The sequence below is a fragment of the Macrosteles quadrilineatus genome, unplaced genomic scaffold (genome assembly GCF_028750875.1).
Source record: "Macrosteles quadrilineatus isolate MER2022 unplaced genomic scaffold, UCM_ALF_1.0 Scaffold_7__1_contigs__length_78375512, whole genome shotgun sequence".
Classification (NCBI taxonomy): domain Eukaryota; kingdom Metazoa; phylum Arthropoda; class Insecta; order Hemiptera; family Cicadellidae; genus Macrosteles; species Macrosteles quadrilineatus.
The window spans coordinates 60,130,196-60,202,284 of record NW_026542600.1 but is presented as its reverse complement, the minus strand read 5'-3'; the positions used below and the strand labels follow the sequence as shown (position 1 = coordinate 60,202,284).

General features: G+C 34.0%; 2 protein-coding genes across 2 annotated transcripts in view; one reads left to right on the top strand and one right to left on the bottom strand.

Moving 5' to 3' along the window:
* LOC128998703 (proliferation-associated protein 2G4) overlaps nt 1-11,391 on the top strand; it is a 44,722-nt gene extending 33,331 nt beyond the window's left edge. Inside the window, exons 6-8 of the mRNA XM_054424951.1 lie at nt 1-27; nt 2,780-2,907; nt 10,782-11,391. The exon at nt 1-27 is cut by the window's left edge and continues 199 nt beyond it. Coding sequence (XP_054280926.1) covers nt 1-27; nt 2,780-2,907; nt 10,782-10,889 — 263 coding nt within the window. The 3' untranslated portion in view covers nt 10,890-11,391. The remainder of the gene's footprint in view (nt 28-2,779; nt 2,908-10,781) is intronic.
* Nucleotides 11,392-16,487: 5,096 nt separating this feature from the next.
* On the bottom strand, nt 16,488-58,103 carry LOC128999038 (homeobox protein MOX-2-like). The gene is made up of 6 exons (XM_054425394.1): nt 58,035-58,103; nt 55,409-55,539; nt 50,309-50,410; nt 26,465-26,697; nt 20,899-21,029; nt 16,488-16,589 (listed from the first exon to the last, which is right to left on the bottom strand). The coding sequence occupies exons 1-6, from the start codon at nt 58,101-58,103 to the stop codon at nt 16,488-16,490; spliced, it is 768 nt and encodes a 255-aa protein (XP_054281369.1).
* Nucleotides 58,104-72,089: the final 13,986 nt, after the last annotated feature.

Sequence of the window (72,089 nt, the reverse complement as noted above, 5' to 3'; positions counted from 1 at the left end):
CCTTCCAAGTCTTGTATGAAAAACAAAGTAAGTCAATACTTTATCTCATTTAAAAAAATCAAGCTCTAGTAGAACCTGATATTTGAGCTTCTGGAAACAATTGTTTCTCTGCCTTCAATCTTGTCCCCTTTTCAAAAACTCCCAATTAACAATCGTCAGAGCAATTGTTATATGACATCATGATTGGCTGTTAAATATTATAAGACTGATAAGTAGGCTATAGCTGATGTGCTGTCATTGATCAAAATATGGATGGAAAATATTTTTCTGACCATTCATCATAATCAGTGATAGATTTTAAAACTGTTTGGGTTATTGGGTACGGTTTGTTTTCTCCTTACTAAATACAACTTTTATTTAGAGTGCTGTAAGTGTAAAGAAACAAAAATATATATTTAGTATGCTACAGTGCTCTTTTAGCATCATCCATATGGCCGCTTGAGATATGATACCTCGTATCCACACATTTTTAAGTTTAGCTTAGTAACTGTGCTGCTAATCTACGGGTGCTTAAGTTGTTCATTGAATAGCAACTGTGAGTGCTAATGCTAATGTAATTTAATGTTCGGTGGTATCGTGAATTAACACAACCTTACTTATAATAATTGTTTTGATACAATAAAACACTTGTTTTGTGCATTTTAACCCTTATAGGTCAATTTTTTTCTTTTTTTTTGGTGAGTATAGGTCGCCATTTGACGGCAAAGGGTTAAGGGTTTTTTTATTGATGACATTTCAGTAATCCGGCAGTATCAAGGTCCTATATCTGCTGCCGTATTACTGAGAGTCTACTGTATATATATATATATATATTAATTTGATTGTTTTTGGCCTCTGGGGACATGAAAATGAAAAAGTAAATCAGTCCCAGGTCTAGCTCTTCCCATGATACCTGTGATACCAGTATAGATTATTGTTGCCAATGATGATAGATCAGTATGAAAAGAGAGTTGAGGGTCTTCAACACAGACTCGACCCAGATAAGGGCCTCTGTAATCTTGGTGTCTGCTGTACTAAGTTCTCACTGTAAGGGCAGAGGTACATCACTCTACCGACAATTAGATGGTTTTGAGGAAGTTCATCATCCATCTAAAGTGTTGGCATCCATACATTACACACACTCCCTCACAAACTCACACAAATAAACATCACAAACCTGTAAGATGTCTGGGCATGTTGAAGACCCTCTTCTCTTTGTGATTATACTTTAGTAATCTGAGGTGACATAATAAATAATGTGGCTGGAGAAAATACGGTGGCAGTGTTTGCTATATTAACAAGTTTTTTTTTCACGGAAAGTAAATAATCATAAATAATCATTCGCCTATTGGGTCTGATGACGATTGGAGTGTCCAATCGAAATCGATCACCACACCACTTACCATCTTTTGTATATTTACCGTCTTGTGAGTAACAGTATAAGCGTAAATATATGTTTTAAGTGTTATAAGACGTATCTTTATTTACTTTCCGTAAATTTCATAACACGTACAATGCTGACCAAGAAGTTATTTTTTTTTTCAATCAATGTGGTTACTGTATTTAAATTTTCTTATCTAATATCTACATGGTGTCTAGTAGTCGGGAAAAACAGGAAAGTGAGGAATTAGTATTGAATTTCTAAATGTTCTTAAAAAGTCGTGATTTGGTCTTTATTTTGTCGTCACAGTCGGGAATTCTATAGACCATGTAAAATCTAATCAAATATTCATGAGTTTGTCTTGATTTCACTAGCCACCAATCATGTTTTCGTGACCCCGGAGACAATGATGCTGTTTAGACGGCCGTGAGACTGAAAACTTTTCATTTAGTTTTTTACATTAACCGTGTTATCAGATAAAATTCCCTATCAAACATTTCATTTGGTGGAGTAATTACTGGTTACGCTAAGACTGAACCTCTAACGGTGTCATGTCACAGAAAATGTGAAGGTTTGGTTGCCGATTCTGGAATAGTTTCATAATCATATATCTGTATATTTTGGAAATAGCATGCTGGGTTCATAAAAACCTGTCCACTTTTAGTGAGACCAATTAAACATAATTACAATACCAGAAATAAGAATATTATCAAATCTGTAGCTCACAATTTACAAATATTCCAGTTATCACTGCAAAACATTGGTCCAAAAATCTTAAATAACTTACCAAGAAGTTTAATTGCTCTGGAAAATCCTTCCAAGTTTAGACTTTCTGTAAAAAATGGCTCAAGACTAAATCTTTTTTTTCATAGGCAGATTATTTGGAGGACGGTGTGGTTGCCGATTCTGGAATAGTTTCATAATCATATATCTGTATATTTTGGAAATAGCATGCCGGATTCATAAAATCCTGCCCACTATTAGTGAGACCCAATTAAACATAATTACAATACCAGAAATAAGAATATTATCAAACCTGTAGCTCACAATTTACAAATATTCCAGTTATCACTGCAAAACATTGGTCCGAAAATCTTAAATAACTTACCAAGAAGTTTAATTGCTCTGGAAAATCCTTCCAAGTTTAGACTTTCTGTAAAAAAATGGCTCAAGACTAAATCTTTTTTTCCATAGGCAGATTATTTGGAGGACTGCTGGAATTAGTATAAATAAACCTACCCATTCCTTCTAACTCAAAACAATTTACATTTAGGGAAGTTGTTTTTCTGTAAAAATATATTATTAGGTTTATGTCTTTGATTTAACCATTGACAATATGTCCTGTAATTATGATGTACTGATATGCAGTGCAAGTGCAATAAATAAATAAACAACTCTTAATCATGTCTACTGTTTCAGATGAGTTTGTTGTCCAATTCAAGTTCACTGTACTACTGATGCCCAATGGTCCTCATAGAATTACCGGTTTACCCTTCGAGGCAGAGCTTTACCAGTCAGACTTAGCTGTCAGTGATCCTCAGCTTAAGGTGTGTACTACCAACACAGTATCGTAGACATTCATTACAACCAGAAATTATACTTCTATTTATGAAACTTTTTAAAATCTGTAAGCAGCTGTTTTAGCCCAAAATTTATGTCAGTAATACTTCTTCCACGCTCAGAATGCCTCATTATCACTATGTGTGGTAGGTCTAAACCACTCTGATCACCTTGATCTGTCAAAGGATTTAGAGTTAGAGAATTTTCCTGTTCTCACGGTGCATGGTAGCTTGTAGATTTCAGAAGCCACTGATAGGCTCAGAGATAAAGGTGAAGCCATTGAAGCGTTGGTAGTTCATGAGCACAAATATAAATAAACTAGGGGGTATTTTGTTTCTTGATACCAGCTATACTAGGACATTTGTATCGGTATCGAACATATATTTTTTTTTAATCCATGCCGATACCGATACTTTACACATCTGAGACGATCCTGAGATTCAGAGTGTCTAGTAGTCGGGAAGAACAGGAAAGTCAGGAATTAGTATTAAATTTCAAAATGGTCTTAAAAAGTCAGAGGATATTTAGTTCCATATATTTAGGTGTCACAGTTGGGAATTTCATGGACCATGTAAAATCTAACGAAATATTCATGATCTTGCCATGATTGTGCAAGACGACGATCACGTTTCCGTGACCGCGTGGAAGCGATGGTGATGTCTACTCGGCCGTGGGAGAGGTTCATGATTTTGCTGTGATTGAGCTAGACATCAATCAAGTTTGGGTGACCTTGGGAGGCAATGATGACTATACAGCCGAGAGATTTTTGAACAGAATTTTGCCATGATCGTAGAATACGATGATAATGTCTACACGGCCGAGAGTGATTACATGGCCGCGGGATATAATCAGAATGTTGTCATGATTACAGAAGTTGACGATAATGTCCACACACCCGCGGCAATTGATTAGAATTTTTCCGCGATAGCGGAAGACAATGATAATGTCTATGACTAAAGATTTTTAATTAATTTCCCATGATTGTGCAAGATGACGCTTCCGTGACTAAAGGAAGATATTCCAGATGTCGTAGTGATCCCAGAAGTCGACGATGATTTCTCCACCGCCGATGAGCACGCTATTACTTCTAGTTTGGTTTGACTGAAAATATCAGGCTGACACACATCTAGTTAAAATAAAATTGTCTATTTGTTAGATCATCATTTACCTTTGATATGGTAGCTATTTAATGTGTTATGATGGGTTTAAAGTTTAAACCTGAATTGGCTAATTAGAATTTTTCATTGCTGGATTAATTTTATCTTTAGGAGCCTACTTGAAAAACAACCCATTTTCTTAAAAATACTTAATGATATAAAGACAGGAGTTGGTGTATATAACAAATCGTTTAGAAAATTTGGTAAAAATATAAAAATGGTATCAGTATCAAGAATCAATTTTCAGGTATCAGACACATCACTAATTGTTGAAAAACTACATACTATTGAAAAGTCTGGAATTTTAAAATGGAAATTAACTATCCATCCTGAGATTGTAAATTTACCGATAACGTTTTTCCTCCGATCACAAAGACAACAATAATGTCCACTCGAGTGGAAGATGTTCATTATTTATTTCTGTTATCGCGGAGACGATGGAGATGTATTGCGGGTAGGGCCTAGTGATCATGATATTACTTCTTGAGGTCAGCTTGATTTGCAGTTTGCATCTCAAAAATCTCAAGCTGGCCACCTCTAGTTATCATGCAAATTTCTGTATGACCCTTGTTTGTTTGATCTTCATTTACCTTTGATGGTAGTTATTGAATGCGTTTCGAAGGGTTTTAATTTGAATTGGCTAGCTAGAATGTTTCATTTTGGCATTAATTTTTCTTTTACTTGAAAAAAACACCCCAAAATTACTTTGTTTAAGGAAGGACATAAAGACAGGACATAAGGTCGGCCGCACACTGATCAGACAAATGTCTTTCGACAAAACGTTTTGTCGAAAGACTTCGGAAGCGAGTGGCCTACCATGCAGTTAAATGAAGGCATCGCACACTGATGAGACAGAGGTTTCAGACACGTTGTTTTGTCTGAAGACGTTTTTGGGTGTGTTTTGTGATCGCCTCCAATATTTCGTCTGAAGCCAAAATGCGGTCAGACAAACAGTTCTGCGCATGCGCTGAGGGCGGGTACAGTACAACATATCTATATATTGTAATAATTTTTCTTACAGTTAGTAGTAGTTCATTTTTGATTCGTGCAGAAAATAATAAAACGTTATTTTAATTTCAAGTATTTCAACTTATCTGTATATTTTAATAATTTTTCTTACAATTAGTATAATATATCTTAGTAGTTGTTCATTTTTTATTTATGTTTTAAAATAATAAAAATGTTAGTTCAATTTCAAATATTTCAACTTATTCAATATATTGTAATACTTTTCTTTACAGTTAGTTTAGTAGTAGTTCATTTTTTATTTACGCAGAAAATAATAAAAATGTTATTTCAATTTCAAATATTTCAGCTTATTCCATATATTGTAATAATTTTCTTTATAGTTAGTTGTCATTCATTTGAGATTTATGCAGAAAATACAGAAAATTTATGCTCCCTCCCTTCGTTTAGTTCTGCAAGTTGTATAAAGTTCCACAACATAATTGCTACGACAACTTCCTCATCCATTTTATTAACACCACACAATCTCTGGCTTTTCACAACACCGGTCTACGGGTGACTGAATTTAGTTTTCCCTCCAGTTTTAGCGAATTTCCCATATAGGGAATAAGCTATTACCGTAGTACTCATGGTAAGACCTGGACGCGGGACCGATTTTTTTTTCGTTTTGAGGTCCCTAGAGGCCAAAAACACCATCCGTTCAAATTCATATATTATGTGTCCGTCAGCACGATAACTCGAGCAAAAATGATCCGATTTTGATGAAATTTGGTACAAACGTGTAAACCTACGTTTATTCGAACGAGTTCGCGATCCAGCATGATCGGACCATGGGAACGGGTGTTTACGGGGGGTTTTATGGGGTAAAAATAGGTTTTTCCCATTTTTGACCCAAAAAACATAAAATTTAGCAATTTATTTCCAAACCATTTTGTAGAGCTTCAAAAAACAAATAATTTAGTATGTTGAAGCGTTATTATGCGCCTAATGGTTACGGAGAAAATTCCAAAAAATTTTAAATTTAAAATTCCCATGTTATTCTTATGGAGAATGAGTAAACTGTTGTAGTTTGCTTGTTTATGAACATATTTTGATCAAATTTGGAAAATGTTTTTATTTCTTACTAACTATTAACATTTTACAAAAAAAAAAACAGTTTTACCCTCCCTGATGCAGCAAACCTAAGTACTTGTTAAACTAATTCTATTTAAATCGGGAATAAATGTTATATTTTTAAGTAGACATTTCAGTGTAAATCCAATCAGTCAAATGGAAATTCGCTTAGTCTGCAGGTTTGCTGCGGCGGGGGTATTTGTCTTTTGCCTGAGACCTCTGCACACAAATGCGACATTTTTGTTTTCCTACAAAACGTTTTTCCGAAAGACGTTTTGTCTAACCAGTGTGCCTCAGACAAAAATGTTTTTTGAGAAGACGTCAAAAGCGAGTGGCCTACCATTCAGTTAAATAGATGCATCACATACTGATAATACAGAGGCTTCAGACGTGTTGTTTTGTTAAGACAGCTCACAATATTAAATAATTAAACATTTTCTGATAAGTGAGCAACCTTATGCTCTTAGCTGAATGTTTGAGCTTTGCAATAAGGTTTTAACAAGCAGATAGGACCGTGTTGTTTTAGTTTTTCAGCCTAGAGCATGAGAGTTGCAACTGCCAGTTAGAACCTTATTGTTTAGAAAAATCTCAAGATAGTTAACTTCATCAAGGTTTAACTTGCAATTGGAACCTTTAACCAAACTTTCCTTAACAATATTGATGGGTAGAACTTTATTGGTTCAGCAATTGCAATTGGTTCACTGTGTTTTGTAATCAATACAAATAGTAAAATTGTGTTTTAAGTAATATCATTGACAATTGGATACCGAAGTAGACATCCCATCTATATGAACCAGCTGTCCGCAATTTTTTATTAAAAAATAACGTAGTTGTGTGAGCCAGTCACAGAATGTGCTAGTGTCAAAAACTATTTTATACCTTATTTTTGTTGCTGACCAATAGGTAAAAACAGTTGCTATAGTTCAACATTGGTCATTCCCTAGGTTTGACGTGGTAAAAAAGTTTGTATATTCGACAGAATTTAGTAATTTAGATCAGCACAATCTGAAGGTGGCTAACATAAACTACGACGATTTTGATAAAAAATATGGCTACAAATTTAACATGGGGATGCAATGTCTAGTTGTATTAATAGTCAAAGGTAATATATAGCTTACAGCTTGGATTCATTGTAACCTCAACAAACAAAACTCCTGTGATTACAGAACAAAGAACACAGAACCAACTTTCGTCAGTTAGAACCTTAAAGCCCATATATTAACTTTGATACAGAACATGAAGGTTGCATCACTTATTTACAACCATAATGCTTCAATTAAGAATGTTATTTTGCAGATACATCTTCTATTTTTTCCTTTTTTTAAGAAAACTAGTGGCGATAGAGGTATTGTCAGTTAGAACCCTATTGTTTTGGGCCCGCTCAATCGCATGATGTCCAAAGCTTGTAGAAATATGTTTCTTCTATGTTTCTTGCAGTTACTGTACTTTTGGAAGTCGTGACACTTGGACGTGCAATGCATCCATCCCACAAAACTACAATATTATTAGGGGTGTGCGAATAGTGATTTTCAACCTCGAGCCGAGCCGAGCCGAGCTTTTTAAAAAATGTTCGAGCTCGAGCTTTTTCGAGCCGAGCTTTTCCTAGCGTAGGCCTAACCTTATCTTAATTATTAAACTTTTTTTTTCTTAAAAAAGTGCATAATAATAATAATGTTCAGTCAATTTTTAAATAAACACAATGTTATTTTAATATGTTTAAAAACATTGAGAATTGTCAAGACATCAAATAGTAGATAATCACGATAAGAACTGAACTGAACTAAATGAAGATGCAAGAAATAAAAGGATATCGATTGAAGGCCTGAAGAGATATGCAGTGCAGACTGAGACAATCAGATTGTCTTTCATGACAGAACAGCAACGCGACCTTGAATGACGACAAAACAACTAGCAAGTCGATTACATATGTATATTGTAACTACTATGAATATTTAATTCTATTTTGTATAAATAAATACAAAATAAATTTAAAAACACGTGATTATTCTTGTTGTTTTCCATGCACAAAATATTTTTGTTTAATGTAAAAATGGATTGTATGTTTAACAATAATTGCAGTCCATTATTGTTAAGCAGTATGGTCCCAAATTATTGTTTTTGATTTTAAAACATCACAGTTCATTTGACAAAATTATAGTTGAAGCAGCCCAATGGCTTGTGCAATAGTTTGTTTACAAGCTTTCTCCAGACCACGGGGGAGGGGTGGGTCTGATAAGCCGTCTATTGTTCACCCGCAAGAAGGTCCGACCCTCATTAGTGCCGCTCGGCTGCACTCAGTGGGGAACCCAATACAACAAATCAATCTTTTAAATGAATACAAATATTTGGTAATAATTGTTTTATTAATATTCACCTTGAAATTTCAATAAATTTGGTGTAAAATTTGACAAAAATCGGCCATTTTGACCGATTATTAATACAGTACCAAATACCAATAAAGTAGTACTTAATTGGTAGGTAAAAATTAACCGATTTTCGTCAAGTTTTACCCCATGCTGTGCGCTATGTCACAAAAGCTGATAACGACATGGGTGATTAGTAACCATGACAACATGTTGAATGCGTGATGAAGGGAACCCCAAGAAATAGAAGAACAATGAGAAAGAATGACGTTGTTATCTTTACAGTACTGTAAATAAACTATTACAGCGCCCCTAGTATCAGGAGCGAGACAAGCACGAGTTGACTTTCATTTGACCATGGTAGTTCTTTTTTGCTTTATGCCTGTTCATTCCAGACGAATCTAATCGTAAAGCATAACAGCCGATAACGACTAAACTAGTTATCAGTATTGCATCATACGGCTTCTTTGCCGTTTGCTGTTAGGTCGTTGGAAACGTATTGCTGTAATTTTGTCCTGGGAAACTAATGGTAGCTATGGAGATTTAGTTTTCTGTCCAAAACGTCAAAATATATTGTATATCCGAAAAAGTCGGATAAATAACGGATAGTGTCGGATATCGAATTTGGGCCCGGTTTGGATACGGATATCCGAACCGAATCCGACCAGATTTTTCGGATATCCGCACACCTCTAAATGAATCCTATTAATTAAAAAAGAACATGGTTGGTTTGGATCCAAAAAGGTGGAGAGACAAGTTTTACTTATATATTAAAAAATATATAATTGACATATAGAGGAAATAGACCAAAGCACTAGAATTAATAGAATAACACACAAAGTAAACAAGAAATGAAATGCAGAACACGATGATTTAACACTGTCACTCAATTTTGTCATCTAGAAGGGTCGGGGAACTAATCAATAAATAGCCAAAACCAGTTTCCTCCCCTTCACACAGTCTCACCGCCCCCTCCCCCCCCCATCCGGGTGGCCCAACACTTTGTCCTTGAAACACCCTTGCGTCTGAAACAATAAACCCTTACACCCTCGTTGCTGTTTTGACAACAGGTTTATGAATGATCACTATTTTTCATTTCCAGAATTAACTATCAATTATTATTATTTGCAAGATACAAATAGGAAACTACATCACATTATGGTATTTAATGACCCGTACTATCAAAAATTAATAACTCATTACTTATTTTGAAAATAAAAAGCACTCATTACAGCACGCGCCACTTATTGATATATATATAATCCTCAAAGTAACTGTTACTTTTATACAAAATAAAATAGGTACAAAATTGTGTGGCCAGTCAAACTTTATAAACAAACATTTTATTCTATAAAATACAGATGGTAAATAGGGGTTGGCTTAAAGGAAATAAAATACAAAACATATTAATTAATTATTTTGATAAACATTAGAAAGGTTATGGGATTGATTGAACTAAAATAACCGCAGGGAAACTTATAAGTAGAAAAGTCGTCAACCACAATCTTGTTTAATCAGTACATTGTTAGAGAGAGAGAGAAAGAGAGATAGCAGATAGGGGCGTTTGATAAGGAATCTTAAAAAGTAAACAAACAAGGAACAACGACAGGACGATACTCGTTTACAGCCTTATTGTGTCGCCCACTACATTTGCACACGTGACCACCTTTGTTTCTTCCTTATCTTTCATCCGTCCCAAAATAGAATTCCTGAAATAGTTTGTTGGTATAATCTCCCCTCCCACACAAGGCGCAGTGCTCAGTGCGCAATGTAGGTTGCCGTGGCAACCGTGTGTCGTCATAGCGACTTAGCCAATCACGCACTCGCACTGCGTTGTATATTACGATACGAATAGTTGTGTTGGAAAGACAACGCGATAGGTGGTAGTTTCCTCAAAATTACGATCGATAATCATTGCGTCTTGACTGAGCTGAGGTTCTTGCTTATCAAGACAGAATTATGAAACGGAGAGTAAATTTAAATGAAAGTTAGTTCCTTATTTATTAATTTAATTTTTATTTGCTAGTTCAATAAGTATTCGGCTCGAACATTTCGAACTTTTTGAAAATCACGAGCCGAGCCGAATAGGACGCTATTCGGCTCGAAAAAGCTCGATGTTCGAATACTCGCACACCCCTAAATATTATGAATTTATTTTCTGTTATCAGGGCTTTTAGTTTTTATTATTATTCAATTAGGTTTGGATTGTCAAAAGTATAAGACAAGAGATCGTATTATTTTTAATATTTTTTTTTATTTCAGACCATTACACAAAACACATCAGCAAAACCTAAAGCCAACAAAAAGAAGAAAAAGAAGGTTGGAAAGGCTGGAGAAGATGTAGTCGGAGAAGTTGAAGGAGAAGCTTGAAAAGAATCAATTGGGAAACGGCGGATTGAATTCAACTGACTTGCATATTAAATCAAAATGGGATGAGAACGGATGCACAAAGTGCCACAATTTGGAAGAGACTATGAAGAATGTTGATTTTTTAAGGTAGAAATTGGTTTTATATCAGTGAGGAGGATTTTAGTGTTTTAATTAAGATTAATTTTGTTTTGCCCTGGGACAGAGAACCTTTGTGCCTTGTTGGCTTTTTATGTTTGATTCTTTACATGCAATAAACATTGAACTTTGTAAATAATTATAATGTTTGTTCAGTTTTCTTATCATTACAATATTGATAATTTATACTTATATTGTTTCATATAATCACAAAGTATTTAGTTAAGGTAGGACAGCAATATTTGTCTTGTACCTGATTCTCACTGTTAATTTCTGGAATTGTTCTTTACATATTATTTTTAACATTCTCATTTTGTAAAATAACTTACACCGCTATTAAACTCATTGACTCTTGTGTTTTTGATTATGTCTTTTTATTGGTTTCAATCCCTAAAGCAGTACAATGGGCGACAGTGTGAACCGATCAAGGAAGAGGCCTGTAGAAAGATCAGACTGATGTTAAATAGGCAGCACTCTTCATGTTTGTGCAATAAACTAAAGGAAAAAAGTAAAAATAAATAAAGGTAAAAAGGACTCTCCAGAAAGTTATCCTCCAATATCAATCATTCCAGTAATATCAAAATTGTTTGAAATCATGGTCTTGATCACCTGAATTCTTTTTTCAAAAGTAACCACTTAAGTGTCTCACAATTTGGATTTAGAAAGGGCAAGTGTACATCAGACGCAATAGACAAATTGATTAATGAGGTAATAAAGGTCTTTGAGAGGAAGTCACTCGCTTAGGCTACCTTCTGCGACCTGAGTAAGGCTTACTATTGTGTAGACCATGATGACCTAATAATGAAATTAATTTTTTACAGCATCAAAGAGAAAAACTGTAGAATTCCAATGAGCGATTTTTTATTGATGATATTTATTGTATTATTTGGGATTATTAAATAAATGTACCCAGCGATGGTAATATGGAAACGCAAAATGGTGGGTGCGAACTTTCGTATACATGTAATACTAATACATCAATGCTAGTAGTTTGATTTGTGGAATCAATTAACTGATAGGCCGTTGGAATATAGTTGAAAAATAGTTATACCCTTTAACAAACATTATAATTACTGAAAAATAGGAATAATAAGCAACAAGTAGTAGTAGCACAGTACAATAGTTTTAAGTGATGTAAAGTTAAAGATGCCACACTGCGCTACACGTGGTTTGGTGCTCAGTGCGAGAGCGTGGACGTCCACGGACGTTTTAGAAAAATCGCTCCTGGAGCGATTCCGTCAATTCGTCCACGGATGAATTTCTGCGTCTGCGGATGGACGCTATGTTTCAATGCGCGGTGTGAACGGTCCCATCTGATAACATGGGCAACGATTTATTTTTGCATCCGTCCACGGACGAAGAAATCGTCCACGGACGCCAGTGTGAAACCGCCTATAGGAGCGCTTGTGGCACGACTACATCAATTTATGTAGTCAGCTAAGCACTCAACATGTTTTAAACAACATCAATAGTCAGCTCAGCACTCAACATGTTTTAAACAACATCAATAGTTAGCTCAAAACTCAATTGATGAAGCCCTTATTTAGTTTGAATCTAATGGCTTCCTCTTAAACAGGGTTGGTACGGTCAGGGAAAACATGGAAAAGTCAGGGAATTTTGTTGGTCAGGAAAAGTCAGGGAAATGTCAGGGAATTATGAACAAATTCTGGAATTTCTCCTAAAATACTAAATTTTTACAGATATGCTCCGTTTTGCTCTAAACAGGTTTTTGTCAGGGTGATGATTAATGGCAAAAACAACGACATAAGCACTGATGCACATTTTTTATTGATATTTAGTTATCAGTACGGGGGAGGAATCGATATTTATATGGTTTGAAACAAGTTTTGTATTTGGGAGTGATTAAACAAGTTTAATATCATGATGTATAGCCTCTGGATCATTAAAATAAGCAGAATATGGTTTATGTTACCTTGCCTAAAATGATCCTGTCTAAAATGTGTGACAGGATCATTTTAGGCAAGGTAACATAAACCATATTCTGCTAAGTTAAATATTTAAATTTTTTAAAATATCTATTGATTTTGATTAGTTGATATCAACTTACGGTATACCTGGAAAAAGTATAATATCAGTTTGGAAAACCTGGAAAAGTCAGGGAATTTTATTTACCAAAATTAGTACCAACCCTTTTAAACAAAGATAAAACTAAAAAAAATAGTTTTTGGTCTTAGACCGTGTTAGTTAAATATGGTGAATGGTTATGTAGACAATGTTAAATTTCTTGGTATTAATCTGGTCCCTTTCTTGGGGACCTCATATTGATTACATAAGTTCTAAGCTTTCAAGGGTAATTTGTCTTATAACTAAACTAATACATTTTATAGATCAAAATGATATTAAAACAGCCTACTTTGCTTATTTTCAATTCATTTTCAGATACAATATTATCTTTTACGGCAATTGCAGTAGGATGGAGGAAATTTTAGTCTTACAAAAGAAGTTACTTAGAATCATATCATGTGAACCCCAACAGGAACATTGTAAACCCCTGTTCATTCAGCTACTAAGTCTAACAGTAATTAACATTTATGTATTTGACTCTGTATCATATATTCTTAAAATCAAATAAAAAATCCAACTTAATCAAACAAAATTCTTATGTTCATAATACAAGGAACAAAAACGTTGCTATAATAGATTTTTTTAGACTGTCTATAACTCTTAAAAGCCATTTTAATCTCACTAAAAATATACAACAAGCTAATACATTTGATACAAAAATATCCTTAAAATACCTTTAAGACTAAATTTTACAAATGGCTTTTGAACAACCCATTTTATTCTCTAAATGAATTCTTTGAAATGCCTTGTATTAATTTTTAGTAGAGTTAGCAAACTAGCCTAATTACTGTTGGATTTTGTTGGTGGTATGAGGTTTAATCATTTCCATTATTCTAAATGTCACACATTTTTATTAACATAAAGATCAGTTGTAATATGTAATATATGTACCTGTTGTAACATGTTAAGGGTAGTAATCAACCTTCAGCCATAAAACTACTTTTTGCAGCTTTTTACAAGTTCCAATACTATATTTTCCCGTATTTATGTTAGTAAATAAATACGGGGTCTTTCTTACAAATCTGAAAACAACCAATAGCCTCATTCTTCTCTTAATTTTTCTCGATCATTTTAATTTTAGCGAATTTCCCAGATAGGGAATAAGCTATTACCGTAGTACTCATGATAAGACCTGGACCCGGGACCGATTTACTTTTTCGTTTTGAGGTCCCTAGAGGCCAAAAACACCATCCTTACGAATTCATATATATATATGTGTGTGTGCCCGTTAGCATGATAACTCGAGCAAAAATGTTCCGATATTTATGAAATTTGGTAAAAACGTATAAACCTACATTTATTCCAACGAGTTTACAAACCAGCATGGTCGGACTATGGGAACGAGGTTTTATGGGGTAAATTCTTTTCCATTTTTGACCCAAAAAACATAAAATTTCTTCTTTCTTCCAACCCATTTTGTAAAGCTTAAAAAAAAAATTATTGAGTATATTGAAGCGTTATTTGTGCCTAATAGTTACGGAGAAAATTCCAAAAATGGTAAATTGTTAATTCTTATGTATACACAATGTTACATAAGATAAAAATGTCAATAAAAATGTGAGACTATTGCATAAGAGTTATGCATTTTCCTTATGGAGAATAAGTAAACTGTTGAAGTTTGCTTGTTTATAAACATATTTTGATCAAATTTGGAAAACACATTTATTTCTTACTAAACTATTAACATAAAAAAACACTTACCCTCCCTGTTGCAGCAAACCTAATTACTTGTTAAACTAATTCTATTTAAATAGGGAATAAATGTGATATTAAGGAGACATTTAAGTTTAATGTCTGTCATTTAAGTGTGAATTTAACTGTTAAATATTATTGAGTTATTTTAATTTTTTTGTCTGGATACATATCTGACTTGTTTTGAGAAAAATTAACCAGAACTGTTGTTTTTAAATGCTATTTAATAAGAAAATGGATTTTCCGCCACTCTGCACAGTGAAGCAGCTTATACAATATACCTGTACCCTTTTTTTTACCAGAAATTAGTTGTTTACAGAAAGGGACTGGTAAGGTCAGCTGAAGTAGGTAAATTTAACTGTAGGTTTTTCAATAGGCTACATCAACAATGCTACAAGTTGCTCCTCCCCCCCCCACCCCCCCTTTTAATATACCCGCCTACTGTAACAATGCTAATTTTTATGTGCAGTAAGATCTCTTCTTTTTTGTAGGACGCTAGGCACGACCCCGGAATTGTTTTTTACATTACTTCAGGCTAGGCCTAGGGGTATGGCATTATCACTTGGATAAAATCCATTGGTGATTTGGCAGGATTTGAACCCGGGACCCCAGGATCCGGAGTCCCGCGCTCTAACCACTAGACCAGCTCGCTCCCCCATCTCTTTAACAAAAAATAAATAAAAATCTCTTTTACTAGACAGTTTGTGGACCCAGAGGTTGTCGAGTTTGGGGGTTGTGGAGTTATCCAGAACATTGGAATTTGTAATGGGTACAAATGAATACACAGCAGACTAATTTTTACATATGAATTTATTACTTACATGAGTATTTTTACATATTGAGTAAACAATCTTCAAAGAAACGTCACAAATATTCATCTTGAACTCTGAACACAATAGTAAGACAAAGTCAGCTAGACGTCAGCTGAGGACTGGCGAGTTACCGGGTGTCAAATAGCGAGGTGTTACTGTAATTCTAATTTGGCTATGGAACTATTTTAAATAAAAATTGTCTTAGGAAATGATTGTTTTTGGTGTAATATTGTGTCGTTGCATATCAAAATGAAGGTCAGCTGATCAGGGATGACATTTTACTAGAGTTTTAGTTATTTTAGTTGCCAGAGCCATCTTGATTGTTTTGTTTTTCTTTTGACAATTGTCATGAACTTTGTACATAGTTTTAATGACAATAAATAATTTAATTTCATTTCACTTAGAGTAGAGGTATCTGTCTTTTCAAGAAAAATACAGCTATTCAAAAATATAACATTAAAAAAATACATTTTTTGATACAAATAAAATAGTAAACCCCTGATTGCAGCAACATGTTTGTGTAAAAAATCTTAAAAATTATGTAAAATATCACCAATGTTTGTTTTTGAAAACTGTGTGATTTGAATTAGTAAACCTCTGTCTTTTGTACATCCTGAATTCAAAAAAACATTTAAAATATTTGTAAGTTATTCATTGGGGTAGGCTTAAGTATTCCTTGTCATTTTAGAACTATCATTTTGTCTAAAATAAACACTGGAAACCTTACAAAACTCACCCCTGTGTATGCATGTTTTCTGCAGACATTATCTATTGTACTATGAATCTTGAAATATGGAAAAATTAGCGTACAGCGTACAGCTGTAGATTACTCGTGTCTATTTACAGAAAAGTTTACATTTACATTTAAAAATTATTAAGCAGAATTCTTAACTGCTCTCTCAGATTTCTGTGGATTGGCCAGCTCACTCTTTGATCTCTTCCATTTCATTCTGCGATTTTGAAACCAAACCTTGACCTGGAAACAGAGTGGTAAGTACTTATTAAGATTAGAATATTTGCATACAGGTCTTTTTTCACTTACTGTAGTAACTGTACAGATGAATAAACAAAAAAAGTTTTTAAAGAATGAAATACTTTAGTGATAAGCTGCAAAGTAGCCACAGTAGCATATTGTTCATACGTATACATATAGTAAATAAATGAACTACTACATATCAATAATTCAGGGGCTGAAGAGGACGAAAACGAAAACTGAAAACGTTTCAGCTCTCTGGATTGGAACGTCATGAAGAAGACGGAGAGCGGGGCTATACCATACACAAAAGGGAGATTCGTAGTTACATCGCAAATTTCGAAGTAAAAGTAATGTAAACACAAGCAATAATTTAATTATTTAGCTACTGATTGTATATAAACATTTTGGAACTATTGAATTTTTTACATATAAAAATTGGTAGGCTAATTAAAAACAAGTTACCTTGTACGAAATAGCCCCGAGGGGTGGGGCTATTCCGTACAGTAGAAGGGGCTATACCGTACAGTTCAAAAATCATTTGTTTAGGTTTAGTAATATAATAGTACTGCAACAAATTACAGTACAAACACTTTTTATTACTATATAAAGGTTTGTAGTTAAGAAACAGTGTATTACAATTTAAACATTTTAGAAGAAATTACATTTCAAAAATCAACCTTCACGAAAAACATGAAGTTTATGAAAAAGTTATAAAATTTCATCCCAAAATCAAAAGAAAGAAGAAAAAGTCCACAAATGTAGTTCTCCGCAGCACTGCAAGCTGAATGGACCCACCCTGAACATGAGCAGCACCTTTGTACCAGAGCAGTACGGTTTAGCCCCAATCTGTACCTCGTGGGAATTTATAAACATAAACTCAAATTCTATCACTTAACCAATCATTGCTAATAACCAAAAGAGCGCTTAAGGGATGTTGTTTATTATGATATCACAGTTAATAGACTATGATAAAAGCTACTTCACTAACTTTTTATTTACTGGACGAAAATTATAAATAAGTGAGTAGAAACATGTTTTTTTACTGAAACATTGAAACTACCACACATATAGCAAAACGGTGCAGATACTGTAAACTTGCGCATGGGTGTACGGTTTAGCCCCGCTCTCCCCTAAAATCACTTTATTCATATCGCACATAGTGTACAGAATGATTTATCAATAAATCAAATTTCAGGAAGTTGGAAAAATCTTCTGATTTATACAAGGGTCTATTAGTCAGAAATAATTCCAAACGTTTTTTAAATGAATTAAAATTAGTTATATTTTTTATATTGTCAGGTAAGCTATTGAAATATTTAACAACACTAAGATGGGATTTTTTTGTAAACCGATAAATTATGAATTATGTTGAACGCCAATTCATTCACTACCTTTTCTCGTTGAATACTTATAAAAGGAGTTCAATTTTGGCAATCTTTCATGATTTGATTGAATATAAAGGGCTATTTGATAAATGAAATGTATAAGCTAAAAACAGTCATCATCTCTATTTCTTTCAAGTGCTCTTTATCGGAGTCTTTAGATTTTAGTTTTAACATGAGGCGAATTGCATTTTTATGAAGTTCCAGAATGCTATTTAGATTAAAATTTTATGTGCCCCCATAAAGACACAACCCAAAAGAAATGTGTGATTCAATTAAGGAATAATATTAAGGTATTTAAACTACTAAATTTTGACTAAATCTGTCTTAATGCATTTATGCCTTAATTGACTTTTTTACAAAAGCTTTCAACATGACTGTCCCAATTGAATTTATCATCTAACTTATATGCAATCCAAGAAATGTTATTGTTTTAACTTCATATAGTGAAATTGTACCCATAAAAGTATTAAACTTAGGTGCATTTTTGCTCCTTGAAGAAAAATTTATATAATTAGTTTTTATTGGATTCGGTAATAAATTTATTTCATTTAAATATTGGATACATTTTGTAAACTCAACAAAAGAAGAGACTTCCACATCAGAATTTGAATCACAGGATATTTTTATATTGTTGTCATCAGTAAATAAACAAACATGATTGTGAGATTCTATCAATGAGGGAGGGAAAGTCAGTCAAGTAAATTAAGAATAATAGGGGCCCCAATGTTGATCCTTGAGGGACACCATACCTAACAATTTATGTTGAAGTGTAAGTAATTAATTGGCTATGGCTATTTATGTTATCAATTGCACCATACTGCTGCCTGCCTGTAAGATAAGATTCAAACCAACCCAAGCTCTCCCTCCCTCAAGTTTTTTTTCAAGAATTAAATCATGTGAGACACTATCAAAGGCTTTTGTTAAGTCCAAGAATATTCCAACTACTTTTTCCTTTGAATCAATTGAATTAATTATAGATTCACAGAAATCAACTCCTGTGTCAATAACATACCTTCCTTCTCTAAAACCATATTGTTCTTTATCTATTAAATTATTTTCTTATAAGAATTTTGAAAGTTGTATTATGCATAACTCGCTCAAAGATTTTGGAAAATGAGCATAACAATGAGATAGGCCTGTAATTACACATTCATTGATATGTTGGAGTAGGTGACATCACAAATAGTGTTAGCGCCAGCAATGACTATAACCGTGTCCTCATTTGAGAATTCTTGTGTCATGTTGGAAATGTTGTTTAATATACAGGGTGTCCCGGAACTCTCTACCAATATTTTAGGGCATTGCTCCTGGGTAAGAAACATACCTAAATATCATATTTAAATTGTCTGGAAGTCCTTAGTTACTCACACAGCCGCCATTTTGATTTGTTCAGTTATTAATTTTTTTCTAAAGTATGGTTAAACATACAAAATGGAAACTTTGCACAAACATTTATGACAACTAGACAAAGCTACCAAAAAATTATGACGATTTTTAAAATTCATAAAACAAAATGGCGGCCGTCTAAAATTATGTTTCTTAAATAACTCGAAAACCGTTGATTTTACAAAAATTTTACAAGATTAACTTTTTTAAGGAAACTCTATTACAAATCGATCGACACCTTAATCTTTAAGATCGGACCAGTATTAACTGAGATATGGCAGTTTTAGTGATACGTGACCGCTGGAGGTTAGTTGCAGCGCATGCTGAAAGCGGTCACGTATCACTAAAACTGCCATATCTCAGTTAATACTGGTCCGATCTTAAAGATTAGGATGTCGATCAATTTTTAATAATCTTGCCTTAAAAAAGTTAATCTTGTAGAATTTTTGTAAAATAAACGGTTTTCGAGTTATTTAAGAAACAAAATTTTAAACGGCCGCCATTTTGTTTTATGAATTTGAAAAATCGTCATAATTTTTTGGTAGCTTTGTCTAGTTGTCATAAATGTTTGAGCAAAATTTCCATTTCGTATGTTTAACCATTCTTTAGAAAAAAATTAATAACTGAAAAATCCAAAATGGCGGCTGCGTGAGTAGCTAAGGACTTCCAGACAATTAAATATGATAGTTAGGTATGTTTCTTACTTAGTAGCAATGCCCTAAAATATTGGTAGAGAGTTCCGGGACACTCTGTATATTCAACAGAAGCACCCAAGTTAGCACAGGCAAATGATATATACATGGTAATAAATGAAAGGAAACATTATGAAGCTTTTGGTTGAATATTTTCATGCTTGTTACATACTTGTGAACATTAATACAATTGTAACCTAAATACTAAAACCACTCCACCAGTTCTGAAAATAATGCCGCTTTAAAGTACAATTTGCAATACTAGGTGATTGTAGTAATTCCGAGCAGCAGAAAGCGAGCTATTTAATCTCAAAACTAAGTAATCTATAGAAAGACTAGGAATGGTCACACAACACAGAAGTCACTTTGGAGGGCTGGATGACTTGAATAAAGTGTATCATGTTAATTTTGTTGTGTACTGCTTGCATGCTATCAACTGCTTAGAACTATTAGGTGAGTTCCCCCCACCAAGAAAGTGGCTGTATTTTACTTTGTTTAACAACTTTGGGTGGGTGCAAAAAGATTGGGTTGATCAACGTGATTTATTTACAATCTTGGACGATTTATTTGTTAGACAAACTTGATGGTACAGTTAATTTATAATATTTAAGTGTTGTAGGCTTACATGTTAAATGTTTTGTTTGTTATGTATTACAATGTGTACATTTTTATGTTTTAACTTAAAATTCTACAATTTGGCCGAGTATAAATTGGAAATGTTTCTGTATACCACTCGAAAATGCCATATTCAGTGAAACATACATATTTGATTATAAAACAATATTACTATATCTAAACTGCAACCGAGGTATGTGATAGTTTAGTCCTAAATATTCGTCAACTCACTTGTCTTTCAGTCAGATCTAGGGCAACGGCAATCTCGTATCTTCGTAGTCTCGTCAAGTAGTTAGAGTGATGGAACTCGCCTTCTAGTTGACCTAACTGCTGCTTGGTAAAGGCTGTTCTCTCTTTTCGACCTGTCAAACATTCTAATTTAAAACATTTAAAAAATTCTTTTCAATGTAATTCAAAAAATGTAAAACCTCATTAAAAAAACATCATGCATGATCTTAGTCTCTGACTCATTAAAGTCAAAGTTGTTTAGTCTCTTAGTCTCTACACTAGTATAGCTTACTCTCCTACAGCCCCGGAATGTAGATGGACAACATACATTTACACTTATACTCTTAACTCACAAGATGGTAAATTGATGAATAGTCCAGTCAATGAATGATCCAAAAGTAGGTGTAGAGTGCGTGAGCAGGTAACTAAGCGATTCCTTCAGAAACTTGTTCAGGGGGCTTAGGGTGTTAACATACCAAAAGTCCTGACTCCTAGGTGGTGAGCCAGGGGGTGGAGGGGGGAAAAAGGGGGGGGAAAAGGTACGCATTTTGGGTTTTTTGATTATATCTCGAAAACTATCAACTTTTTGTATACTATAGTAAATTATAAAATTGAAGAAGATTAAATTTTCTACAAGAAAAGTATATAATGTGTTTATTTTGGATCAACAGATTACGAGTTATAACTTATTTAATTGATATCTTATTAAAATACTCCTTCCATAAGAAATACATGTAAATTAGTATGCGAAATGGGGCGAATCCTATCCGCCCAAAGGAAATATAACTGATATTCTGGAAATCTTGACAAAATTTCCAGTAATTTGACACTTTAATCATGAAATTTTGTCAAAAATTAAAGCCAGGGTGAGCGTTTAAAAATGGGATGATTTAAGGTTTTTTTTATATTTCCAATAAAAAAACGCCAAAACTCGACATTTTGTTACCTCGCCCTCGCCTTAATTTTGGATCAATTTTAATGATTAAAGTGTCAAATTACTGGAAATTTTGTCAAGATTTCCAGAATATCATTTATATTTCCTTTGGGCGGATAGGATTCGCCCCATTTCGCATACTAATTTACATGTATTTCTTATGGAAGGAGTATTTTAATAAGATATCAATTAAATAAGTTATAACTCGTAATCTGTTGAACCAAAATAAACACATTATATACTTTTCTTGTAGAAAATTTAATCTTCTTCAATTTTATAATTTACTATAGTATACAAAAAGTTGATAGTTTTCGAGATATAATCAAAAAACCCAAAATGCGTACCTTTCCCCCCCCCCTTTTCCCCCCTCCACCCCCTGGCTCACCACCTAGGAGTCAGGACTTTTGGTATGTTAACACCCTAAGCTCCCTGAACAAGTTTCTGAAGGAATCGCTTAGTTACCTGCTCACGCACTCTACACCTCATTCCTTGACTGGACTAGAATTGGAGTGTCCAATAGAAATTGATGATCACTTACCATCTATTATACATGTATATTTACTGTATTTGAGTTAACAAGTGTAATTATATGTTTAAAATGTAATTAGACATATGTTTATTTACTTTCTGTAAATTTAACAACACACACAATGCTGATCAAGAAATTATTTTGTATTTCATGTCAATCACAAAATTATCCAAAATCCGTTACTTTGCGCCTGGTAAGGAAAATCAGTAAGACAACTGTTAAGGCCTTTTCGCACCGGCGTAATGGACGTCCCAGACATTCTTGACATCCAGTGCACGGTCCTTTCACATCACACAGAAACTTCCAAAGCGTCCACTTGTCCATTTGAAGTCAGACGAGTAACACCCTCACTCATTTCTATTTTCTAAGAAATTACCGTAAGATTTAACTCGCAGTCAAATTTTGGTTATAGTGTATCCACATAACTCTTTGTGAGATTTTTTGTTTCCTAGCAATCACTTGATTCCATCAGAAAAAATAGTCATCAACATCAATGAAGAAAATCAACCCAAATCCAGTTAATGACCGAAACGGTCATTCACTGTTTATACCCTAATTTGTGAACCAGTAATTGACCGGCTGTTTAAATATACAATAGGTTAGGATTTTGATCTTTAAATGAGTACAGAATTGTACCTTAACATGTTAACTGTGAATTACATGTAACAATTACATTTAATGTGTAATATATTACAGTTACAATCAATAATTAAAGAACTATGACAAATTACAACCAACCATGTTTGTGCGAAACGCCATAGTGGGAAGCTTAACAATGAACTGCTTGGTACATCTAATTTTGTTTTTGTTACAAAAGGATGATTGAAACTTTATTTTTAATCAGTCACAGAGTGCATTAGGCCCCAAAGTTACTTTTTAAACCGTTTGTGATGGACTAGCAAAAACAGAAAGTCTGATATGATGTTTTTTTTTCATACAAAACGGTAATTCAGTAAGGGGTGTTCATCCTCTGGTGCACCCACCCTACATCGAACACTGAAGCAAGTGATCTAAAGTGTTTGTATAATCATTAAAATTCACGTACAGTATGGTCTTGCTTCTCACGGCAATATATTTTACGCCACACTACATTATTTTGACGAACTTGCCACGCAAGGATTTAGTCCAGAAAACAGCTGTTTGCCGCCAGCTTAATCAAATGGGGTTTCATTGCGTACTACTGTACTGCAATGAGTTTTACCGGACACCAATCAGCTGATTATACTGTATTTGCGTGGCAATGAGTGTTTATAAACAAAGACATAACCTCTCTTAGTGATTACGACTAGTTATTTTTAGTCCTTTAGTTGGTGGTCATATATAAAGATTTGTAAAGATTTAGTAGTATGGCGTAAACTATCGTACGTAACGCGTCCAAAATGTGTTTACCGGACTCGTATGGTAATCCCGTACTCGACTTCGTCTCGCACGGGAACGACCACACTCGTCCGGTAAACACTTGTTTTCAGGACTAATAACGTAATATACTATACTGGCGGAATCTCTATTGTAAAATACAACAAGAAGGCTTCGTTAGTCGTTACTAAAACTAAAACTTCATACTATATTGGAACTCACAGGTACATGGGCTAGAATTTAAACATTTCAGTTTCCATGTCCTAGAGCCTAGATGAGTTGTTATAGCATAGTGGATTAATATGTCGTTTTAAAACACTTGAAATAAAATAATGTTACGGATTAATTTTTGGAAACAGAAGTGAGAGTGTCCTCTTGTTTCCTCTTCAGATGATTATAAGAATATTTTTTTTTGTTGAAATTTCAGCTTATTTTATTTGTTAGTTTTGGGATACAAAGTACAATTCGAGGGAACCATCATCTACAGTAGGTTAGTTTCAGGTAAAACTATTTAGGTAGATTATGTATACCTTTTCCTTTTACCTAAATTCAATCTCTGTTCACTTTATCCTTAGAACAAAACTATATCTGAATCCTCAATGCTAAATCTTTGAATAAATGTTTTTTTACAACTACAAAAATTGTTGATTGTTCGCTTAACAAAACATTACGCATGAAAAGTTTTAATAAGTGTATCTAATCGATCATGGTTATATTGGCGTTAAGTAGGCTATGACATGTTCACCAAAATAAATATTTTAAAACTGTGAAAGGTTACGCATTAAAAGTTTTAATAAGTGTGTCTAATCGATCACGCTTATATTGGCTTAACCACAGAGAATATGTCTGTGGTTTAACCATGGGTTGGGGTCGCTCGAGCCCATTTATGAAACAAAAGGTCCTGTAATTAAAAATAAAACTCAATGAGATAATATTCGTTTCAAAATGTGATACGTAATCTAGAGTTCCACTTAGTTTTTTTAAATATATTTGTCGACAGTTTGATACCCACAACATTGGTGTCCATGTCCATTCATCAACATTCGATTATTCCAGTATTGTTTGAAAAGCTAGGAAATTTATATTTTTAGGTTGAACGTATTGCCATGGTGGATTTCAAAGCCAGCATCGTATTAACAAAAATGAAACTTTTCAATATGCAGATGACACAATGCTTTTGCTTGGAGGACCCGCTATTGAATTCCTGTAAACTAGCATATACAGAGAATTCTTTGCTCTGGGTTCCGGGCTAATTTGGCCTGGCCCTTAATGTATGAAAAACACAAATTATAAACTTTTCTACTATAACTACAGGGAAGATTCCAATCACATTATCCTCTCAAATCATCAATTACCTACACAACATAATGTAACCTTCCTTGGATTAATTTGGAATAAAGTCTTAACTGGGCAAATTGAAAATTGTAGTAAAAAATTACACCCTTGCATTTTTCTTTTCAATACAAATAATATCATAAGTAACGAATCTGGAAACGCAGCTAATAATATACCATGCGTATTTCACATCATTAATGACATCGTATCCTGATCTGGGGTAACTCTCCTCATTCAAAAAGGATGTTTAAATTATTACAAATAAGTACCTAATACGAATTATTGGTTAAGTCTCCTAGAACCTCTAGTAAAAAACTGTTTCAAAATTTAAAGTTCTAACTTTCAATGATCAGAATATTTTTGAAATAGCATGCTGGGTTTATATAAGCCTTTCCATTTTTAGGGAGACCCAAATTAAACATAATTACAATAGGACCAGAAATAAGAATATTATCAAACATGTAGCTGGCAATTTACAAATATTATAGCTATAACCGCAATACATTGGTCCAAAAATCTTAAATAATTTTCAAGAAGTTGAACTTCTCTAGAAAATTCTTCCAAGACTTTCTTTAAAAATGGCTCAACACTAAATCTATTTTTTCTTTGGTAGATTATTTGGAGGTCTGCTGGAATTAGGTATGAATAAACACCCATTCATATTATATAGCCTACAACGTTCTTCTAGCTCAATTTGTGTCATGTAAAAACATTATATTTAGGGCAGATTCAGTTGTTTTTGTGTATTAGTTGTATTTATTGGTTTTAAGGATCCGATTTAACCATTGACAATACCTCCTGTTATTATGATGTAGGCCTACTGACATTTAAATAAATAGATAAATTCATACTCATTTATTACATAACTGTTAAATATCCCTTTGGCCAAAGTCGATTAACTACTACACAAAAGTGTTATTATTTTTATACATTTATTTTTTATTACATTAAACCCCAATAACTGAGGAAGGTTTCTGTAATATTACATCTATCTTCAATTGAACATTTTTTAAAGTTTATTTTTTAGTTAAATTTTTTTGAGTATCACCACCGTATTCTAACACCGAGAAATATATATTCAATTTTATTATAAACTGATATTATTTTTACGTTAACTGATAATAACGATAATTTTATGATAAAAATGTGAATGTGTAATTCTTGGTTGTATTATGGTACCTCACAAACTTTTACAACTTACGATAGTAGAAACCACTCAGTTAAAAGAACTGAGTAGGTAACATTTAGTAAAACGTAACTTACGGCACATTTTATTTTGTTAAACAATATCTTTAAATGTTTAATCAACACATTATTTTACTTCGTCCTATTAAAAACTAAGATCTTGGTTGTTAATATTATTAATTTGTATTCTACCATGCATATTGATTGATTAAGAATGTGTATCAGCCCACCTTTGTTCTCAATCCTATCTTCGTCTTCTTGTGGTTTCAAACTGTTCTGCTGCGTCGAGACATTGGCTGTAGTAGAAGGATAAGTCCGGTGTGCTTCTCTATCCACCTGTCCTTTGAAACAGAGGCCCTCAAAGTCCGGGTCAGTAGATCCGAGCAAGTTGTCATCGCTGAATCCGGAGTTGCACACCTCCAAAAACTCCTCTCCCGACTCCAAGTCCGACAAGTGGCCGGAGCTGTTGCACGAATTGTTGTCAAAGGCACAAGTTTTGTTAAAAACCGTTTCGTCAAAAATGTCCCCGAAATCATAACAGTCCTGATAACACGGGATGAAATGATGCGGGTGCGAGTTCGCGTCGTTTAAACGTTCGAAACTGGGAGAGATTTGCCAATCAACGGTACAACTGTTGTCTACTACTTCCGAGGAATATTTGTATAGTGAAGTTTGTTCTGGCGAGGCGAACTTAAACTGATTTTGATGAGCGAGATCGGGGAACGTGCAAGTGAAGTTATTCTCCTCGTCCATGACGTGTGGAGATCGCGGGCACATGTGTTGTGACCGTCCGTCGTCCGAGGTTGACATTTGGAGTTGTGAGATCATTCTCCGTCTCGACCAATAGGCTTTCGAGTTCGAAGCTCTGCACCAATCGGAGCTGAGTGACTTTTTCTTTGTCGCTTTGAGTCAAATGCGTTGTTTTTGTTAAATGTCTTCATTCTTAACCAAACAACATCAATGTCGTTGTTGTAACTTTAAACGGATAATTAAACTACTTCATCTTTTACTACTGCAAATGATAAATAATTACTGCTGAATATTTGTATTTAAATTGCAAACTCTGTAACACAAAACATACAATTAATTGTATAATTAATAGGCTAATCCATTTGATCGAATTTAAAATAAATGAATGCTTGCATAAACTGAAGCGTTGTTTGTACGTAATGGATGTGGAAAACATTAAACAAAACTTTGACAAAGTTTAAAATTCCCATCTTATTCTAGTGGATAGTAAGTAAACTGTTGTAGTATGCTTGTTCATAGATATATTTTGATCAATTTTGGAACATTTATTCATTTCGTACTGAGCTATTGACATTTTAATTGCACATTTACCTTCCCTGTAGCATCAAACATAAGTACTCGATATACCTTATGTTACTTGAATAGACAATAGACAGACATCTGAAATATCTGAGTGGAAGGCAAATGGAAATTTGCATCTGCAGGTTTGCTGCGGAGAGGAATTTATTAACTATGGGAAAAACTTAAATCTACAAATTTGGAACGGAACTGAGTTTACTAAATGCGACCTTTTATGATAAGGTCACGAACTGATTAGAGTGTATATAATTTATGTTCATGTAATCAACTATCAAGTAATCTAGCCCCCTGAAAATGTGTTAGAATAACTTAAAAACTGTTTTCTGTCAACTATTGTGGAATCTGTTATTGGGGGTTCACAACATTTTGTCGGTTTGAGGGGAATTTCACCCACCACTTTTTTTACTTAATATAAGCCTATAATGTAGCAGCTAATTGATGTTTTGACAAACATCAGCTGTTAAGCTATTTTACTTTAATTATCTAGTGAATGGGATATCAGAAAAAACTATAAAAAAATTTGTTCGATAATGCCTTTTGCAGCATTCGTGAGTTTCTTTGCCCTAGAACTGGTAGTGTAAATACAGTAGCATAGTTGACAGTTTTAATTTATATAAGAGATTTTTGTTTACATAAATATAGTATTTTATTATGTTTTTGACGTAGCTAATGCATTTTATGTTAATTTTGCTGAATAAACGACTTATGACTTATAGATTTCTACCCCTTTACGAGGTATAATACCAGGCTTTATATGTAGTTTTTAAAACGTCAAACTTTATGATATTAAATATTTTAAATTCCTAACACAACAGAGAGGTGGTCGAATATTGTGCATAACATTACATTGTTACACTAAACTTAAAAGACTATTCTTTAACTTTAATTTCAGAGACAATTATATACCTTACGTTCCATTGATTTCCTTATATACCTATTACAGTAATGCCATTTGTTAAGTACAGTATAACTAATACAGTTTACTGTTTGTGTAAGTAGTTAGCCAATACTAATGAATGCAAAACTCTTTTCATGTATGCCCTACATAACTTTTCCCCCAAAATAAGTGTCCCTTGAAATCAATCAATTTACAAAATAAAATTAAGAATATTTTAATGTTTTTACAATGGTTACTCAGATATCCCATAAGGTAGAACATGTTTACAATTTATGTTTCGTGATTTATTCTTGTTTGGCGAGATTCAGTCAGTCGAGTTTGCGGTTTGGTGGTCGAGCTGGATGCCCGAGTTTCTCTATTATTCCACAGTCCGAAGTGTTGCAAACGCGAATGACGTTTTACGGATGACCTATGATGCAGCTGTTGGCGGCTTGTCAAAGACGTCGCTTCCGGTCCGGTCAAGCTTCCGCCCTCCACCCCCTACCCTACCGTTAGCTCTCGCCAAGTAGTAATATTGATACACTAGCAGCGAGTGAATTAGCTCTAGCATGATATGAACTAAACATAATCATTGCTAGTAAATACTTGTTCGCTATTGACATAGAGCGTGTTAATAGTGCTAGCAGGCTAACACAAATCTGGGTATTAGTTGTCCCGTGTTCTACTAGTGGGAGTACACTTCTGTACTAGCGCATGACAAATGATTCGCTCGCATGGACCCAAGGAAGCAGTGCTAGTTGCGAGTTGATATTTTATTTCCATGCTTCAATACAGTTATATACCATTTACATAGAAGCAGTCCATGTACTTATAATTATTACTGGAGTGGGTTTTGATCATTTTGTCTTTTTCACTTCACTTTCACTGTCATGCCATGCTTTAAATAGGTACTAACACATAATTAAATTACCAATGAATATAACAAAGGGTATAAATATTTAAAAATATAACAGTGATAAATAATGGAAATATAAATTCAGAATGATACATAGTAGAACATTGATAACAAGACTCTCGTGGGGATTTATAAATGAGACTTGTTATCAAGGTTGACTTCATGTCGAGGTTTGCAATAACATGTGATTAGGGGTAAAATAAATTCTGGGGGATTTAAAAATGACACTTGTTATCAAGGACGACTTGTTATTGAGGTTCTAGTTATCGAGGTTCCACTGAAATACAACTAAAACAACTAAAACACAACGTTGAGAGTATTGATCTTGTCGGAGAAAATATCGATACTGTCACATTTGTCTATAAATTGTAGTCCCTCATGAGGGGAGAGGTACGGGCAGTGGTGCGGCTGTAGGGCAACGAGAAGAGATGTTTATTTCTACTGTTGAAGGTGGACACGCGATAAGACAGGCCAGGTAAGCAGCGAGTAGATATAATACCAGAATATGACCCCACTTTCGGCGTTTTAGAGGCACTTTTAGGGCACTTTTTATAGGGGAAAAATGAGAAAAAAATGGAAGAGCTTTTTTTGGCCACTTTTTTTAAAGACCCAGCTCTCGACCTATACACCCCTATATAAATTTTCTACTTTTGTTAATACTAAAAATCACGTCTGGAAATGGTGAGCTTTTTTTGGCCACTTTTTTAAAGACCTGGATCTCGTCTAATACAAGCCTATATAAATGTTCAAACTCCATTAAAATTTCAAATCCACATCCATTCCCATGTATATTTTCAAAATCATGTGAGGTTTGTGCGTGAACTCGGGCATGCTCCCGGCTCATGATGTGCTCCCTTGGACATCCTTAGTGGAAATCCATGAGTTCTGGCTACTTGGGAACCCAAGCCATTTGACATACAACGAATCACCCTTTCTCCTAATTACCTTCTCTACCAAATACATGTCCTTATACTTGGTCTTTAACAACTCCTCTGTATAGAAGCCTCCCCTGATTATATTGCCATTTTCATCTTTCAAGATATAAGTCACAGGCTTTGTATTCTTAACTTCTGCTATTGTAAATAGTTCCCCTGTCCAATTTGGAGTATAACCTTTACTAAAAACATGTTTATACTTGGAAATCCTTACGCTATCACCTACCTTATATCTTGGCTTTTTAACTTGCACTACTTTAGAAGTCAACCTCTCATGCACATATTTACTATTCTTAACATTCACTTGGTTAGGCTTCATTCCTATAGATCTATGCACTTTATTATTATATTTTCGAATTAACTTTGGAAGTAAATCCAACCATTTATAACTCCCCTGAGCACTAAATTCTCTATATAACCAATTCTTTAAAGTTCTCTGAAACCTCTCCACAATTGCAGCCTTAGTTGTAGAAAATGTGTGATAGTGATTAATATTTAATTTTTTCATTAGTTTGCTAAAATATTGATTAAAAAATTCTTTTCCATTGTCAGATTGAATGTTTTTAACCCCCTTTGGTAGAATGGTTTTAATGGCTTCTGTAACCACTAACCCTGTCTTATTCTTTAGTGGAGCAGCATAAGCTTTTTTAGAAAATGTATCTATTAAAGTTAAAATATATTTATTGCCAGAATTTTCTCTAGCATAGTTTTGCATATCAACTAAATCTATTTGTATGGTTTCGTTTATACCCAATACTTTAAAAGACCTTCTAATGAAATTCTTTCTTGCAGGCTTATGAAGCTCGTATGCAATTTCATTCATTTTTTATAACATCATCCTTTCCTGTAACTCTAAATACATCACCATTAGCCCCAATCAATAGATTATCTTCCATTCTTTTAAATACATAGTTTTCTGGTATATATGGTCTATTATCTATATACTTAAATCCACTCAAAGATGTGGGGTCAGCAACTAATAAATCAGGATTATATTCCATCAAATTAAACTTTTTTTCTCCATATACAAATTTTGATCCATCGTAATGCATAGATTGTGACATTAGACAAATATCATCCAAATGTTCCCCCTCTGGTAGATTTCTTATAAATTGTTTTTTGGCATCCCAACATTTTTCTTTTTTATCAAAAGTTATAGTCTGTTCTTTTATAACACAGTCAGTTTCATCAATGGCAGGTTTAACACGTACTAACCTTTTACTATTAAAACTCCAATAGCCTGCTTCCATTTTTGGAACTTGTGAAACATTCACAGCATCTTTACTATCTGTACCTTCCATCAAATTACTAATTTTCTGTTTCTTTGCATTCCAAACACCATTCTCTGATTCTAAAAATTCATAATTATTATCGTCTTGTACAAATTTACCATCTTCTTTTCGTATTAAAGTCTGTTGTAAAGTGGGCACATCATCTAAACTTTCACCCTTTTCTACATTAGTAATTTTCCGTTTCTTAGCATTCCAAATATCATTCTCTGATTCTAAAAATTCATAATTATTATTGTCTTGTACAAATGTACCACCATCTGTTCGTATTAAAGTCTGTTGTAAAGTGGGCACATCATCTAAACTTTCACCCTTTTCCACATTAGTAATTTTCTGTTTTTTAGCATTCCAATTTTTATTCTTAGATTCTAAAAACTCATATTTAGTTCTACCTTGTAAGAAGACATCACCTTTTCTAGTTAATGTCTGTCCCAAAGTTGATACATCATCTACAAACTCCCCATCTTTAACGTTACCAATTTTACGGTTTAAACCATTCCAACTATCGTCTTGTAAATTTAAAGTAGGTTCACTACTAGCCCTGGGTTCTGCAGGCTTATTATATGGATTATATAAATGATAAAATTTATCTATAAACATATTTTTATTTAGTAAATAATTCCACTTTCTCTCAATTCCTCAATAATGGAATCTATTTCATTATCCACTCCTGAGTTACCGGCTTGGCGACTTAGCCAAAGAAGTCTTAACCTATCTACAAGCTCATTAGGATCATCCCAATAAATATAGTCTATTTTATTACCAGTCACTTGTCTCAAACCTTCACCAACAGACTTAAATAGAGGTTTAATTATATTAAGATATTTAGTATGTCTATTACTTGAAATTGGTGCACCATCTTTGTAACTCTTTAAATGTCCATTTGTAGCTTCCAAAATTTCTTTATAATTTTGCAAATCAGCCGGAGTATAATCCTCAGGTTCTTTTAAAGTTAACAATTGCCACAAACCTTTTGTCCCCTTGTAGGTTTTATTTGCAATTGTAACATCATCATTGGCAATGTCAACTTCCTTATTTCCAATAAAAAATTTATTTGCTTCTCGTCTAATACCATATGTAGTGTCTGTCATACTACTTTTACTGAGGTAATTTCCTAAATAGTCTGATGCTAAAAGACCAAAATCTAATTTCTGTGGGGTGGATTGCTGTAATGGTTGTAATCTTGGTATTATTGGTATTCTAGATGGAGTCATTGGGAGAATCTCCATTCGAGGCCTCTCTGTTTTGGCGATTTTTTTTAATTCTTGTAATGGCTCTATTAAAGGTTGGAATGTTTGAAACCTCTCTTCAGCCTCTAGAAACTTGCCACGTTTTAAAGCTCTATATTTCTCTCGTATTTGATTTGCAGAGTCAACCAATTCTTGTTGAATGTTTTTCATCTTTTATTTACATTTTATTTATCTCATTTGACAAAGGATTGTACTCAAACACTTTATCATGTATTATTAAACAATATGCAGATGTATTTGCTGGTACATTTTCTGCAGTTTCAATCTCTAATTTAATATCAACAATTCCTTCCTTCACTGTTTCGTTCTGTCTAGAACAGTCTATTACAATTAGTGGATATTTCTTCATAAACTCAGCCCTACTAATCATAGGATCTGGGATAGTATTATAGTAAGTCTCTCTAAACCTCATAAACATCTCATAAGCTTTAGAGACATCTCCATTTTCAAAGTCGAGATTTAAATCACTATAAGGATAATATTCAGAGTTTAGAAATACTTTGAGATTTTTTAACTTACAGTGATCAAATTCATCAGTTCTTTTTCGTGCACTATTATCCCTAGCTGTTTGGAAACCAAATATAATATACCTAGGCTTCTCCAAACTTGAAGATGTCTTTACTGACCATGTATGTCTTGTAGTATTGGGATATGATGGAAGTTCATGCAACTCTAAGCTTCTAAATGCAATTTGCAAATTTTTATTTTGCAATAACATCTTTTGTAATTGTAACTTCTCCCCATCTGATGGTATTACATGTGGCATCACCCATTGAATTGAGTTAAGTATAATTTTGGGAATTGCATCAGCAGTACCACTGGCTGGAGCACTAGTGGTTGTTAATATACAATTCAAATCATTTTTGGATCTTTTCAACACCAATTCTTGTTTGACATTTACTAATACCTTATTAAAATCCTCAAATACACCCATTAACAGTTCTAATGGCAAACAAGTACTAAACTTGCCACTTTTATGGAACTCTTTTAAATTCGTGTCAGAATCAAATGCCACATTTGACAATTTAGTTGTTTTATTGTAAGAGCTCAATATTTTCATGAGACTAGAAATTCCTGGGTTTCTTACAATGTCTATTTCTTTACCTGCGACTTCATATCTAATTTCATCAAATAAGAATGCAAATGCATTATTTATAAAATGACCTTTATCATGATTTTCAATTTCTCCCTTAATATACAGATAACTCCTACATGGGAGAGTTAGCAAATCTTGATTATTAATACATATTCGAATTTCATCAGAATTATTTATTGCTAAAGTGTTATGGGGAACATAGGAGTGATTTGTAATTTTAACCACACTATCGTCGAATTGGGATTTCCCTGTAACGTCTAGAAAATCTTCCATTTTTATTAATAGAAAATTTTAACTTTAGTCCTATTGATCGTAGGAACCTAGCATTTTGTATACTTATAGATAAATTCTTATAAATTCTCATATCTTTTTTATATGACAAGTAATTGTAGTTTCTTCTCCATTAAAGTCAATTGCCTTGTCATGCTGATCGGCAAATGTAATACTGACAACATCTAAACTTCTCTTATTTACAGGAAAATATATAATATTTCTTGGAACTTCAATAATTTTGTAGCCAGGAGGAGCTTCTGGATAAAAGCTATGTATGGTGTGTGATTTGTTTCCATTTAAATAGGACCCGTTTGCAATATTACATTTTACTCTAATCACATTTACATTATTAATGTTTATTTTATTTGTAGATTCAAACTGTACACCAGGAGTAGAAACACCTTTAAATCCCAATAAAACAGACCCTAAACATGGTTTTGTAAAATCAAACACGTGGCTAGAAAGTAATCTCGCTTTCATAGTTTTATTATTAGCTGTAAGGAAAAAGTCTGGGATTTGCTTTTGAATTTCCTTTGCAAGCTCAACCACCTCATATGTTCCTTCAGAAATTTCTATTGTAACTGGAGCTTTGTGGTCATAATAGAAAACATCATCACCTTCTCCAATGGTTAATTTGTTGCCTTTAAGTTTATTTAATTTTGGAATAAGCCCTTTGAATAAAAGTTTGACTTTAGTATTAATTAATGCTTCTCCATTTTTATGTATTATAACTTTAAGTTTACCATCTAATAACTGGTTTAAATCATCAACTAAGATCTCTCCCTTTGGTAATGTTTTTTTCTCTACTTTGTAATATGTTAAAGTATTTAGAGGTTTTTTCACATTAAATATAGAATTATAACTTTGAAAATCAACTAATCCAATTACATAATCATCATTTAATTCTATGGGAGGAAAGAACACTGACTTTAGCTCTGGCTCTGTACCCGAAAATGTTATTGTAAATGAATCCATTTTTATAAACAAAAATTTTTTATGAATGATAAACATAAAATTCCACAAATAGAACTATTTAAATCTTGTATTTGATCGGTTGTATAGAATATTTTATGTCCCTCAAAATATTTAATTACTTCTTTTGGAGGTTGGATTCCAAATGGGTCAAAATAAATTACAATATCTTTATTTTTACGATATGCTGTCCAATGTGTGCCAGATGAACTGTCTAAATTAACTATTCCGCACTCTTTTACTTTTGGTGTTAGATTTTTTAGCTCGTTTTTTAGGTACACCCCCCGGAAGTGAGGCACGTCTTTTGCGGCCTCTAACAGCTGGTAGTTGTCCATCTTTTTTATTAAATTTTAATCCCATTCCCATTTTTGCTTTTGCCTTCATCAAATTTGTCACCGCATAAGCTGCAGCTCTTTCAGCAAGATTTGCGTCATTTGCCGTTACTCTAGTCCAAGCTAAGTCTGCTAATCTCATGTCTGCTTTGTTCCGAGCAGCGGTATCGGGATTATTCATGTAGAATATGTCATGCTCTTTACAATAAGAGTCTAACTTATTTTTTGGAGGTACATTTTTGGCTAGATTTTGACGTATATTCGTTCCAGGTCCACAGTACCGATATGATGGTATGTGAAGTGGAAATGGAAGATTATTTATAAGAGTATTCAATAGCCCTCGACCCCTGTAAGGCTTTAAGAATAAACCTTTGCCTTTTTTACATGTTTTCTTATTATCATTTTTCACCATTTTTATTATATAAAAAATGTCTTTTATTCAACAAAAACATAAATTTAAAATAGTACATACTAAGGAAAATATACCAAAGAAGTTGGGTCTATTTCCTACCAATATTCGATGTGTTATTTGTGGTCCAAGTGGAAGTGGGAAGACGGTTGTAATTTACAATTTAATTGTAAGAAAGGAAGGATTAAAATTTACAAACTTATATTTAATATCTAAATCTTTAGAACAAGAAAAATATAAAAAAATAATTGAAATATTTAGTTTGTGTGACGAAGTGAAATTACACACGTGTACTGACTGTGAAATCACACCAAATGATGTAAAATCACAGTCAGTTGTTGTATTTGATGACATAAATAGTCAAAATATTACACAATTTTTTTCAATGGGTCGACATAAAAATATTAACTGTTTTTACTTGTGTCAATCTTACAGCAAAGTACACAAACATTTACGTGATAATGTAAATTTCCTAATATTATTTAAACAAGATGATTTAAATTTAAAACATGTATATAACAATCATGTTGGTAATGACTTTTCATTTAACCAATTTAGAAATCTCTGCCACCAATGCTGGGATAAAACTAAATATGGCTTTTTTGTAATAGACAAAGAAAGGTCAAAGAATAATGGCAAATATAGATTTATGTTTGATCAATTTTATAGTGACCAAGCGCAAGCGTATTGATGCCATCTTCTAGAATAAACCTCTTGTCATCGTCAAATGATAGTACTTTCTTGTTCATGGTTAAGGTTTGAAGATGATGATTTGTAGATTTAATTCTTGTCACATTCTCATAGTAATCTTGCCCAGTTGCAAGACAGTTCAAATAATGTTGATGTCTAAGGAGATGTTTAACTGTAGCACCATCAGCTCCTTTAGCTTTCTTCACCTCTAAAGCTTGCTTGTCTTCTTCATATAACCATTTTAGAGGAATATAAGAATATAACTTTGGTCTTAAACCACAATATTCATACATAATATGACCATCTAATTCGTCTTTGAACTTGCCTGTGACTTTTTTATTTTTATCAGAGTATAAGAAATGGTCTTTACTATATCCAGAGGTATCAAAATAGTGCAAGTCACTTTCTATTTCCTTGTAAAAGTCCTCTGTAACTATAGAATACATTAAAGAATCTGTATCAGTCATAAGAAATCTTTTGTTCTTAAATTTTGACATATAATTATAGTGGAAATCATACATTATTACTTTACTAATATCCAAAATGGTCATTCCCAAATATATCGGCTTATTAAACTTTACAACTAATTTATTTAAATGTATAGCATGTAAATTGTTATCGAACTTTTTGCTACAGTCAAACCTTGGATTAGTGACATATTTTGTTAATAGTGACTCATCCTTGAGATATATATCACGAAACTTGCGTTGGTTCATAATTGTTCGACCAAAGAGACTATTATTTAACAATTTGTAAAAGTCTTTTTCAAAATCATTTTTAGCACATTTGCGTTTTTCAATATTAAAATTAATATAGGGTGCAAGCCATTTTGATTGTCTAAATTTTAAAATTCTATAGTATTTTGTAGCAACCAAACCTAATTCCTCATATTTTTGTAATGCTTTATAATGTAAAATATATTTAGTTTTGTCATTTAAATTAGGTATTAATTTGCTATTCATTTTCTCAGGTGCTAATGGATAGTCATTATGTAAATCATGTAAGCTTTTATCGTATTTTAAATCAACTTCTAAGATATATCCAAACTCATCATTTTGATTGTTTTTGTAGTCTATCTCATTCGTCCAACGAAATCCATCCACGGGTAGTGTCTCACACATAGCTGTGGAGTATAGCGAGTTACAATCTAAATATATTAAATACACACTTTCTTGATTGGGATCATAATGTTTGCCCATATATCTATTATTGGCTTTAGCGTAACGTGTAGAAATCATACTGACTCCTCCTCTGATTGCACTTTCTATGAACAAATGCATGTCAATATCTTGAAATAATTGTAATTTTATACCAGTCATTCTAAGACAAGCTTCCCATGTTAGTCCTGGAAGTGAATACATATGTACGGGGTCAAGTTTGTAATCCTTTAAACACAGGTCTCTAAATGTCTCAAACACATCAGCCAGTAGCAATACATCTGTTTTAAGATATAAATCATGATATTCTTGTAAATTATGTATATTAAAATGGGTCCAGACATTTTTAGCATGTTCATATTCGATGGGAGAGATATGTTCTTTAGTTAAAGTACTGTAAAATTTTTCAATTGGAGGTAGAGACTCTGCAAACTTATCTGGTCCTGTCATATATTCATAGGGAAATACGCCTTTGCGTTGTAGTAGTGGATTGTCTATGAATCTAAATGTATTTAAATTGGAAGCTAATTTGTATAATGGAAGGGACAGAAAGTTATAGGAATCTAAAAATACTAAATCATCAATAGAGAATGAAATGTACTTTTCCATATCTTTGGCTATGCAATTTAATTTACGATCAAACTTTCCCAAGTGTTGCATTATTAAATGTCCATCGTAATTTTTTAAGTTATGAAAGAATACTGGTATTTTCTTTGTTACTTTATAGTTTAAATTGCAATCATTGTGGGCAGCTCCACGGTATTGGCCATTTGAATGACAATGTTCCCGTACCCTATCAAAATATAGAGGCTTTTCACAAATATGACAATGTGTTGAGTTTTGGAAAGATGCCTCTTGCTCAGGAGTCATTACAAGGGGGATATATATTGCCATTTGATTTTTAATGAAGTCATAAGTCTCAAACAACCTTTCGAAAAACACATCCATAACATTTTCGCCACTATATAACTCTTCAGAAATAATCTTAGAATCTTTTACTACGACAAATGCAAATCCAGATGGAGTATGGTTGTTAGAGTTTATAAAGCACTCAAAATCAGCATAAATTACAAATGGGGCTTTAAGTTGATATTTATAATTTTTAAATTGTAATGTATCTTGTTTAGACATTTCCACTCGTTGGACATCAAAGTTTTTACAATATGTTATATGACACTCCAATTTATCTTTGGTGTAAAAATGTTGTAAACAAAACTTGCAAAAATGCTTTTTACTGTTATCTTTTGTTGACCGTAGCATTAACCTATTAAAATCACGAATTAAACAGTAATGTGATTTACGACCTTGTTGTAATAATAATAGATCTATATGAGTGTTACTATTCAGTTTGGTTCTTCTTAATGGATATATAAATTTTTGGTCTTCAACTCCAAATACATTAACACTTATATTATTCTTTCTTTCAAATTGATCTATGTCAGATATTTTTACGGGATATTTTATATTTGTCATGTTCAACTTACCTACGTAGGGTGCATAGTTAGAGACTCTATTAGCATGTTTAGCATTCCTTGGATGTAAAGCTGCTAAAATTGACCAAAGGAAGCATTTATTATCAACATTCTTTATATTTAAAACTGCTTTTGTCAATTTAATACTTTTTGGTGTGGGAATGTATGACTTTGGAGTTAGGGGCTTATACTTGTAAACGTGCAACTGCCAATATTTAGTATGGTCATAAATCCATCCACTGCCTTCGGCTTGATATTTGTGTATGGAAGCGTCAATCTTTAAAAGGGCATTTTCAATTTGAGGCTTTAAATCTCTCTTCTCAATGGTTAAGGTAGTAAGGCTTCTAAAATCTGCAATACATTCTTTCTCATTAACTAATTTTCCATTTTGATCTATTGTATATTTTAAAAATTTGATTCTCCTTACTAAAGTCCATTTTATTGGTAGAGGACAAGACTGAAGAGTACTTTTAAGTTCAGTTTTAATCGATTCACCAACAAATTTAATCATTGTATATGGACATTTGTTACAAGAATTTACATGTCTTTTAAAATGACCAACAACATTTCTTTTACAGAAATTACAAGTCTTATGAGTTTGTAATATATGAGATTTTAGAGCCATGTTATTATCACAGATTATATCACAAACTTTGCACAGTTTCACCTTCATTTTATGTATTACCTTGTAGTGGCGAATCAGGTTGCTTTTTTTGGAGAGCGATGCAAAACAATGTTGACATGTAGTCTTCATTTTTATATATGTAATTAAAAAATAGGTTGGAATCTTCTATATAGTAGAAATTACATTTTGACAATTTCAATTAATGAGAAATAATAATTTGAATTAGAATTTTATATTTTAATATTCAAAACAATTTTATACAATAAGATTTAGCAATTGTAATTTTCTAAATCAAAACTAAATCCAAAAACTTAAATAAAAAATACTTTTTAGCAATTCAGATTGCTGAGTCTACATATATACAGAGTGAGTGTTACCTATTTTAAAGGAGACTTGACAAAATTATATAGTGAATATAATTCGGCTAAGTTTTTAAATAATAACTTGTGCACACTTTTGACTCAAAGTCCCCCCCCGTGAGTGAATTTGGCTAAGTTTTTAAATAATAACTTGTACACACTTTTAACTCAAAGTCCCCCGTTGCATGAAGTTTGGCTAAGTTTTTAAATAATAACTTGTGCACAATTTTGACTCACTTAAAAATAGTAATAACAAAATAAGTTATTTTTTTGGATAGAGAAGCAGCACACAGTTGACATGTAACTAAAAAACAAAGTTAGCATCTTCTATATGATGGAAATTACATTTTAGACAATTTCAATTAATGGGAAATAATAATTTAAATCAGAATTTTAAATTTTAATATTCAAAACAATTTCATACAATAAAATTTGGCAATTGCAATTTTTTAAATCAAAACTAAATCCAAAATCTTAAGTAAAAATACTTTTTAGCAATTCAGAATGCTGAGTCTACATATATACAGAGTGAGTGTTGGTTATAGAGAAGACTATGTTACCTATGTTAAAAGGAACTCGACAAAATTATATAGTGAGTATAATTCGGCTAAGTTTTTAAATAATAACTTGTGCAAACTTTTGACTCAAAGTCATGAGTGAATTTGGCTAAGTTTTTTAAAATAGACTTATATACATTTTAAGTTCCTTAGTGACTGTTCAAAATACTCTAAGTGTTTAAAAATAGACTTATATACATTTTTTACAAGTTCCTTAGTGACTCAATTCGGCTAAGTTTTGAAAAATGGACTCGGGAAATTAGCTACACTCCTAAGTTAAAAGAAATACAGAGTAGGCCTATGAGTACAAGCATCAATTACATCACCAATTGATCCCATGACCCGACACGCGACAACATATTACAATAGTCTAGCTTAGATGTCAAAGACTTACCAAAACAAGAAGATCCAGGTGGAAGAGTTAGTGATGATTCCGTAGAATGCCCCCCTTATATACCACAAAATTGTCTAAATTAATTTAGAACTTAACAATGGAAATTGAACAAACTGAAATTGAACAATTGAATAATTGAGGTCAATCAATCAAACATATTTGGTAATTGTCTAAACCTGCCCCAGACAGACTGGCGCCAGACAGACAGAGAATGTTGACAATTGGTTTTGATTGGGGTCATTAGGTTACACTCACAGTCATTCATTTGAGTCAGGCATAGTTTACACATAGCCATAAGCGTGCCCGAGTTCACGCACAAACCTCACATGATTTTGAAAATATACATGGGAATGGATGTGGATTTGAAATTTTAATGGAGTTTGAACATTTATATAGGCTTGTATTAGACGAGATCCAGGTCTTTAAAAAAGTGGCCAAAAAAAGCTCACCATTTCCAGACGTGATTTTTAGTATTAACAAAAGTAGAAAATTTATATAGGGGTGTATAGGTCGAGAGCTGGGTCTTTAAAAAAAGTGGCCAAAAAAAGCTCTTCCATTTTTTTCTCATTTTTCCCCTATAAAAAGTGCCCTAAAAGTGCCTCTAAAACGCCGAAAGTGGGGTCATATTCTGGTATTATATCTACTGCAGCGTCGTCAACCTCTCCACGCGCCACCTTGTACAGAAACACCTGACATACGATCGTTATCCTCTGGTCTATCCTCTGCAGCCCAAAAAGTTGTAATAAATCACCATATGGAATTATTTCGTATGTATATATTAACGCATTTGCAACATAAGAATCTTAAAACTTCTTCTGAACTCTCTCCAAAGCATCGTTAAATTGTAAATGATATGGATCGCAAACAATGGAACACTTTTCTAAACTCGATCTGACCACCGAATGATGAAGCATAATTAAAGTTTCGATGTTTCCAAAGTTTTATACTTTGTCTAAAAATAATTCCTATTATTTCTTATATAAATAAACCATCTCATAATATAGTAGCCGAGGAATAATCGGTCAATTGAGGGACTAATTTGTCCCCACAGATGAGACAATTAACCCATATCGATGTAATCCAAATTCTTCTACACATATAAGCCAATGAGGTAATTTGAGTTCAGTTTTTAAAATCTCATTATTACAGCAACATTATGACGAGTTGAACGTTATTGTTGATCAACGCTCCTTCACCTTGCATGATAGATGAAGTGTAGATTGTGGTGGTTGACGAGGGGATGAGGATGGCAGGAAGCGTCTATTCCCCAGCGGCTAGGCTAGCGTCAAGCAGTCTGCTACGTCTGGACCGTCACTACCCCTACATTACAACCTCAGCTGAGTACACACCCACACTAGGGGCTGTGCGGCTGTCACAGTCATCCGACTAGAGACCCCGTCCACATAGTTGTATATCATAGAGTATATTGTATGTGACAGGTGTGATGTTGTGAGAGCAGACCTGATCTCGACTGACGTAGAGAGCTGAACTTCAAAACTTCTACCCTGGAACCCTGGTTAAAACCCCACAAAATAACTTCTTGATTGGCATTTTTGCGAATTTCCCATATAAGCTATTTTAAGCTATTATGGTCAAAATCAGTTTTTTTGTGTAATAAATAAAAAAAAATTCAATATTTATAGAAGGTTTTTGATCACACGAAATATCAATTTGGAGAAAACACACAAAATAGTAGAATTACTACTGCAAATTTTAAGCCGTTTGAGAGGTTTGGTTATGCGGATAACTAGCCCACTGTTGCTGTTGCATATTATACAGGGTGTCCCGGAACTCTCTATCAATATTTTAGGGCATTGCTCCTGGGTAAGAAACATAACTAAATATCATATTTAACTACAATTAATATGATTGCAAGAGCTAACGTAAATTCATAAAACAAAATGGCGGCCATTTAAAATTTTTTAAAATCAATGGTTTTTGAGTTATTTAAGAAAGAAAATTTTAAATGGCCGCCATTTTGTTTTATGAATTTGAAAAATCTTCATATTTTTTTTTGTAGCTTTGTCTAGTTGTCATAAATGTTTGTGCAAAGTTTCCATTTCGTATGTTTAACCATTCTTTAGAAAAAAATTAAAAACTGAATAAAACGAAATGGCGGCTGTATGAGTAACTAAGGACTTCCGGACAATTTAAATATGATATTTAGATACGTTTCTTACCCAGGATCAATGCCCTAAAATATTGGTAGACAGTTCCGGGACACCCTGTATAAGCATATTATATACATGTTAGGATGTTGTCGCAAAATGTAACCAATGACTAAACAAGGATTTGTTTACGTTTATTGTTGTTATTTTGTTCTTTTACATTGCTTATGTTATTTCAGATGAATGGATCATCCTTGACGAATTGAATGACGCATCCCCTTTATCCCAAAACAGCAGAGGGTGTGATACCAGCTGGCATAGCACGTTCAGCCACTCTGCCCACCCTTCCGCGACAGGTTTTTGTCTCTCCGACAAATATTATTCAGGCAAAACCTTCCATTCGAGAAAGATGGTTGTTATTCATCAGTGAATACGGTTGTCTTGTTAAAACATTTTCCATATGGTATATCATTGTTTGTGCCTTTCTATTGGCTATTTATATACCACCAGTTTTCTTGATGGTATATTGAGGGTTGAATAGTTCGAACATGCACTAAAGACAATCGCGTAAGATTTATCTAGTCATGTTAGAGCCTCACATGTGTTAGAGTGTATGACATGTTGGGTTTTCATATCCATAGTGGAAGATTGTATAATCAATTCGGTGTGTTCTACATTAAAAATTACACAAGTAATGTAGCAGGGGCGTATTGAAAATTCCACAGCAATTAGGAAGGATTATAAGGGTGTTTTATGAGCTGGGCAGAAATACTGAAATTGCCACCGCGGATTACTCAGTTAGGAGAGGTCAGTTTGGCAACGTTCAGGGTAAAACGGGAATGAGAAAATCCCTTATTCTCCTTACCTATTACAATGACAATTTTAATGATAATTTTTTGCAACATATTGCTCATTATAGTGAAACTCTTTAGATCATACTACTTTAGGAGTTTATACTAACTTTCAATTTATAATAAGTATCAATAGTGAAAATAATTCAGTTTACCAATGAAGGCATAAATTCTTTTGTGGTTTTGTAATTGTTCTTACGAAACAAAAGTATGAACTGAACCTGTTTTCTACAAGAACACACACCTGTATTGAAGTAAGGGCACTGAAACTATCGTAGGTATTCAAATGCTGTATGTATTTCACTTTGTAAGCCTTAAAACACATTATTCATACATTATACACCTAAAACCAGGTCATACTATAAGACAAAGTATTAAAGATGGATAGAAGATTTTTTTTAATATGTTTATAAAATGTTTACAAAATAATTCATATACAGTAATTTATAATTTGAAGTTAGCCTGCCATATTTAGTCCGGCTTCTTGATCTATAACTTGTGTTTGCCTTTAACTTTGTATTATATGAAACCTCTTAACCCGCTATGGTGAGTTACTGGTGTTAAATCAGTCGATAAACCGATCTTTTATCATTGGATTTTGAAGATACCTAGTATTTTAGTAAATTGTAATTTTAAATATATACGAAGGTACATACGTATGTATCATAGAACAGTAACAATATCATGTAATATATGCAATAAGATGAGTGTTTTGAAGTATAAATAAAACACAATTGATGTTTTAAGTACAAAGAGTGTAACTAATTAGCAGTCTATTAACAGCTCTAATAGTCGTAATACCTATAAAAATTACATCCTTACAATCAATCATTCCTAATTTCTGTGGAACTTTTAGTATGGATTATGATCATAAAACGTCGTGGAAATGTTGATGTCCCCTAAACAGGATACAAACAATAGTTATTTGTGCAACTAGTGAGCAATTGCACTTTGCACTCGAGTTGCACATAGTATTTTTCCTACAGTTACCATAAAACAAATAAATTGGTAAAGAAACGTAACATATTTTTACACGGTAGTGAACTTTTAATATGACATTTAATGATACAACACTTACAACAGTACAACAGCTGACCAGCTGATTTACAGCCAGTGCTGCCAACGTATTTCGTGCGCATACGACCTTGTCTGCATGTTACGCGCTCACTATTTCGTGTGGTAAAGCGACAACAGGACTGAATTTGACCTGGGCCAGCCAGAGCCCTCTGGGGCAGTCGTGCGGCATAATGCGAGGGTGCGACATTAGGACTGAATGGAATCTCCCCGTTCTCCCTGCCTTATTCCCATCACCCTACCCCCGGACACATAGTGAACTAGTGGGATAGTGAACGGATCGGCTCATGGAATCGTTCACTTGTTAGCATTCGTCTTTATTAATATAATTTAGCCGCTATTCCAGTGCCTCGCAACGAGATCAAGATTCAGAAGAGACAATTTTGGTTCCTTTAAAATGCCGTAAAATGGTTGTTTGATCACCCATTTTATTTAGATACGAAATTCAACCGTACCACTTGACTTGATTCAAAAGTCCGCTTTGTTAACTCAGATTGTAAACACTTATTTAGGCTACCTAGGATGGTGTAAAAGTAATGACGATGCACTCATTGAAATATTACATTGAGACCTTTATGATTTTATGTTTAAAAATACGCTTACTAACAAGTGTATTTACTAAAACAAAGTGTTGTACGTCAATTGTTACAACGAATAAAATCCTGATCAGCTGATTAGTTGACGTTCGAAACATTAAAATTTTACTTCTTTTCTCTCAATCCTTGAATCTCATTGGTCCGTTACCCGTGTTGTTATGAGAAAAACTATGCTGTTATGAAATGAAATAATGCTGTTATGAAAGTAAACAGCTGTTAAGTGAAACTTTTCAATTCTGAGAACTAAACTGAAATGGTTACTTTTAAAAAACGGTCGTGGGTAAAATAATTAAAGGGCTTTAAGTAGACTGTAATTGTGTATATTTAAAAAAACAAAGAATATAACAGATGTTAGTTAAATCATTCCAAATACAAATGTCATAGAGGAAACAAGCAATTATGAGAATATGGCAAAGAGTTTCTAACACCCCCGGTGTTGCTAGTTAGTATAAGATTCGTTCAGTTCCGTCATTTGTTTATGCTTATCATCCATAAGTTACCAAATTTTATGATAATTATTAGCCAGATTTATTTGTTTGGAAAAAGCTTTCGAACCCGCAATGGCACTTTTCAGATGAGTATTTAACATTATTTTTCATTACGATATCGAAAAACTTGTAAACAATACGAATACCTTTGATTATTCAATATGGGGTCTGCACAGCAAAATCCCATACCGGTTACGTTCCGTGCACCACAAATGCACAGAAAGTTAACGTTATGTAATTTTGCTGCAGTAGCGGAAATAACCTACTGTATTTTCTTAGTTCATTTATATCAGTTCCGTCACAGTTCCACCACAGACCAGTCACAGTTCAGTCTCAGTTGAATCCAAAATTTCTCAGTCAAATTATATAAGTATAGAGTATAGGAACGAGTAATTTTACCATCGACTGTAACATAAATTAATGTGTTGTGGATTGTCAGGGTCATTCATTTGGTTTCAGTCGTACTTGCGTTACTATATTTACAGTGATGTTACAGTGAAAAATGGTAAATTAAAACTTAATATTCTATCAAAATCTCATCCTAAATCTTGTCCATTGTTACAAACAGTACTTAAAATACAAACTCGATAATTTAAATGAAAAACCCCACTATTTTCTAATCTCAAACACGTCCGACAGGAGGCCGAAAACCAAAAATGTCGGTAGAAAGAAATCTGGAATTGACTGACGGACGCCGAGAGAGCGACTGACGGATTTGCGCCGGATGAGTGTATATAAAGCAATAGAAAATCCATTAAAGAATATTTTGGCTAACTGTGACGTGACTGATATATCTGAACTGTGACGTGTCGTAACTGTTATGTGTGAATCGACCTCAAAAAGTGTAGGTACTTTCGTGTGTAGGGTAATGAAAATTACTATTACATTTCGGCAAGCGACACCATTTATTTATGTTTATGATCCATACAGTTTTTGTTTAAATATTTATGTATTACTAGCAGTTACCCGGTGCGCGCATCGATGTAGGCCTATAATACTCTACGGGTGCGCGTTGCAGCGCTAACAACTATTATTTTAAACTAGTGCTTCCGTTGCTCGTATTCGAGCATTGCAAAGTATTTCAGGCATTATTTCAAAACGAATAACAGTAATAATTTCCGATGACTTGAAAGAGTCAACTCAAAGATGATGTAATCAATCACTCCACTCAAGTTATCGAAATTGAAAACCATAAACGAATGAAAACGACAATTTATATCGGACCTCGCGTTGAAGCAGGAAACTACATGAAATTTAAAATTACAATATTTTAATTTGTTTGGAACGTATAATATCATAAATGTATCTTTTTATCTAAATATATAAATGACAATCAAAAGTGTGTCACTGATGTAGCATGTAAATTCAAGTAGTATAAATATTTTTTTACTTAAGTTCTAGCAATGTGATGGACAGTATCCTCATCCTCTGTTTAGCAAGCACTGCTGGAGGATTGAAATATATTAGTGTCAGTAAAGAAATGTTTTATTTCTTAAACAACACTTCACCATGACAACATTTGGTACCGTTAGTTATTGAGATTTTCTATTATTTACCAACATCCCGTTCACCTGATGCATAGTTAACAAAGAGAAACGTCTGCGTCGAGCTAGGAATTCCAGGAAGGGTCACACATTCCCTTTCCTCTGTTCATAGTTCCCAATATGTTCTGTAATCTGGACCTTCCAGCTATTAGGTCGTATGTAATGGATTACTGAGAAATAATTTATGTACTACAACACCAATGCCAATGAACTTTCTGAAATATGTTCACAGAAAATAACAGATCAGTATCCGTCCACAACAAACCCTATGACATCAAATTTTAATTCTATGAGCTGCATTTGCCGCAATCCAGGGAGTTCGTGAGATGCGTTCCACAAACTAACAATACCACACTGTACTGAAACGAAAATCAGAGCGTTGTTGGTGTATGTCCACAGTAGTGAGTTCTATGCTTGAAAGTTGTACCAAATATTTAAAGTTGGCATTATTTAAATAAATAAACCCAGTTAATACGACTTAACGTCAACAACACCTTTACTCCTTATATCAATACAGTAGTACAATTTAACATTTTACTACAAAATTAACTAACAACCTAATAATTACTTTAGTTTAATTTTAGGTTTTACTTTCATATCTTTAACTATTTTTAAACGTATATATTGCCCATGACGAACATTAAATTTTCATAAATTTACTAATATGAAAAGCCTAAATTCACATTAGGTCTACATGCAAAATACCCCGGCTAAAAAGTGTAAAGTGAAAGTTTAAAGTGTCTTTGGGTAAACTGTATACCCTATTTAAATGTATTTGTTTGTTCAAACTGAGCTGGTTTTAATGCAAGTAACGATTTTATAAATAATAGTAAACTAGAGGACCCATGCTGCTCCGCAGCGTTAAGATAGATATAATATCCGATATATAATCAAATTTATGATTTTTGATTGAGTAACACAGTATCTTGAGCTTAACTGATTCAAACGATCAATAGCTCAAATTAAAGCCTATAATTTACTAATTATTTTTAGTTTTAAACATGTACAAAAACATGCACAATACTGGAGCTATTGATTTTAATCATAGAAAACCCTTTTGGAAAATAATATTTCTGTTGGTTGTTCACCTTACGTTTGCTTTAAACTCGTCCGATTTGAATAAATAATAGCTTAAATGAAAGGCGGTATTTCACTGGAGGTTCTTAGACTAAAATATATAGGATTGTATAGTAACTCGTGAAATACATCATAAATTGTAGTAAGAACTCAAAAATATATCAAATTATGTTTTTTGTCGAGTAATACAGTAGGTAAATATTTGTCAATTATTGGCAAGCATGCCTTCATTTTGAGACCTCAATCATGGAAATCGGTCGTGTAGAAGAGCCAAACGAACTCGGAAAAGAAAACCCTAAATTAACTCCCATAAAAAATATAAGGGAAGCAATTTTGTTTACGTGTAGGCCGAGTGGGATAATAGATAATTATATGCCGATCGATGCTTGATGGCAAATCTGTGCGTGCATTTCTTCAGTTTGATACCTCAATCATGAAAATCGGTCGGGTAGAAGAGCTAGAACTCGGCAAAGAGAACCCAAATTTTACTCCTATAAGAAATACATGGAGAGCAAATTTCGTTTACGTATAGACCAAGTGAGACTATAGATAATTATATGCCAATGCTTGATGGCAAATCTGTGCGTGCATACTTTCAATTTGAGACCTCAATCATGAAAATCGTTCGGGTAGAAGAGCTAAACGAATTCGGAAAATAATTTTTTTTTAATATTTAAGACATTGTACAACTAAACAGCTTTTTTAACTTACTCCTCGTTTTTCCATTCACTATACATTATGTAACTTACTAAATAATAGAGCCTATATTTTATTCATTATTTAATGGATATAACAACTGTTAGAGTGATTAAACATTTTAGTTTTGAACTGGAAAGAATATGCTGCACTGTCGAGTTCTCTCAAAAACACGACGCAGCAATTAGGTGAACGATTCCATGAGGTGATGCGTTCTCAGCGACCTAGTGAACGACTCCATTAGGTGATTAGTTCTCTTGCCTGTGTCTGTGAGGGTAGGAAGAAGGGTGCTGGCCGCGGGAGAACGGAAGAAACCGACGCGGTGAGGGAGATCTCCCTCAGTCCTAATGTCGCACCCCTGAAATTATCCGCATGGCTGCGCCTGCGGACCCAGAACGGACCAGGTCAAATTGGGTCGCCGGAATGGTCGCCCCCGGAAACATCACCCCCCAGGCTAAACGTGACGTCACGAAACCAGACAACCAGCTGGTATAAAATCTATGTCCGCGACCGGAATCGCACCCCCCCAAGGGCTTGACAAGTAATTTATCAAAGTCTAGTTGATACGAACTAATTATGTTATTAATTTTAATTCAAACAAGTAGAAACGGGAAGGTCTCTCCCGGCAAGGCATCCCCTGTGTACACCCCGGAATCGTCCCCCCCTGAAACGCTACCCCTAGTAGGGCTGGGCTGCTCGGCAGCCTACCTGCTGCCCGTCCTCCCCAGTCCATTGTTCTGAGGGTTGGCCGCTCGTTCATTATTATTGTCGCTTGGACAACAGCTTTTCCACAGAAGAAAGTTGCAGACGCTGTGGTGGAATATCAATCAGTAGATTTAGATATGTATGAACTTCTAAGACAACTAAATAATACGAGCAAAGATTGACTTTAAAAATGATTCTTTTATACTTAATTCATAACCAACGATAATGCGTAGAGTATACATTTTTTCTGTTGCATTAAATAGTAGTTATAATTATCAACATCAGTAAACTTACCTTACACCCTATGGTAATTGTTAAGCAACACATTTGTTAAAAATAGAATAATTTCTAAATGTATTAAAAATGAATCGCATTGCTTTAGGTTTGGCCCCGATTTAATTCATAATTTGAAAATTATAAACAGATTATTAAATAAGAATAAACATAAAAATATCTTTTAGGGGATTAATCCCTTAAATTTAACTAAATAATTAATTGTTAGTAATTACAAATATGTAAATGATACTATTCTAAAGGTTATGCCAAAAAGTACCTTAATTCAGAAACAGCCTAGGCTTGATTCATATCACTGGAATAGAGTCAAAATATAATTAAAGTATAATCAAAATATCAGAATAACTTAAAATCGAGAAGAGGACTTGCAATCAGTGTTGATATACCAATAAATTAGTTTTGTTATAAGATGTATATGTTTAGAAAACCTTTTTGCCACTGAAGTTTGCAAAATTATGTTTCATAATTACTAAGGGGAAAATATACGTGAGTTCAAATTTTTAATATGTAATCAAAATTTGAAATGTTGAGCTGTAAACTTGTATTACATCGCTTAAACGATAGTAACATTCGTATATACTCCAATTAATGTATCACAAAGTGCCAATTTTAATCAAAAATACCCCCGCCACAGCAAACCTGCAGACTAAGCGAATTTCCATTTGCCTGATTGGATTTACGCTAAAATGTCTCTGTAAAAATATCACATTTATTCCCTATTTAAATAACATTATTTCAATACATATCAATATCAATTGATATGGGGACGCCACCTAGGTGCGTATTTTGACCCAAATATGAGTGTAGAATGGTGTGAGATGATCTGTGTAGCTTTGTTACTGACTAAGATCAGCTGTTTCATTAGCCAGGATCATTTATTTAAAGCCCAATGATCAGGAACAGCTGGGTCCAGTTTTGAACCATCAAAGTTTAACGAGTACTTAGGTTTGCTACAACAGGGAGGGGTAAAAAGGTGTTTTTTTTTTTAAATGATAATAGTTTAGTATGAAATGAATGCATTTTCCAAATTTGATTAAAATTGTATGTATATAAACAAGCCAACTACAACAGTTTACCTACTTATTCTAAGTATAACATGGAAATTTTAAATTTACAGATTTTTGGAATTTTCTCCGTAACCATTAGGCGCATAATTAATGCTTCAATATACTAAATTATTTGTTTTTTTTAAGCTCTACAAAATGGTTTATAAAGAAATTGCTAAATTTTAAGTTTTTACTGTCAAAAATGGGAAAAACCAATTTTTACCCCATAAAACCCCGTTCCCTTGGTCCGATCATGATGGTTCGCGAACTCGTTCGAATAAACGTAGGTTTACACGCTTGTACTTACCAAATTTCGTCAAATTTATAAATTTGAACGGATGGTGTTTTTGGCATCTAGGGACTTCAAAACGAAAAAGTAAATCGGTCCCGGATCCAGGTCTTACCATGAGTACTACGGTAATAGCTTATTCCCTATAGGGGAAATTCGCTAAAACAAATTTAGGATTTTGTAACAATGTTTGGAAGACAGGTTCTTAAATTGAGAAATAAATACACACAATGAGTACTAAATCGTCTTTTAGGCCTATACATATAAGAAAATACAAAAATATAACTGAATAAAAATTTAATATTCTACAAAGTGTCAAGGAATTTATACAGTACAAACTTCATTTACAATATAATTTAAAACAATAAAATATATTTAAAAATCAAAAACAAGAGCACAAAAAGAAGAAAAATGCATAAAGATAAATAGCGAAGGTTTTTTTTGTTACGCACTTTAAATTTGTGTGTTTCGTATTCTTATTTTTATTTCTTTTTATAAATACACATTTTGCTACTGTAGTACCTTTACCTATTTGGTAGTGTTTGGACGCCTTCTTATATGGGAAAAGGTTGAAAAATATGCTGATAATATTTCAAATTATCAAATCAAATAATTCATTTTAACTACGTAAAAAATAATGTAAGTAAATAATTAAATATATTTTCTTAAATTGTTTTTGGTAACAAATAAATCATTAAAAACCTGGTAAACATTAAAGACCAAGAGCACAACAAATAAAGAAAGCAAAAAGAAAAATCATTTGTGCCCTAAATGAAAAATGAAATACAAAAAATAACGTTTTACTAAGTTGTAGAATATGCCTACGGTTATCTGTAAATATCAACTTATGCTCTTATTTAAGATTTCCTACTGACTCCTTGCGGGATGTCCCCATTATATGACAGAAAACTGACAGTCTTTAAAACGTTGTTTTTAGGTGTGGTGTTTATGTACCAACTCTTATTGATTTATCTATTGCCGTTTTGAAAATATTAAGCCCATGCGGGACTTTATAAGTAGGTACTCTGTATATGTTGTATATGTGACCGTGAGCGCGGTAACTCGGGCAACAACGCTGCGAGTTTGATGAGATTTGTTACAAATGTGTAAGCCTAAGTTTATTAGAACGAGTTCGTGAACCAGCATAATCTGACTATGGGAACGGGTGTGTCTGAATTGCGAACACCTCCAAAATGCTGGAGACTGAACATAAGTCGCCAAGATTGCGCACAAATATTCGGAATCGGGGGAAATGAATGAGTCACTGTTTCTTGTAATTTATGGAAGATTTAATACAATTGTTTTAAATGTAATGTTTTAAGACTTGAATTGGCATGTACAAAAACGCAAAGAGTGGAAAAGTAAACGGATAAGCAAGAATTCACATGAGTGGGTTTCATCGATTTCCACTAGAGCGTGCAATTGATTGTGATATATTATATGTTTAAACGTGACAGAGTTTTTTTTAATTTCAAAATTATGAATCAACCACTTTCGCGATTTTCGTGATTTTTGTGTTGAAATAAAATATAATTTTCAAAGGAAGGGAATGTCAATGCCATGATTTCATTTTTTTAAGTTTAATTTTTTTAGTCTAGCAGCCGTCGCTAATAATTTAAAATCGTTTCAGTGCTGTTTTAACTAACAGCTGGTTTCAAACTGTCATTGACGTTTTTATGTTACAAGTAGTTACTTAAATATTGATCGTCGGTGTTTGCCCCCATACTGTTTTCAGTTTTAAATGTAGTTTTTTCCTACCGTAACGGATCTTCGTATTCAGGAAATCTGTAGATTTGAACTATACATCTCTAATACTTCTACCATTGGGTAAAATCAAGATTTGTCTGAAATCAAATCTGTGTAAGTAGGCCTATAAGTTTATGCCATGAAAGTTATGTCATGTTTGTAGAATGTGTGTAGTCTATATCGATATACCAAAATTTTGAGGGTTATAAAAATGTGAAACGTTGTAGCAGGTTTCTGGAAAACACTGGGGAAAATCCCCTACCGTATTTTGAGCTGATTATATTGTTAGTGCAACTACACAGTATACTTTATACAAATTACATTAACATTTTCAAAATCTGTTTAAAACTCTATGAGGCGTTCTGTTCACAAATCAACCCCTTCCAAATTAATTAAGTACATAGGCTAGATAAGACTGATAATTATGAATTATGGTAATGTAAGAATTATGGTAAAAAGTTGAAACTGACTTTAGAAAATAACTAACTAAACTTTTCCTTAACTATGTTAAACAAACGTATTTGGCTCAGGTATTTTTGGGAGGGACACCTGAAGTGGGGAAGTCTAGCTATTTTACAAAAAAATACTTCCCGCTATAAATACAGTTGTACTCTACGAATTAATAGTCTGCAAATTACAGACGAATTCCATAAATCAATACTTTGAGAATAGTGGATACTATACTTAGGATTATGTTCTCTTGCAAACTTTTAAGTTATACGTATTAATATTCTGCGAACTACAGGTAGATATAAATGTGTAATTTTCAAAACAATGGGCGACCGTTCATGGAATAACTGTACTACTCAATGTCAATTTACTTATTTAATATCAGCAGTGTGAAATCATTAAATAAAGTGAATGTGACACGGTTGCTTACTTCTCTATCAACGCAAACTTAAACATTGTGAGCTTTTTCCTGTTTATTGCCGAAGAAACTAACCAATATTTACTTTCTAAATTCTTTTTACGGGAAAGAGTCCTTCACCAATATCAAGTCAGGAATGTTCTCAATGCATTTATTTTAGTATAAAATCCAGACAATTATTTAAATGTATATCATATACATCATTTATTGCTCAATGTTTACAATTTAAGAATTAGGAAATGTGAAAATATGTTTGTCAAGTGTGTACTGTATTATGATGTTGAGTGGTTGAAGCATGCTCATATTAATACGAGTTGATTCCTTACTTAATTTTTACTATTACTATAAACATTTTATTTCATTTCCACGTGTTTCAAATACATTTCATACGTTGACGGAAAAAAACTATACGTAGTTTATACATAATTTGATGTATAAAATTAAGGGGAAATGTCTAGAGAAATCACAATATCAAAGTGTTAATTTGTATTTATCTTAATATCCACAACATTTGCGTAATAATGCCAAATCCTTCCCATTCTTGCGAGTTCAGTCGAGCGGTGGTAATATGGGACAGTCTCTACCCTTGTGAACAATAGCTGGCTCGAGCCACGAGCCCAAGCCCTACAGCAGGTATACCGGGGGTGATCATGGCAGGGGGGGACCTTTCCGGGGTGTGCATTTTGAAAACGATCGGGGTTAAAGTATCCGGTTAACATAAATTGTGATTAGAAAATCTGGTAATTGTATATGATAAGTGAATATAATTATCTAATTAATACTCAAACTCAAAAATAACTCGTCATATCGACGAGTGCATGCTGCAACTGAAATTGAGTGTCCGCGGCCGGAAACATCACCCCCCAGTCTCTGACGTCATTATGACGTAGGGGGGTGATGTTTCCGGGGGCGACCTTTCCGCGTCCCCGTCAAATTCAGTCCTGTTGTCACACCACCATTTCGGGTGATTTCGTGTCTTCACGTTGCGAATCTGGAGTGAGACAAAGTAATTAGAGTGAGACAATGTTTCACTAATGAGCGAATTGGCCACTTTGCTTTCTCAAATCAGCGAGAGAACATGTACACTGTTAGGTAGCTGTAGGAAAATTATTCATAAGATAAGACATAATCAAGATACTTCTAAATTCAATGTACTCCGCAAACCAACTCCTTTAAATTTGGAAAAGGCTAAGTCATTCCTTAAACCAGCCGTTTATTTAGTTGGAAGTAAAATGATTTTACAACTTAATAAAAAAAAAAACAATGGACGATTTCCATAGAGAAAAATGCCAAAAACAGACATAAGATTCACAGATTTTTTTAAAATTTCGTTTTCGTTTTCAATTTAACAAAAGCATATCTAGGTACCTTTAATCAGTGTACTGTCACAGTTTCTTATTCATCATACTATAATTACTCTCAAATCAGTTGTATAATTATAAATCACTCATAAAATTCCAAGCTCCCTTTAATAATTTGTCGTAAGGTGGAAAAAGAACTCCAAGCCCCCGTTAAGTTTCGAACGTATGTGGCAAGTGAGTTGTAAAAGAGTTCAATATTTTACCTAATGATTGCCCCCTTTTCGACCGACTTAATCCCGCAGTACCACAGATGTATGACTGATCCCGGTGGTAATGTTACACGTGACCCAAACAGACCAAACACGAGAGGATATTGTTCCCCACGGGCCGTGAGAGTGCGAGAGAGAGTGAGAGATAGAGTATATGTAACGAGTTGTGGACAGAGATACGAGTTAACGAGATACACAGATCCGCTCCTCGTTGTCATTGTTGTGATCCAATAGATCAGAGATCTCTCATACCTTCCGCCGCGCGCCGCGCACTGTGGCAAATGTGTTGATATATGTTTTTTATTATTCATTCTAAGACTTTTCGTCATAAGAACATCGAAAACCTTCACAACCTACAATGCCTCTTGAATTTTTGTATTTCCACTGTCCAGTGATAGTATTTCTGTAGCTAATTCGTTTGAATAGCGAATTGTTACCGAATTACAAATATCTATCAAGTACTACCCGGAAGAAGTACTTTGAATAACGTACAAGGTCTGGTTTATGCAATTGTTTACCTAAGGTTTATCTTTATCTCCAACTCGTGTTCTCCAGTTGCATATGAAAATAGTTTTAATTTGTTCAAACTTTAAACTCTGAGTTTCTGTATAAAAAACACGTTATTTTAATTACCTGCAGAGATATTAAAAATGTTGATATTTGCTATGCCTTCTTTAATATTTAAATAGCATGAATTACGCGAGGTGTTTTAAAATTCTGAGGTACAAAATGTGTAAGGGGAAGAAAAAAAAAAATATTACGGCAATTCGCTTGGTTCCAGTTTCAATTAATATTAGGAGGGCATTTTAGGACGGGCACAAATAAACATACATATCACATTTGACGGTTTATATATTTTGAATGTTATTCTTGTTCATGTGTTGCGTTTCTCATACTCAAACAGTATAGCACTTCAACGGTTTACTTTTTACATTTGAAATTGTTGGGTAGTTTAATAAAAGCTGCTAATTTTAAAATTAAGCCTTTTTCCGCGGCATGGGTAGATGTGATGAAAATTAACTTGTAAAACTCTGTTGAAAACTCCAGATTTTCCGTGGAAACTAAACCTTATGTAATCACAACAATTTTGAAATCTGAATAATTCAGTAAATTCCAAAAGCTGTTTCATGATATGCTTGCTGATTAAATTTAGTATATTAAAGTGAATAAACCATTAATTTTTTCTGTAAAGTCTAGTTAATCATTGGTCTGCAGACTTGTACTGTGTACAGTGTTTGATTTGGAGTGCAGGGCCGAGTGCCGTTTGCCTCAACACTTTGACGAGGGCGTTTTACAGTCTCTTGGTGGGGCGAGTGCCGGCTATCAGTGACCGGTGGCACGCTGCGGCGGGTATAGTATGGGGGTGAAAAGATCGGCCAGGGGGTGAGCAAAATTAGTTTTAGGGATAAAGTGAAACTGTTATAACCTAAGCTAACCTAACCAAACTTGCTGATGAACAAATTGGATGAAAGTTTACTAATCGAATTGATATTAATTTTTAATCGATATTAGGGTAGCCCAGTTAAGAAACTGTACCCGGTCCCCGTTACATCATGCCCACTACACCCCCTTCCACTAATATCCCTCCCCTGAATCACTCTTACGCTCTGGGGAGTCAAACGGCACTCGGGCCTATCTAACGGTTTTTACAGTTTATAAACTCCACGGCAAAGAAACGAACGACACTCGCTCCATTTCCCCTTGAGTTGTGCAATGCGAAGATTGATAGAAAATAACTACTCAACAACGTAAATACGAAGTCTACATTTTTAACACTTAAATTAAATTTTGAGTTATAGTGACTTTGAACATAGTGAAAAAGCAAATATATTAGTTTTGATATGGTGACACTGTTATTTCTTCTTTGCGCCTATTCCATTTTGGGTATGAGGAAACACCCCTTTCGTTCGGACTACTTGGCTGAAGTCTTTTTGTAAAGCAATATAAACGTTGCATGGCAGATGTACAATTTTTGACACAGTCATGTTAACCCTTTCGTCCATCACACCCAGGGTAGTTGGCTGAACAGTTGGCGTTCCCCAGCCCCAGCACGGAGGCCCTGATGTTGTCTATACGAGAACCACCGCTGTGCCACAGTCCAGACACCCAGCTCATCCCTAGACTGGAACAGAAACCGGAAATCATCATACAATATGAACTATTGACTTAAGAATACTAATACAGAGATCTATATGGACCAGCTGTCGCCAAACTCTTATTAAACACTAATATGGTTGAATGAACCACGGTGTGTGTAACATTATATATATTACACTCCTTTACCCGAAGACCGGTGATTAGCTGCTGGTTATTGTTACTGCAAAGTTGATGAGACACAAATAGTGCTATGGTATACAATAGCGAGTCCTTTCAGTTTGGTTCTGTTACAGTCTGTGTGGACGACGAAAAAAATTACAGCAGTCCACTCTCTTGGTGGCTAATTTAACTGCGACAATTTTTTCTACAACTGGCTAAACTTAACAGGGAATGAATATCAACTCCATGGGCAAGTACTTAGAGGAGAAGTTTATATCATATATGTTGATAGCATACTATCCTACTTTTAACTGAATTGATATTATTTCATGTAGTTTCGTATCAATATGTGTATGTATTTCAATATCACTACACTTAGCCTAAAATTTACAAGTCAATGGCTCCGTCGGTAGCGCCGGCAAAGGTCTACTAATCTAAAGTTATGTCGTGAGTTCACGTCCTGCTGCCGTTATTTTCTGAATTTATCAGTACAGCTTGTAATGGTCAGACTCACCCATTGCGTTGTTAAATACGTTCCACGCACAGCCCTCTGAGAAAATGCAAGGTTGAAAGAATAGTTATTTGTGTAACTAGTGGGCGAAGTAGCACTTTGCTGCACACGAGAGAAATGTTTACGCACGAACCGTATGCGAGTATGTAAAATTTCTAAAGGCATTTTGCACTCGTGTTACACATTATATTATTCCTACAGTTACTATAAATCATATAAATAATTAGTCTTTGAAACACTGTACAACACGTTTTTAGGTTAGGTTAAATCCAAACATTGAACGAAATGAGAAATGTGCGCCAAAGTAAGGCTTTCTGTACTATAATCTGTGCAAGGAAGCCCACTTTTTCCTGTGACTGTAGGAAAAAGAATATGTTTCACAGCATGACTGTAGGAAAAAGAATATGTGCGCACACACAATGCGTGTGTGCCCAAACATTGACGATACAACTGCATACAAACCTCCACACCGGCAACCACAGCCTGTTGTTGGAGTTGAGAGCTCTGGAGTACTTGTTGTTGTCACACAGCCAATACTGCAGACACCTGTTGTCCTGACTCTGCGTTTCCATCAAGGCGTCTATGGACTTCAACACCCGATATGCCAGTTCGTTCAGCCGAGTGGTCTCCCGTTTGGCCCTGGCCTCTGCCGTGGCCGCTGTCGTCGTCACGGACAACACCATTGTCATATGAGGTGTTTTCTGAAACAAATTATACTTGTTAGTAAACAAAAGAAAATCTCTACTGGCTAAGACCTACAGAATTTAGAGCAGACAAATAAATAAATGAAAGGTTTTCACAGTATTTAGTTCACACTATGGAATTCTATGTAGAGGAATGGACGGACAAGTGAGGAGGTGGACGTACAAAATAGCCAAGTGATAACATTTTCCGGAAGGATTTTAGATCACAACATTATAGTCATCAGTAACACCTTTCAAAACAGTTACACACTAGTGAAGAAAGATTATACACATAAACTAATTAACTAGTACACATACTTACAACTACTGGATTGTACTATTGTACTGACCGCAAAACAAGCCAATATCAGTTGAAGGGCAAAAATCTTGAAAGCCAGGAATGCAAGGGCTGTCAGGGCGAGATCAAATAGATCCTTGAGGGCCAGTCCTTAAAAGTAAAAAAAAAATAAAATACATTATTCGAGCATCCATATTTTCTAACAAAAGTTAATTCATAATTTTAGAATGTGTTGCTATGGAATCTAGCCACATTACTAATAAAACACAGAATGTCACAACCGCATCCAAATCCCCAATTTGGCATCTAGGAAAACTTTCTTAATTATATATTTCAGGATGTCAATTGTTAATTATCAATAATTGAGATGGGGACGCCACATAGGTGCGTATTTTTACCCAAATATGAGTGTAGAATGGTGTAAGATGATCTGTGTAGCTTTCTTACTGACTTATGTTGTATTCTGTAGAATAAGATACGGAGATTGGATTAGTATTTTCGGGGCTATTCTACGATCTCGAACATTTATATATTAAATGCCTTAGAGAATCTTTTACCTTGAGCATGTGAATAAATTAGTCATAATCAGGAATCCCAGTTGTTTGTGGTACCGATGAATCCTGCATTTCTGTACGACTTCACATATCCATGTATTTATCTTACCGCTGTTGTCACTCCATCCTTGAAGTCCACCCTCTGTCCAGCCACTTCCTCCACTCCATCCTCCTCCACCTCCACTCCACCCTCCTCCACTTCCACTCCACCCTCCTCCACCTACAGTCCAGCCTTCACCGCCCCCAGTGTCCCAGCCCGTACTGCCTCCACCACTGGACCAGTCGACACCATCCCCGCCTCCGCCCAATTTGTAGTTTCCTTTGCCCCCTTGGACAGTCGCGAAGCCGGTCACATCTCCGGTCTCGAAACCTTCTGGGTACGAGCCCTTGGGATCGGCCTGTCCATACATGTCTTCCATCTTCGCTGAACTATAAAGATATTTGAATTGTAGGTGACAAACGAATTTATTATCTATGTCTACAAGTACTGTATATTTAAGTTAAATACTATATACTACCACTGGCAGCTCTTCAAACGTTATTATATTCATATAAAATTCATCAAGATAATTTGTATGGGTATTAAATGAATCTCTGAGTTTGATGCATGTACAATGACCAAAATTCTGGTGTGTATGGTAAGATAAAATGACTATAAAATAAGATTTCTGATCGTGACAATTTTCTGTGTTTTCACTCTGAAAACCACTGCTATAATCTGCCAGAAAGAAAGTTTCAAAGCACTAAATACCTTAGATCACCACCAAGTGGAGTTTATTTTTCAAATTCATTGATATAATTTACTCCAAAGTATACTGTAGTAAGATTATATTAAAACAAAACTACAATTTGAGAGAGAGCCGCTACGGTTTCTTTGAGTCGTTACATCAATGGTAACAACAATCCTCTCATTGCCAGATGGAAATCGCTAATTGGTTTTACTGCAGGCAAAGTTAACTATATCCAACCAATTCCAGGCTGGCCTGTGTCTGCTTTACTGTCTGAAACTTATTTATATTGGTTATTACAAGGACATCGTATTCACTGTCGCAATATACACCTTTCCAGCCAATCCTTGTACCCCGAAGACCCAGGATCGGCCAGGAGATGGTCCCGCAGGACTCCGCCCCCCAGGGTACTCGCCCCGGCCTCCACAGGGGTCTCTTCTGACCGACTCTCCAGTGGTCGTAGCTCTGTGAGAATCTCATCAGCGACGTAGTTATGGCAAAGGTACTCATTCATCATCGACCTGCAATAGAGTCTTCAACCTTAGACTATCTATAATTTTTTATATCACACCTAGTTACTAGAGTAATCAAAATGAGAAGGTTACTAATGCAGTAATCTTTGCTGCTTTGATGCTAAACATGTGTTTATCATCGTGAGAATTTTATGACTATTATCTACGTCTAATATTGAGTCCAATTACGAAACTTTGCTTTAGCGTCAAACTCATATAAGTACTCAAAACACTAATTTTGGCTATGAAAATTATTATTGCTGTATTTCAAAATAACGTTCAAAGTATTAGTTCTAGTTTTAATTTCATGTATTTATGTCCATTTTTTGTAGTTCATTTTTGGTTGTGGTAATCTTATGGTAATTAAAGGACCATTTTGGTAATTTCCCACCACGAGTATGAACAAATCAAATTTTCAGGATTTGTGATCTGTAATGTGATTTCGTATCCGGGTGAGGAAGTATCTAAAACATAACAAGATTAGTTCACAAACACAACCAAAGCTTGAGGAAACTACAAAGATGATTTCAACATTATAGAAGTATCTGATTACAGAATAATCCATTTGTGATTTCTTAGCTTTGGTTGGTCCTGAGGACGAAATCAGATTCCTAACCCAACACATGGTTAAAACTTTTTTTTACTTATCGTGATGGAAACTGTTTCTTATAAAGAGTGACCACAACACTACAATATATGTAACGTAATTCAGGGTATTCATTTAAGTAGCAGTATTGTTACCTGTGGTAGAGCATAGTGCCTAGAGCATGTGACAGGTCACCGTACGTTACACTCTGGTTGCGGTCGTGGGCGTCGGCGGGGCGTGTACCCGGGACACCGACACCTAGGAGGGCGGCGGGGGACAGACCTGCGGAGAGTAGGTCCTGCACCGCTACATCCCCACAGGATACCCAGGCCACTTGCATGACTATCAGGAGGAACATTCCTCCGCCTGGGAGAAGCTAGGCTGTTGGAATAGTTACCCCGTAAAAACAAATTGAACAATTGCCATTTACATTAATTAGCTCTCGTGTTTATACATGTTGTTCAAAAAAGGTGGGGACATATATAACGTATTGATTCCTTGGGCTAAAATAAATAGAAAATCAAGAATAACATTTTTTCCAAAATCGGTCTGGTTATACCAATCTTAAGCTTTATACCAAGTTTCATAAAGGTTGGTTGGAAGAAATCAAAGAGAAAAATGTTTATGTAAAAAATACAAAATGGTGGATATGTGGTTAACGAAGCCATATTCGAAAAAATTGTATTCCTGATTTTTTATTTATTTTGACCCAAGGAACCAGTACGTAAAATATTTCCCCACCTCTTTTGAACACCTTGTAGATCACCAAGAGAGCGAATACCATAAAAGTTCCCTCATTCCCTCAATTCCCTCATATCACTAAATACACCTAATCTATCTGGACCAGTTGTACCCATTGTTATTTAAAATGGACATAGTTCATTGAGCCACTCACAAAGTGTGATACGGTATGAAACTCTTTGTCTATTCTTGGATAATTGTTCTTTAGGGAATATGTTATTTCCGTAGGTATCATGGTAAGGCCTAGTCCTGAGACCGATTTACTTTTTAATTCTGAGCCCCCATAGACAAAAATCACCATTCGTTCAAATTAATATATAGAACTGTCTAAACAAGGGTTTCATGGGGGTGTTTATGGGGTACAAATGGGGTTTTATGTTTTTTTACGCTCTAAATATAACAGTTTGTGATTTATTTATAAACCATATTTTAGACCTTAAAATATTTTTTATATTTTTAACATTGTTAAACGATTAATGATTACAGAGAAAATTAATAAAACTTAATTGTAAATTACAAAGTATATGTTGTAGTTTATTTGTTTAAGGATATATTTTTAAACTTTCGTAAAATTTTTTATTTCATAAAAATCTATTGACATTTTACGAAAAACGCATTTATTACCTTCCATGTAGCAGCCAACTGAAGTACTCATCAAACCTAATGTTATTTAAATATGGAATAGAAAGGACATTATAAAAGAAATCATTTATTAAGTAAAAATCCAATCGGATAAATGGAAACTAACTGATCACACTAATCAACACTAATGGATAAAAATAGTACATAGTACTTAATACTTGAAAACAGCTTATTCCCAATATTGCTATTTTTCTGCTAGTTTTATAGGAAAGCATTATTTTGATGTTATCTTTTTATGTATCGTTATTGAAACTCTTTTGTCTCCAGTTTTCTCAACAGAAATCTCGATCCCTGTGAAAAGTTGGATTTTGAGTTGTATCTGTTTTTTTATCAACATTGCTTTGCCGTATTTACTGATGCTACATGGTATTTATTATGTTGTTATAAATCTTGTTCTTTGTTGTTATTCTGTACTTGTTGCTTAGAATCTATTGTATTGCTATTTTTTTCTGCTTGTTATTTATAGTAAATCATTATATTGAGGTTATCTTTACTATGTCTTGTTCTTGAAATCTTGTTGTCTCCAGTGTTTTTCACTACTTATGTACTGACCAGTTATTTGTCACTAATTCATTATGTATTTACTGAAAGAATGGTATCCGTGAATAAATTTATAAATGGAAAATTTGCTAAAACAAGTATATTAAGCCCCTTTCCATGGAAAAGTGTTTATAAACAGGGTGCCTCGTGAGTAAGACCTAAGAATTCAGAAATTAGTTAATTGAGTCAAAATAAAATGAAAATAAAGAATAATATATATCCAAGATCGCTTTTTCAGCGAGATATCCACCAACAATTATATTTTGTTTTTAGGGCTTAAATTGATTTCTAAAAAACTATTTAACATATCTTTATGAAACTTGGTATAAACTTTTATCAAGTCATAATGTATTTACGAAAAAAATATTATTGCAAAATATTTTTCAAAGTGGTGGCGATTTTAAATTTTATAACTTAAATTTAAAACAAAAAACGGCTGATTTAATGAAATAATGCTAAGGGCATTTTAATTTTCCATTAAATATTCCCTATCAAGCGACACCAAGGTTAAATACCCCCACCACAGCAAACCTGCAGACTAAGCAAATTTCCACTTGTCTGATTAAATGTTTACTAACATATTTCCATATATATGACATATTTGTTACCAATTTAAATAACATTAGATTTAACGAGTGCTTAGGTTTGCTGCTGCGGGGAAGGTAAAAAGTGTTATTTGACCAAATGTCAATTATAGTATGAAATAAATAAATTTGTCAAATTTTATCAAAATATATCCATAATCAAGTAAACTACAACAGTTTTCATTTTCTCTATAAGAATAATATGGGAATTTTAAATTTACACTTTTTACAACAATGCTTCAATATACTAAATTATTTATTTTTTTAAGCTCTACAAAATGATTGGGAAAGATATCACAACATTTTATGAATCATATAAATTTGAACGGATGGTGTTTTTGGCCTCTAGGGACCTCAACAGGAAAACGTAAATAGGTCCCGGGTCCAGGTCTTACCATGAGACCTACGGTAATAGCTTATTCCCTATATGGGAAATTCGCTAAATAATCAAATAATAAATAGATGAGAAATAACGATTTTTAGTTGTACAGGCCAGGCAAAAAAAGAACTTGCGGTCGGGTTTTGCCTCATTTTGCGTCAAAATTGTGATTTCTCAGCTACCTATTTAAACTCGATCCTTGAAAAAAATCGATCCTTGAAATTACGATATTTGAATTCGATCCTTTTGAGCTTGATGTCGTTTGACAGGAAATTTAAATGCTGAATACAAGTGTTCTTAGCCTTTTTTCGTTAAATCAGCAGTGTTTTAGTAATTTTAGTAATACAATTTAAAATTGCTGCCAGAAGTAATGTATAAAACTTAATTGCTCTGTGACAAGTCGAAACGCAAACACATGGGTAAGAGGTAAGAGTAGGATGGCTCTCAGAAAGAACGAAATTCAACATTAGACTATTTAGGAGTCAACGGGTAAGTTTATTGAAAATGCGACTATTTTCAAACTTGGAGACGACTCTCACACCATTTGTCATTTAACCTATGTGTATACATTTTTCTACCAAATAACAACATGTCTTTATCGATGAGTCATTTGCGAATATTCCGAGATCGTATAAATTGATAACCAAGTGTTTATTTGATCGAACTGTACAGCATCCAAACGCATTTTGCATTCTCCTATTCATTCAAGTTCTAGACTTCAAATTTGAAATTTGTTCTATGTCTTAGTGAACTCAAGCGTGTATACTCAAATATTCATCATATAGTGCTATAGGTTAAATATAGGTCCTAGACTTAATCTCCTGATGTAGTACTTTCATTAATTTTGTTGCAATCATTATGTTCAAACTCTACAGTACAAAAATGTAACATTGAGTGGATTGTTTACACCAATCTTTGTGTTAATGTTGTGTTGTGGCCCATAATATTTGTAACTCCAATGGGGACTTAGTTACATCACATGAGAATCACTCTTACAATAATCACTCTTACAACTAACCATATCCTACATTTATCACGGGACTGCTATTGCTACACTGGGAATTATAATCAATTTATGTTATCCAAACAAAATCTCGTGAAACATACCGCAGTACAATTAAAGCCTATATTAAAATACATACATATATAATTATATAGGGTGGCAAAAAATCCCTGAACAACCCAATATCTTTTTCCAGGTTTCACTTACACAATTGAAACTTTGCAAACTGTTTATGGGTATAAAAATTATTTTTTTTTTAGAATATGGCTGATTTTTCACCTCTTCTGGGAGACGGCCCCGTCAGGAGTCGGTAAAATATCTTAAAAGTAAGCATGGGTTGTTATGCATATCATTTTAAAGGTCTTGATAGGACAAACACAACGACATAATAAAAATGAAAAATGGATGATCCTGAAAAATGTTATGGCTGTTCAAAGTTTTGATATGCTGCATGTTGAATATTCTAAGTTTAATTTATTTTTAAATGTTACATGTATTACAAGTTCAACTCTGCAAATTGTTTACGGGTATAAAGAAGTAAATCCTTCATCTTTTAAAATATCTGTTATACATGGAACATGTAAAAATAAATTTAAAAGTTTTTATACCCATAAACAATTTGCAAAGTTTCAATTGTGTGGGACCTGGAAAAAGATATTGGGTTATTCCGGGACTTTTTGCGACCCCTGTATATCACACAATACATAACCTAGTAAGTACATAGGCATCAACCGTATTGCCTAAATAACCTGCAGTACTGTCAAATGATCCTGTTTTCCATTAGGCAACGTGGATTCGAGCACATGCGGCTCTTCACACCCCAGAGAGGACATTTCCAAAAACGAACCTTTAAGTTCGAAACTAGTGATAAAATTGTGGGAAAAGGACCACTTGAAAGTACCAAGTTTATTGATCCCTATGATGTATGACCTAAACATAATCCAGAGGCTAAAATGTGCATTTTACTTACTCGTTGAATAGTGTAGAGTTGCAGACGTGTATACTTATATACTGGTAGACTTACAATGTTGTAGACTCATAGACGTGTAGTCATGTAGGCGTGTAGACGTGTAGACTTGTAGATTTGTAGACGTGTATACGTGTATGCGTGTATGCGTGTAGACTTGTAGTAGTGTATACGTGTATCCTTATAACCGTGCACTGTACCGAGCGGGCGACACACGACACTGTACCGTATTACACCTGCGACGCTTTATTATTATGTGGTTAAAAAGCTGAATTAACAGCTACGTTCCGCTGGCTCTTCATGCGTTGATGAACATCTTGGTTTAACAGAATGTATCTCACAAACAATGGATCTGGATATTCTATAATGAATCCTACACACAATAAATTAGAATGTTTTACTGTAGGGTGTATCCCCCAAACAAAGTTTTAGGATGTTACATTAAGCAATTGCACACAATGGATTAGAATCATCTAGGTTATATCTTACAAACGATTCATCAGAATGTTATACAGGGTGAGTTTTTAGTCACTTCCCTCTACTTTTGTTGAAACAGTATAAGTTAGAATGTTTACTCCTCACATCTTTGTTAGACCTAAATATCTTGTTTTTCATGGGTTCATTGACTCTCCACCTCCAATGGGGGACGGTCCACGAGGATTAAGCCGAGATTCTTAAATATAAGCATAGATTGACATGTACATCAAATTAAAGGTCTTGTTGAACTAAAAAACAATGCCGCAAATTGGACCTAAAATGGATAATCGAGTCAAAAATGACAGCTGTTCAAAGATTCGTTGAATTTGCATTGCTATTATCTATTATACGCTACCTCCTTAGTGGGGGAACGCGCTAGAAGACGAAAGTAAATCATAAACGTAAGCATATGTAAATTTAATTAAATGTATTTATTAGTAGAATACAATGCCGTAAATTTTGGCTCAAAACAACTGAGTAAAAAATGGCAGTCGTTTAAAGATTCAAAGTGGCAGATTCAAGAAATCTTTGAATGGCTGCCATTTGAAACTTTAAAATTAAATATTCTATGATGATTTACCAACAACTTCATGGTAATGAGCCCAAAAACAAGATATGTATGACTAATTTACACCAGCTGCTGGATAAGATAGGTAATACCTGCTAATTTATTGAATTTGCCCAAATTTCTAGTTTTAACTTCAGAAAACAATATTTTTCTCCGTTATTTGTGTTATGACCCTGTAAAAAAGGTACATTTGTGTAAAGTGAATTAAATTTCCATCCTATTTCTTACCTTTTTTTATAAATTCAATGGTTTTTGAGTTATTAAGCTTTGAAAAATAAAATTGGCCACCATTTTGAAACTATACAAAGTAGAAATTGCAAAACAATAGTTCCTATTAGTCATCATACACGTACAAAGTTGAAGTTGGTACCTCATTTTTTGTCCTACGACGCTAGGCACGAGCCTTGGATTGTTTTTTACATTACCTCAGGCTAGACGTAGGGGTTGCGGGGCATTATCACTTAGATCTAGAGACGGCTATGCTTAGATACAATCCATTGGTGATTTGGTGGGGATCGAACCCGGGACCTCAGGGACTGAAGTCCCGCGCTCTAACCACTAGTTAGTACTCTAAGTTAATACCTCTAGAGGCTCCAAAGTTATGGGAAGTTATGTAAAAAATCACATACACACTGACAGACTGATAATGAAGCGAGATAGGGCATATGTTTATATGCCATTTTTGTTGTTGTGTGTTTTAATCTAAGGAACATGACCACGGAGTTTCGGGAGAGAGTTTCGAAACACCCTGTATTAATACTCTCATGCATTGCATGTGTGAGAACCTAATTTGTTATATTGTTAGCAAAGAGGAATATTCTAAGGTTCTCTGTTTAAAGTTCTAAACTCAACTTCTTTCGTTTAGCATATTGTTTTTTATTAATTAGTGACTTCCATTCCTTGCCATACCATGCGGAGCTCGTAGTGAAAGTAGCCTCATTAGGAAATGAGACTCCTTTCATCCCAACCAAGGGCCCAAGGGCGACTGTTGTAGAACACCTGGCTAGTCCAATAGTTTAAGCGGGCGTAGGGTGCATACAATTAGAATACCGGTACATATTATAATTTACTAACATTAGTTATTAGTAAACCAAGACTTCGATTGACCGCAGTGCGTCATCAACCTCAATGTCCGGTGTTTGTAAAACAGCTGATGGCTATGCTCCGGGCCCGATGTCCATCTGGCTTCTCACAGGAATGATTTGTCGAGTGTCTGGCTCGACAATAAATTTGCTCCCATATAACACGCGGGTTGAGTCCTGGTATTTTAGTGACGAGTATTTGTAAACTTTTGCCAATAAATGGTTAAAATAAACAACACTTGTTTGTCATTGAGAGTTTTTATTCACCCCTGGCTCGTCAACCTCGACATTATTGTAATGTTTTAAGTGAAAAGGTGGTGTGGATGTCTCAAACAGATGTTCCTCAAAGGATTGTATGTGTAGCGTATCCAACAAAGCAAGGAGTTGAGCCGGTACTGAACGTGAATGAACAATACTGATGAATTTTATAAGTGTCAGCACTGGATGCAAATCCACCACACGAAGTTTTGGTTTCACAGTCCACCACGCTACCGACTGAAGTCAAGAACACATTTGGTCACCGATTCACTAACCGATGAACCATAGACTAGATTTGAACCACTTTTTACCTGTTATTAAATACTTACAAACGTACGCTTCAACAAACACGTACATGCCTTACAAGTTTTTAGTTTATCTGTAAATTGACCTTAAGAACTATTCATTTTTGATTGAAAAGCTTTTACATAAATTAGGTAGACTTTCACCCCTAAGCAAACAGTATTCCAATTTCACCCCCGAGAAGGGGGGGGGGTGATAAAAGTGCAAGACTAACAACCCCCGCCCCAACCCCAAGCCTAAATGTACCGGGCTAAAGTGTTTATTGTAAACGGGCAGGTACCATTTGTTTGGTACAGATTAAACCACAATGGGGACATTAACCACTTAGAGGTAACGCGATATAATGGTGAGGGAGAGGTGGGTTGGACAGATGTCGGATTTCTCACACCTCCCCCATCCCTCCCCCTAGGTGGCGTGAGATCATCAATAAAAGGTGTAAAGGAAGGAGAGAACCAACTTTGGCTATAAAGGTGGTAAACTAGAAATTGTGATAACATTGCAAAACTCTCGACAATGTTTGCATGACTTCGATCGCTTTAATCTTTGTTGTAGATAGGTTTATTGAGGTGGATTATTTATTCTGTGATATTAATCAGCTAAGTATATAACTGGTTAAAACTACTACATATGTTTCGCCATACCACTGCCTGAGCCCTCAATTCGATGGCTAGGGTTCGGAGACGGTCGCACCCTATCGAAAACGTCCTCCCCTCAACTCATGTTCTTTTACTAACGCTTCGTCGAAATGTCTCGCCAGAGTTTAAACACGGCCAGACACTATCAGATATCCTCGCTTCAACTCATGTTCCTACACTCCCCACCTCATCAAAATGTCTCGTCAGAGTTTAAACACGGTCAGACACTATCAGATATCCTCGCTTCAACTCATGTTCCTACACTCCCCACCTCATCAAATTGTCTCGCCAGAGTTTAAACACGGCCAGACACTATCAGATATCCTCGCTTCAACTCATGTTCTTACATTCCATTCTTATACAAAATGTCTCATCAGAGTTTAAACACGGTCAGACACTATCATATATCCTCGCTTCAACTCATGTTCCTTCACTCTCTACTTCATCAAAATGTCTCGCCAGAGTTTAAACATGGTCAGACACTATCAAATATCCTCGCTTCAACTCATGTTCCTTCACTCTCTACTTCATCAAAATGTCTCGTCAGAGTTTAAACACGGTCAGACACTATCAAATAAATATCCTCGCTTCAACTCCTGTCCCTTCACTCTCTACTTCACCAAAATGTCCCGCCAGAGTTTAAACACGGTCAGACACTATCAAATAAATATCCTCGCTTTAACTCCTGTCCCTTCCCCAGCCACACACTATTTAACATCCTCCTTTCAGTCCTGAAGTCCTTAGGTTGGAGTGTCTTGTGCTACGAAACTTAGGATAGAGTAGTATGGGTAAAAATACCGCCTGTCTCTGAAGGCAAAGTATAAAACACGTTGTTTATAGGTTTTATTTGTAAACTTTTTATCCCCGTTTTGCATTAATTTCTCTAATCTAAAAGAAACTATCCTAACCATATACACACCATCTAATTATTGTAGAGGTTATTTTAAGACTTTCAAATTCCTTTTTCGGCATTAGTCAATCTAATCGAAAAGCAACTCAAATTAACCAACCAAACCTAACCCTACAAAATAAACCAATCCTATTGATAAATGGTTGTTAAAAATTATATATATTTTATAATTTTCCTTACTCACCTATGGGCATTCTATAAAATATCTGCATCAAGTATATACTCTGCCTGTAATATACAATATGTCAATATCTGATCACAGTTATTTTTTTCGTGTCATTATTACTCCAATTTTACTCACTGAAATATGACAAACTCATATATCGTAGAGCTTATAAATCATATTTTCCTTTTTTTTAAATTGCATTTCAAGGTTGTATTACTTTTGTTATTTTTAAATTGGTGTGGTTTTTTATCATTCATAAAAAAATAGTATGTGAAAATATTTGTTGTTTTGTTCTAATCAGCTTCTTTACAATTATATGTGGAAAATACGATAAGTATTAGCTAAACTTCTCAACGTTAAAATAACGTTAATTAAAACGTTAACGTTAAAATAACGTTAATTAACGTTAGTTAAAATAATATTCTTAGTTTTCGAAGTTTAATTCTCAGCATATCGTCACACTGTCAAAACCTCTTTTAAAAAATCGTTCCATTGAACTAAATTCGCAATAATTTGTAATGTTGGGTAAAATGAATACTTAGACTATTCAGGACTCCGTTTACATTTCAGGCTTGACTATAAGATTCT

Bases quoted from the DNA above. Each gene is read 5' to 3' on its own strand.
- LOC128999038 (XM_054425394.1), bottom strand. From the start codon at position 58,103: ATGACTGTGTCAAAAATTGTACATCTGCCATGCAACGTTTATATTGCT. The intron at 50,411-55,408 runs GTGATGTTTCCG...ATTCCACCACAG, and splicing joins ATGACGTCAGAGACTGGGGG to CGTCTGCAACTTTCTTCTGT. The intron at 21,030-26,464 runs GTGGGCTGATAC...AATGTTTGACAG, and splicing joins AGATAGGATTGAGAACAAAG to GTCGAAAAGAGAGAACAGCC.